The sequence below is a fragment of the Microtus oregoni genome, unplaced genomic scaffold, assembly GCF_018167655.1.
Source record: "Microtus oregoni isolate MIOR12 unplaced genomic scaffold, Mior012 000050F_006, whole genome shotgun sequence".
Lineage (NCBI taxonomy): Eukaryota > Metazoa > Chordata > Mammalia > Rodentia > Cricetidae > Microtus > Microtus oregoni.
The window spans coordinates 149,309-221,397 of NW_024543230.1; the positions used below are offsets into that span (position 1 = coordinate 149,309).

The window sequence follows — 72,089 nt, forward strand, 5'->3', positions numbered from 1 at the left end:
AAGCAAGAGAAGCCTTGTCTGGTGTCTAAGGCTGCAACACCAGATCACACAGCACAGGAGAGCTTCTTCCAGCCAAGCCTGAACAACCTGATTATACAGTATAAAATGGATGTGGGGACCAATTCCAACCATCTGGCAGAAACAATCACAATCTTGCCTCTTAGCATCAACCAGTATCACTCAGGTTTGTGCTGTGTCCCAGGGCAGCCTTGCCTCTTAAAACCAATCGCAGTCACTGAGACTTTGCTTTGAAAGCAGTCACAGCCTTGTATCTTAGCAACAGACACTACAGCAACTACCTTAGGCCATCACGAAATGGGCTCCCCTCTGGCTTATGGTAAACTATTCCAGACCCTTCTCAGTTGTACTGAGGCCTGTGATAACAGTATATCTGATGCAAACAGTTTCAAATCATCCAGGCTAGGGTCATACCCTCTGACTAGCACAAATCAATTGTGGACTTGGGGGAGTTTTCTCAAGGTATCTGTGGAGAGTTCAAGACTGTTAGTGATGACTTGAGTAGTCTGCCTAGCTGTTTGATTGACAGTCCTCAAGGCAGGCAGGGCACCAAGGAGAGTTCAACAGTTACCAATTAAGTTAGCACATGCTTTATCATCTTTGCTTATAGGAAATAAACAGTAGTAAGTATTTTTACAATCATAACTCAATGAACACCAACAGTGATTTAATAAAAAACAAAACTGACCTCAATGAGGATAGGCCTCTCTCATCTCAATCAAGGGAAGCTTTGTCAGACAGGCCTTTTGCATCTCCTAGTTCCTTCTCCTAGTCAGGAAGTTCCTGACAAGGCAGAGTGACTTAAGACTAGAGAGTATTGGTGAACGAGCATCATTTTTCTGTCAGGAAGGACCTGGGTGTCTTAGTTACTCTTTTTCTGCTGAGATAAAACACCACAAACAAAGCAAATTAAAAAAGACAGTTTTTACAATGTGTTGGACTCACACATTCAGAGGGTTACAGTCCATGATATCTGGGAAAAGGCTTGGCACTAGGAACAGCTAAAAGCAGTTAACATCTTGGCCCACAAACAGAAGGAAGATAGAGACCCTGGGAATGGCAGGATCAAGGATACAAGGGCCATATCTAAACATAAGAAAAGCAATATACAGCAAGGAAACAGCCAACATCAAATTAAGAGAACCACAAAGCGATTCCAATGACATCAGAAATAAGAAAAGGTTTCCACAATCTCTGTATCTGTTGAATATAGTACTTGAAGACCTAGTGAAGTCATGATTTTGTGAAATTTGTGAAATCTCTGCCACATGCTGCAAGACTATTTTGCATCTATAGAAAATTATCCATTGTCTGACTATGTGATGTGGGAGTCCCCTCTGTGTGCTGTGATAACCATTAATGAAAAAAGAAAGTACTTTGGAGCTATACCAAGACAGAACCTAGGAAGGCAGGGAAAGCTAGACTGAATGCTGAAAATAGAAAGTCAGGGAGAAGCCATGGAGCCGGTGCTAGAGACAGATGTGCTGAAACTTTGCTGGTAGGCCACGACCTCGTGGTAATGCACAGATTAATGAAGATGGGTTAAATTAAGATGTAAGAGTTAGCCAATAAGAAGCTAGAGCTAATGGGCCAAGCAGCGATTTAAATAATACAGTTTCTGAGTGATTATTTCGGGGCTAAGCAGCCGTTAAACAACAAGCAGCTCACTCCCCCAACAATTATGTGGCTGATTCTTCTGATATTTCATCAGACAGAGGGCTGATATCCAAAATATACAAAGAACTCAAGAAATTGGTCATCAAAAGAACAAATAATCCACTAAAAAATAAGGTACAGACCTAAACAGAGAACTGTCAACAGGGGAATCTAAAATGACTGAAAGACATTTAAGGAAATGTTCAATATCTTTAGTCATCAGAGAAATGCAAATCAAAACAACTCTGAGATTCCATCTTATGCCTGTAAGAATGGCCAAGATAAAAAACACTGATGACAACTTATGCTGGAGAAGATGTGGGGTAAAATGAACACTCCTCCATTGCTGGTGGGAGTGCAAACTGATATAGCTGCTTTGGAAATCCGTATGGTGATTTTTCAGAAAATTAGGAAACAACCTACCACAAGACCCAGCAATACCACTTTGGGGAATATACCAAAAGAATGCTCAATCATTCCTCAAGGACATGTGCTCAACTATGTTCATAGAAGCATTATTTGTCATAGTCAGAACGTGGAAACAACCTAGATGCAACCTAGATTGAAGAATGGATAAAGAAAATCTGGTACAAAATGATGGAATCTTGAAATTTGTAGGAAAATGGATGGATCTAGAAAAAACATATTGAGGTCACCCAGACTCAGTGAGTAAAATATAATATGTATTCACTTATATGTGGCTTTTAGACATAAATCAAACGACCCTAAAGAAACATACATGAATCTACACAGGAAGGTGAAAGAGATAAGATCTCCTGAGTAAATTGGGAGTGTGGGGTTCATAGGAGAAGGTAGAAGGGGAGAGAGGAGGAAGAGATGGAGCAGAGAAAATGTATAGCTCAATAAAAACAATAAAATGGAGTGTTGCAACAGTGGTGAATTATTATCATATTTATGTAAGGAATATTCTTGTATATTTGAATTTCATTTATCATATAAAAAGAATAATGTTTATTATTTTGTCTTGCATTCTATTTTCTCCACGTGCTAAGTGCTGAGATTGTAGGCATGGCCCACCAGCCTTGACTAAGAGGATTTGGGGGGTGGGTTCTATTGCTTTTTAAATTGATCAATTTGTTTTTTAAAATTTCATTTTACATTCCAGCCACATTTCTCCCTCTGCTCACACTCCCCATGCCTCCCCACAGCAGCGCACATCTCTTCTACTCCTCCTAAGGGTAAGGGCACATTAATTTGGGACGGGACCAAGTCCCTCTTCCCTGCATTAAGGATAGCATCACATCTCAACACAGAGAATGGGCACCAACAAACAAGGCTGAGCACCAAGGATAGATCCTGATCCCACTGCCAGTATTACCTCAGATAGTCCAAACTTCACAACTATCTCTCCACATACAGAAGGCCCATCTGAGTCCATCAATTACTGGAGACGCCTCTATAATGATAGTTGGGGTAGTCACCAATCTGATAATAGGGGAAGGCCGGTTCAGGAACCCTCTCCACTACTGCTAGGAATCTTAGCTGGGCTCATCCTTGTGGATTCATGGGAATTTCCCTAGCACCAGGTTTCTCCCTAAAACCATAGTGACTCTCTCTATCAAGTTCCCTCTTTCATTGCTTTCCCACTCCATTCTCTATGACCATCCTGTTCCCTCATGTTCTCCTTCCCCATTGCCTCTCCTTCACCACCTCCTCACCCCCAGTTTACCCAGGGGATTTCATCTAATTCCCCTTCCCAAGGCGATCCATGCATCCCTCCTTGGGGCTTCCTTGTTACCTAGCTTCTCTGGAGCTCTGGATCACAGCCTGGTTACCCTTGGATTTACATCTAATATCCACTTAGAAGTGAGTACATACCATGTTTGTCTTTCTGAATCGAGGTTACCTCACTCAGAATTTTTTTTCCAGTACCATCCAATAACCTGCTAATTTCATGATGTCGTTTTTCTAAAATAAGAATAATACTTTATTATATAAGTGTACAGCATTTTCTTTATCCCTTATACTATTGTGAGACATCTAGGTTGTTTCTAATTTTGGGCTATTGGGAATAGAGTGGCAATGAACATGGAATAGCTATTATCCTTCTGGTAGGTTGAAGTGTCCTTGGGGTATATGCCCCAAGTGCTATATGTGGAATATGAGGTAGTTTGAGTCCCATCTGGAGTACAAGTATTGAAGAGATCAGGATACAAGGAACCTATCTAAACACAATAAAAACAATTTACAGCAAGCCAACAGCCAGCATCAAATTACACGGAGAGAAGCTCAAAGTGATTCCACTAAAATTAGGAAGAAGACAAGGATGTCCACTCTCTCCATATCTTTTCAATATAGGATTTGAAGACCTAGCTAGAGCAATAAGACAACAAAAGGAGTTCAAGGGATACAAATTGGAAAGGGAGAAAAGTTAAACTTTTATTATTTGGAGATGAAATATAAGTGATCACAAAAACTCTACCAGAGAACTCCTACAGGTGATACACATCTTCAGTAATGTGGCAGGATGCAAGATCAACTCAAAACAATCAGTAGCCATCCTATATACAAGTGACTTGATTGGTTGAGGGGGAGAGAAATGGGAAGCTGTGGCGGGGAGGAGGCAGAAATCTTTAATAAAGAAATTAATTAATTAAAAAAAAGAAATCAGAGACATCACTTTTTGCAAAAGCCACAAATATAAATTCTCTTGGGGTAACTATAACTAAACAATTGAAACACCTGTATGAGAAGAACTTTAAGTCTCTAAAGTGATGTGGGAGAGTCTTCTGTTTTGTCTTGATTTCATTGGTTAAAGAAAGAAACTGCCCTGGCCCTTTAATAGGACAGGAAATTAGGTAGGCGGAGTAACAGAACAGAATGCTGGGAGAAAGAAGCCAAGTCAGGCAGTTGCCATAGCTGTGCTCTCCAACATGGATGCAGGTTAAGATCTTACCGGTAAGGTACCACCTTGTGGTGGTACACAGATTATTAGAAATGGATTAATCTAGATGTGAGAGTTAGCCAATAAGAGCCTAGAGCTAATGGGCCAAGCAGTATTTAAAAGAATACAATTTCCGTGTAATTATTTGGGGTGTAAATCTAGCCATGTGGGCAGCCGGGTGCTGGGGAGGCAGCCCACCGCTCACTCCATATTACAGAGTGGTGCCCTACAACATTAAAGAAAGAAACTGAAGAAGATATCAGAAAATGGAAAGATCTCCCACGCTCATGGATGCTCTTGCATAGGTAGGACCAACATAATATAAATGGCAATCTTACCAAAAACATTCTAGAGATTCAAAGAAATACCCATCAAAATCCAAACACAATTGCTCACAGACTTATAGAAAAATATTCAACTTCATATGGAAAAACAAAAAATCCTCAGAATAATTAAAACAATCCTGTACAATAAAAGAACTTCCAGAGGCATCACCATCCCTGACATAAAACTTCACCATAGAGCTAAAGTAATAAAAGACAATTTGGTAGGCATAAAATCAGACACATGGACCAATGGAATCAAATAAAGATGCTGACATTAATTCACACACCTGTGAACACCTGATTTTTGACAAGGAAGTCAAAATATACAATGGAAAATGGAAGTATCTTTAACAAATTGTGCTGGATAAATGGTGTCAACATGTAAAAGATTACAAATAGATCTAAATCTTCAGCCATACACAAAACTCAAGTCCCAATGTATCAATGACCTCAACATAAATCCAGTTACTCTGAACCTGATAGAGGAGAAGGTGGGAAGTATCCTTGAACACATTGGCACAGGAGACCGCTTCATAAATATAACAGGAGTAGCACAGACACTGAGAACAACAACCAATAAAAGAGACCTCCTGAAACTGAAAAGCTTCTGTAAGGCAAAGGACATAGTCAATAAGACTAAATGACATCCTTCAGAATGGAAAAAGGTCTTTACCAATCCCACATCTGACAGAGGACTGATCCCCAAAATATATAAAGAACTGAAGAAACGAGGCTCAAAATACCCCAATTTAAAAATGGGGTATAGAGCTAAACAGATAATTCTCAACAGGACAATCTCAAATTGCCAAAAGAAATTTAAGGAATTGCTGAACATCCTTAATCAACAAGGAAACATAAATTAAAATGACTCTAGGATACCATCTTACACCTGTCAGAATGACTAAGATAAAATTATGAGGACAGCTTATGTTGAAGAGGATATGGAGTTAGGGGAACACTCCTCCACTGCTGGTGGGAGTGAAAACCTATACAGCCACTTTGGAAATCAGTATGGTGGTTTCTCAGATTGGGAATCAGTCTACCTCAAGACCCAGCTATACAACTTTTGGGCATTTTTTGTTTGTTTGTTTTTGTTGTTGTTCGGTTTTCAAATGTTGCTTGACTGCTTAGTCAATGTTTTGGAGAAAAATCTTGCAGTTTTCTGTCATAGGTGGATGGCCTATCTTAGACATTCCTCTGAAAAGACTTACCTTATATTCCACAGTCCTACTGTTTATCCCTAGCTATGTCTTCACGGTAGATCCTACACTCACTGCTATAATGCAAAAGTTCCTGAGAGGAGATAGTTTATTTCCAAAAGTGAGTTCTGCCAATTGTCTGAGTCCCCACCTAGGTCATCTTAGTTCTGTTTCTCAGTTGGTAGCCTTCTAAGGAAGGACTTTCGCTTTGAGTGAAAGCGAGGAGAGAAGGGAGGCCTTTCCTGTGTGCAGGGACAGTTGTACAGCAAGGTTATGTTAGAAGCATGAAATCATGATAGTTATCCTGATACTTTTCTTATTTTCGCCCTGTGTTTAAAAGACACATTTTTCTTTAAATATATTCTGATTAGAGTTTCCTCTCCCTTTAACCTCCCCAGTTTCTCCCCTCCTCCCATAACATCCAGATCCACCTCCATTCTGATTCTTATTAGAAAACAATAAGTTCCTAAGAGATAAAAAATAACAAAATTAATTAGAATAAGATAAAATGCAACTATCACATAGAAGTGTCCTTGTGGTAGGGTAAAGTGTCCTTGGAGTATATAACGAGTGTGCTTTATTTGGAATTTAAGGTAGATTGATTACCATATGGAGTACAAATCCATCTAAATCAACTCACAGAAACTCAAAGAGACCAAAGCAGCAAGCATGAGGAAGGCATGGGTCTGCACCAGGTCTTCAATGTGTATATTATCTCTTTCAGTATTTTAGGAGAACTTTTATTTGTATTTTTGTGGGGCTGTTGAGTGTGTGAAGAAGTGCGTCTCTGATTCTTGGGTCTTCTTGTGGGCTCTTTTACTCCTGTTCATTTGTCTCATCCAATTTCAATTTGATAATTGTGATTTAAAGTCTTATTCTAATTTATTTTGTTGCACTTTGCTGTTATCTCTTAGAAGCATATTATTATCTACTGAGAGATAGAAACAGAATGGATCCTGAAAGAAGGGAAGGTAGAGCAGAACTGGGAGGAGTAGAGGGAAGGAAAATTATAATCAGGATAGATTACGGGGAAAATCTATTATGAATGAAATTGAAAGGATGATTCCCAGAAAGAAAGATAACACAAAAGGGTCATGGCTCACAGAGATACACTGACTCATATTTTATTACTTCTAGGTCATTTGGGTATCAGTACTTATCCACCAACATCTCAAACCTAGACCACAGTCAGTACTGAGATGTTATTGCTTCTTCCGTTGCCCTCATTTACCTTTTGTTTCCATCCCTCCATCCCTCTCTTTTTGCTTTTGTCTTCACTTAATTTAGGTAGCTCTCGGTCTACCACACTAGCTCACCTGTTTGCCATTACTCCTTGTCTTTATCTAGAAGTTATATATTAAAGGCCTGTTTTAATATCATTCTTTGTAGTATTCCAATAATTGTTGAGGTTAAGCAATGTCTTATGTGGACTCAGTCTTCTATAGTCTGGCATCTTCTCAGGTACTCTTTATTAATTTTTTCCAGTTGAAACCTGGGAGGAGTGAGAATATGAGCAGAGGTCAAGACCATGATGAAGACACCCACTGAAATAGTTGTGAGCTCACCAACTCTGGCCAGACAAGGAAGGAACCAGCATAGGACCAAGCTGGACCTTCTGAATGTGGGTGACAGTTTATGGCTGGGGCAGACTGCAGGGCCACTGGTTGTGACACCAGGATTTATCCCTGCTGCTGGTGCTGACTTTTTGGAAACCATTGTCTTTGGATGGATACCTTGCTCAGCCTGGATATAGTGGGGGAGGCCTTGCTTCTTCCTCTGGGCAATGTGCCTTACCCTCTCTGAGGAGTGGATGAAGGTGGGCTGGGAGGGGGGGTAAGTGGAGGGAATGGGCTGAGGAGAGGGAATAGAAACTTGGATAAGCATGTAAATGAAAAAAAAGATAGATTGCTTTCTTTCTAAAAAAATACTCACTTTTCTCACTCATCTGAACATACATACAATATTTATTTAATGATTTTGTATATTGAGACATATACTAGATGATGTGTGAAAAGGAGGACATATTTCAGAAAACCTCTCATTTTTGAAACTTACAAAGCGTGCGGTGAGATACATAAACGTGCAGAAAGTGACAGTACCTTAGGGTTTTATGAACCAATAGCTACCGCACATTTAGTTATTGCCATAAATGGAGTGATGGACAGTATTGGCAACGTTAAGAAACAAAATGAGCAGCCTGACCAAGATTATAAAAACTGCCTTTCAAGCCCTGAAACTAATTAGTGCTTTAAAAGAGGAAGAAGGTATGCTAGAGAGGGTTTCAGGAAGCTACTCATACTCGCAGATATGACCGCATATCAGCAACATATAATTATTAATTCCGCATGATACTGGCATGTTGAACCACCTGCAAGGTAAAGTTGAAGTAAAATTGATGGGACTGAGTACTTCAAAGTATCATTCATTGTTAGGTTACTTTGCTTTAAAGAGCATAAGGTTTGTTGTTATTTTTGTTGTTGTTATCATTTTTATTGTTATTATTTTTCCTTTGACTGAAAATAGATTGTTTTCTCATGCAACAAATGTCCCAAGAATCCTATCAAAGCACTAAACTCAACCTGGAATCCAGTATGCTCAAAGGACCTGATGCAGACCCTTGCAGAGACTCTGAACGTTGGCTCGGTTCCTCTAACTTCACAAGGGCTTTGATGAAGCTGTTATCAGGTGTGGGGATGTAGCTCAGAGGTAGAGCACATATTTTGCATATGTGAGGCCCCGGGTTCGATCCCCGGCATCTCCAAAGCAGTTCTTTTAACCTTTGACTGTTCTTTTTCAGGATGTTTCTGTACAAGGTGTCCCAGACTTTAAATTCCCGTGATGAGGTCATATATGCATAGCTAATTATTGGAATGAAATTGCTCGTTTGTCACCGTGACAGCAATGTTCATCTTTGTGACGACATTTCCATAGATACCACCATGGTCTGGTGAGTACAATGTGGTCGGGCTTTTAGGGATATGCTTTGTTCACAGAGCGGAAAAAAAAGAAAAGCTCTGCATTCGTAGTGGGGACAGTTTCTCTAATGGGTATGCTTTCTTGGGTGAAAACAAGGGTGAAGAGTTCTTCCTTTGAGAGGAAGTAAGGGAGGGCTGGGCGGAGCCATTCCTGGTTACTAAGGGGGAGGCAGCATTACGGTTGTCATAGAAACCGGGGTCATTATGGCGACTCTTTTCAAATGGCGACCGGACGATGTCCTGGAAAGGAGCATTCAGTTCCTGGTGTTTGGACTGAGTTGAGCTTATGGATTCCCGGAGGTGAGCACCAGAATCTTTCTGAGGGTTGGGAGGCAGATGCAGGGATTCCAGACCCAAGTAGGACCACTCCTACCTCGGGGTTTGCAGCCTGTGTTTCTCCGGAAGGAGAGAGACTTGCGACCATTCTGCCTCCTCCTGTGCTGTTCTGTACAGGGCTGTGTTGGAGCCATTGTCCAGGAGGGGAATTGTGGGAGAGTGAACAGGAGGGAGATGAGGCCAAATGAGCACTCTGTGATCCCGACTTCCTACTCTGTGCTTGAGATTGTTCGCCCATGGATCGGTGAGATGTAAGAGATAAGTGAGATAGCAGGGCTGTCTTTCCAAGTTGCAGTCAGTCAGATCTCTGGGCAAACAGAAAAGAAAGCAATTGTTTTCTCTTTGAACAGTTTTAATATTATTTGAATGAGTTAATATTCAGCTATTTATTCCCAGCTTTATTTACCACTGGATGACCAGCGAGCACCTTCCTCTCCACTACCCCCTTCTTCCCCAGACCTGTCTGTACATGTCCCTCTCTGTGAAAAGGCCATGAGATTGCTAGCCCATAGGACCGGTGAGATTTAAGAGGGAAAGCCTAAATGCTAGTCAATAATTACCCTACATGTCTCAGATGAGTGGTAAAAGACTCACTTGGTTAGAGGATTTTCTTTTTAGTAATCTGCGGTTTTGTTTGGATTTGAGACAGCATTTCACTGTGTCCTACCCTGGCTCAGAACTCTCAGTGATTCTCCTGCCTTGGCTGCCTCGTGAAGGGGTTGCAGGTGTGGGACACTTTGTGCTTGGCACCGGTCTGGCATTTTAATTTCCATTTCCTTGGGCCCGCCCTGCCAGGTGGCCCTGATCTCTCCTCAGAATCCCTAAGACACTGCTTATGGCCTTAATATCTCTAATGAATCTCTATAAAGGGGGCAATCCTATCAACACCCCCTTGAAAAGCACACCTGAAATATTTCACGGGTCTCAATGACTACTTTCTGACTGACATATGAGGTTTTCCGTATGTTTCATAGAAATGCTTTATCAGATATATGTATTTCTAACTTTTCTCCTAGCCTCAGACTTATCATCTCAATTCTCATCCATGTCTTTGGAAGAGCAGGAGATTTTCAATTGTAAGATCCCACCTTCTCTAGTTCTTCAATTACGGTTTTTATTCGGTGTCTTGTCTGCGAAATCTTTTCCTGGAACCCAGTGACAGGGATTTTCTTCTTGTTTTCTGTTGGACATTTATAGGCTGATTTTTATATTTTTACATCTGTAATTTATTTTGAATGGTCTTCACATATGATACGATGTAGGTCCTAGTTTATATTTGTGGGTTTGGATATACACTTGCCTCAGCATTGCTTCCTGAAAGGCCATCTTTCTGCATCAAATTGCCTTGTTTATTTGTGAAACATCAGTTCTCCAATAATCCAATCATGGTACATATGCCAGTAATCCCAGTGCCTGGGAGGCTGCAGCAGGAGTATGGTCAGTTCTTCTCAGCACACACTACACGCACTACACACAAGCTTGATGCCAGCATCAGACACAGGAAAAATGTTGACTCGATATAGGCAGTGGTCTGTAAATGTGTGGATGTGAGCGTGGAATGTTGGTTTTGGACTTTTTCTTGCCAACTTTGATTCAATAGCATGCTGGTCCAATTACTGTAGGTTCACACAGAGGTCTCCTATCAGGCAATGCTGTTCTAACATTTGTCTGTTTCTAAGGTTTACACAAGCTATATATTTAGTCTACAATGTTTAGAGTTATCCACTCAATTTTTAAAAAGAATAAGTGCTATTTTATTGTTAGTGCATCGAATCTGTAGCTCAGTTTTGAATCAACAGACATCTTACTAATAATGAATTGTTTGAGCCGTGAACATAGTTGTCCTTTATTAAGACAGGTTGTCTCCAATTCAGCAATGTTTGGAAATCTCTCGGCCTATCAGCACTATGGATCTATCTGTCGGGATAATGCACAAATATTTGTACTTTTTGATTCATCTATAACTGCTATTATTTTTTAAACAAATTGATACGTATTGTTTTTTCTGTGAACAAATTATTAAATCTTCTGTAAACTGTCAGGAAACAAGTGTCAATGAAACTTACAAAGGATATTTTTTGTTGCAAGCATGGATTATTTCATGATGCAAACTATATTTGATGTGTAATGCAGCATGTCCCTATTTTCGTATCGGCATTTACAGGTTATTATTGACAGTCTGAAACAAATGAGAGAAATGTCCCAGAGACAAGTCCATGGCCATCGTCACAGGAATCTCATTCAGACCACATAATTTAGTAGCTCTCACCATCCTGTGTGTGGTCAGAGATGAATCTGTTGTAATGTGGTTGTACCCCTTGAGCTCTCAGTAAACACCAGGGAGCTAGGAGAGTGAGAATGAGGTGTCGTGTGTGTGTGTGTGTGTGTGTGTGTGTGTGTGTACAGGAATTCCTTGGCAGAGGCTGGTCTGCAAAGCCTGGTTGATTGACTCTTAGACCTGCAGTGATATGGAGATGGTGGAAGTCGCAGTCCCAGGGCCTAATTACAATTTCCTTTGTGTTCTCTTGAGCCCATGAGTAGCCACTCCTTGGGCCCCCTGTGTTGGACTTACCTAACACCTTGTTACTAAGTGATGACGTTGGACCTGACATTTAAAATATCAGAATATGTCTCCTTATCAAAGCTTTAAGTTTCTACCAGTCAAACGACTGCGTGTCATCACATAGCAGCTAGTGCCTGTAGCTGTGGTTTCTCTGCTTTACCATAATAGTCTACTTAATATTATCACCCATGTACTTAAAGAGAGTCTATAGTTTCTTCATTCTATTATTATAAAAACTTCATGAAACTGTTTCCACATTGTAACATGTAATTTGTACTAACATAAACCTGTCTCACTCATGTTTACTCACAGATATTTGACTCCAGAATGAACTCTCCTCTTCCTTTGAGGTGAGAGCTGTGTGTTTACATTGACATTTGTTAGTGTGTGTTGTGTATATGCTCATGCTTGTGCAAATATGTCCCTGGATATATATTGTGAAAGTTAGTTAATCACTTACTGCTGTGATAGGTTATGTGTTATAATTCTCCTGGTCCTCTTCAATGATGACCTGGTGTGTAGTATACTGCTTACTTATCTCCATATTTCTTTACTCATGTGCTGACCTATATCAGTATGGCTCAACACCCATTTTCCCAAACTGTTCTCCTCTCTATTGCCGTTCTCTATTTCCATGCTCCATTTGTCCCAATATTGGCCAGAGGAATCCATTTAAGATGGCATCAGTGTTCATCTGGTGCCTCTGGAGAATTTCCTGGGTCTAAGCATTGCGCTCTCTGAGCCCCTGTGTGGAAAGGAAGTAATGATGCCCACCTCAAAGAATAATTTTCAGGGCCTGAATGGAGAGAAAACAAAACCTGTGTATTTATGTGGTTGGCGGATTTCCCTTGCCCCCTTTGTGCTGCCCATGGAAGGCTGTGGCATGAAAGTAGGGGCCTGAGTGCACACAGAGAGGGGGAGTTCTTGCCACGGGAATGGGAAATGCACAAGCTCACATTCCCAGTATGTGTCTGCAGTCACAGTTATCACTGTATATGCCCAGGGTGGTGAGATGACCTGGGAGGAGGAAAAACATCATTGTGTACCTTCCATTGATGTCGTCTGCACAGACAAGGCACCATCATTCCATCCCCTGGGATTTATGTGCTTCCTCATCCTGGTTTCCTCTACTTCATGAGTTTTCTTTTCCCTTCTGCTACCTTCTAGTGTAAAGTAAAGGGTTTAATCTTTGCAACCCAGAAGCAGGAGTTTTAAGGAAGAACCCAGTGTGCTGTGATGTCTGCCAGACTGAGCAGAACGTTGGGACATTAAGGGTGAGTTAGTTCCCTTACCCATCCTTAACCATTCAATATGATAACAATACCTCATGTTCTGTTCATTAGCAGCTCTTTGAGGTTAAATGTGATCCCATGTGCCTAAATGCCTTGTCATCTCAGTTGGATGGAAGGATCAAGGCACTGTGAAGTGAGTATGTTACATCAGCTATCCCAGATCTCTCTGGTCGGTGTTAGTGCTACTCAGATATCGTGATTGCCTTCAAGTCTAACCCTATTTGATGTTACTGCAATTATAGTTCCTTCACAATCACCATTGTAAGAACAGAATCTACAATACATTTACTCTGTGTCTATAGAGGACCACATCACATCACTTATACTTTTTGCTTCAAACATCACACAGAACTGAGAGATATTAAAAGGAAAAGGAAACGTATATATTTTAATCATATTCTGCATTGATATTCTTCTTCTTTCTTCCAGATATTTCTGATTCCTCTAAGATTTGTTTGTTTTAGAAACTTCCTTTAGCCCTTTTTAGCAGCATGTCTCATATTGATAAACAATTACGTTTACTTTTGATGATGGTTTTTTATCCCCAAGATAATCCAGCAGAATAATTTATATAGACATAGAGATTCAGGTTTGATAATTGCTTTTATTCAGCACTATAATAAATAGTGTGCTTTATCCCTTGGATTGCATGCCTCATTATAATTACGTGGCTCTCTTTTTGTCTACCAGAAACAGAATTCCTTCAACATGATCTCAAGGTTTTTTCTTTTTTCTTTTCTGAAGTTTGACTATATCAATCATTTCATGTATCTTGGGTTCATATGCTTCCTGGTTTACTCAACATTGTTTTAGAAATAGATTTTTTCCTTTGTGCTTTCATCTACAAGTTGTTGCATCTTCTGTTTTCATGGCCCACATATTTCACTGCCCTCTCTTTTCCTTCCTCTTTTAAGCTCCTGTTCGTCTCCTCATGGTCTGTTTTCTAGTTTTATGACCTGCAAGCATGACCACACACAGCCACACTCACAAACGAATTCAACTCTAGATTCGATATCTGAGAGAAAACTTGGGTCTTTTATCCTTACTTAGTCTGCATTGTTTTACAGACCTTCTGGAAAACTTGGGTCTTCTCCTACATTAATGGATGCATAGAGGTCACCATTCTTGGAATATTTTTGTCTTTTCTGCTAAGCCGTGGTTTCTATTGCTGTGAAAGAGGCCTTTCAGTGCATCAGTGCCTAGATACATATGTGCCTCCCAAAACCAGTTTGTGATGATTGGTTCTGTCCTTCCACCTCATGGGTCTTGGGAAATGAACTCAGCAGGCAGGCATAAGTATATGTGCCTTTCTTTTACCAATTGAACTACCTGCAAATTGCAACATTTTAATCCATACATGCGTTTGTGTACAAATTTAACAGTCTCATGTGGAGTTAGTGTTGGCGAATGTTCCATATTCATCTGGAGAGTGGGTAGGTTGTCTTCTATCAAGTTTCAGAAGTCCATAGAGCTACAGGAAAATTAGCTTTCATAAATCTTTTCAATGTATTATTTCCCATATGATTATTGTTGCATCGAAAACAGTGTGTTCCAATCTACTATTGTTCCTGAGCTTTTCCTTATCCATTGCATTACTCAGATCTCACTAAAGCAGTGGTTCTCAGTCTTCCCAATGTTGTGATCCTTTAATCCGGTTTGTCATATTGTGGTGACCTACGACTACAAAATTATTTAATTGCTACTCATAACTGTAATTTTGCTATTTTTATGGACCACAATGTAAATATCTGTGTTTATTTATAGTCTTATCTGATCCCTGTGAAAGGGGTCAAACTCAAAGGTTGAGAACCACTGATCTAAAGGAATATAATTGGTAGAATGTGCCTCCCAAAACCAACAATGGCTCTGTCTGGCAGAAAAGCCATAAATGGTAGTTGTTCAGTCAACAAGACTGGATGTCTCAGCAGTCCCAGTTTGGCACTGGAGATCTAGAGGATTCTTAGGGACCTGCTACTTTTCTTCAGTCACTATTGGAGTCCCAAAAATGTAGGTTCTAACTCCAACAAAGGGATGCCTCAGAAGCAGGGTAGATGACATTGCTGATAAGAATGAGAGCAAGCAAAAATAAAAGCTTTCCTCTTCCACGTCCTTTGATGTGGACTCCCAACAGAGATGATGATTAGGGTGAATATTCTCACCTCACATGATCCAATCAAGAAAATCTCTCACAGGAGAGTCCAGATACTTGAGTTTTAGTTGATTTCAGATGTAGTCTTAGTGACAACCAAGATTAGCCATCACATTCCTCAAAAAAATGCCACATTATTGGTATATTTCTTGAAAAAGTAACATTTTGCCACTAAAGTTGAGCCCATAGAATTATTGTGGGTTTCAAAAATATCTCTTAATTGCATATTCTTTTAAGCATTTCTCAAATATCAGAATTTTTATCTCAGGTTACCTTTTATTTGTAATTGGCTATTATTTTTTGTTCATTTCTAAGTGTTCAGTGTAACATTTAAGGGATATGTGCTTAAAAGTCAGTATTTTAAGATTTTATCTTTTTTTCTGTCAATTATGTTTTATTTTATTTTTTATTTTTTATTGAAAAAAATTTCTGCCTCCTCCCTGCCTCCCATTTCCCTCTACCTCCTCCCACTCCTCTCCCCCTCCACCCACTCCTCTCCCCCTCCCTCTCCAGTCTGAAGAGCAGTCAGTGTTCCCTGCCCTGTGGAAAGTCCAAAGTCCTCCCCCCTCCATCCTGGTCTAGGATCATTGGGCTACCAGGCGACCCTGTTTATGTGCTGAGGAGTTCCATCTGGACGGGTGAGTGTGTGCTATCCAGGGGCAGATTGTCCAGGAAAAGAGCACAAACCCCCCTCCCCCAGCTCCTTCTGCAGGGCTGTCTTTCTTACACACGGCCTCCCCCCAAAGCCTGCGTTTTCTGAAAGGTTCTTTGCTCAGGAACAGTTTTCTGCTCCTACATTAAGGCTACCCACCCAGAGAGGTGAGTGTCTGCCAACCGGGCAGGCCTCAAGGACCCCCGAAAGGGAGCACGTGCACCTTCAGCTTGTTGGCATGGTGTCCTGTGTTCTACTTGTCCCCGCCCTGCCCCCCAAGACCCCCCTTTTGTCCGCGGGTCATTGGACTACCAGGCGTCCATGTTTTGGTGTTAAGATTTTATCTTAACAGGTAACCTGAAGAGTATTTTTCTTTGCTTGATGTATTCATATACATTTACATTTATTATGAAATCAATACTCTTGGTCACTTAGAATCATCTCTATTCTATTACATGAAAAGCCATAGGTAGCACTTACCTTAATGATGTCTGTGAGATGTTCTGTATCCTAGATACAAGGATTCCTTAATCTGGTGCATGGTTTTCAAACTTGTATTCCCCATCAGGGCATTGTCTTCATTTATCAACCATTACGTGGAAGAGCATACAGCTAACACTTGATGGACGTCCTAACAACAAGCTTCTCAACTTATAAAAAGAGGTTTGTTATATCTAAGAAGTTTGGTTTTTATTGCTTTTATTGAGCTATACATTTAGCTCTGCTTTCCTACCTTCCTATACTCTCCCCCTTCCTCCTCTCCTTTGACCCCCCCCCCCCCCATGGCCAGTTTTCTCAGGAATTCTTGTCTTTTTCTCCTTCCTATGTAGACCAGCAATGTCTCTCTTTCTTGTCTAGGTTGTCTGGGGTTGTGGAAAGTAGGCTGGTTTTTCTTTGCTTTTTATCCAAAAGTCACTCATGAGAGAGTACATATTACATTTGTTTTTCTGGGTCTGGGTAAGAAGTTTGTTTTGAATCCATGTTCCTGAGCTTGAAGGTATTTAGGTTGTTCCTCAGTCTGTTCCTCACTGCCTTCACATCCTTCAGTGCACCGTTTATCATAGCTAGTTCTGTTGCTCTTTCTCTCCCATTTCTCCACCACACATTTTGCTCACCATAATGGCTTCCTGGAAGTAGCGGGTCGACCTGTGAATGTCTTCCCCAGCCCAGGCTTTGACAATGCAGGCTTGCCTGTGGGTGTGTGGCACCTGCCTGAACAGAATGGTGTCAGGCAGCCTGGGGATATCTTCCCGGCACCCAATGACTGCAATGTTTTAAAAATTGTGTGTATATGTTGTAAACATTGCTGCTCAGATGGAAAGGGATCCTGGCAGTCAGGAGCCAAGGAATACCACAAATTCACCTTAAACTTAGAAGCTCACAGCCCTGCTTCAGGGAAAGCTTTTCCCAAATTAACAGCTCTGCTCTGGTAGGGGAGGGTTTCCCTAGCCAAGTTGTTACAGCTCTGCTCAGATCCTCAGAAGAGTAACAACTCTACTCTGCTAGGAGAAGCTTTTCCAGTTCTGCTCCCCTCTCCTCCACTCGTCTCCAGTTGAAGTCATTGCTTCTCTGTTCTTCTTAGGCAAAGAAGGTCTCACCCAAGCCTCATTCAAGAGATTCACTGGGAGGGAAGAGTCCAGGAGGTGGCTGACCCTGCAAAAGTGGGAAAGGCAGCTCCCAACTGAACAGGTACAGGGTGGTTTCATGCTCAATGATCTGCTGGTTTTCCTGCTCTGGGATTGGTTGGTTTAATGCTGAGATATTGGTTAGTTTGTTTTGCCGAATTGGTAAGTGGAAGAGTGTGTTTCTGTAGCTTTGGTTTCAGGGGCAAATGTGTTTATTTCACTGGCCTTTTTTAAACGTTGGACTCTGGTTTCAGGGCCAGTGAACTGATTCTAGTCTCAGGGTCAGTGTATGTTTCTTTTGCTCTGGTTTCAGGATTAGGGTGTGCTGCTTTGGACAGAAACGGGTGTTGCTCCCCTAGAAACAGATATGCAGTCCATTGTGGGCCAGCAAGTGAGTGCTGAGAACCCAGTCCGGGTCTTCTGTAAGAGCAGCAAGTCCTCTTAACCATGGGGCCATCTCTGCAGTCCAAGTCATCAAATATTAAACGTAATTACTATTTTTCTACTTTTCCCCATAATGACAATAGACATCTTCTTATACTCAGGTAGGTAAAAGTTTCATTATTATTTACCAATCCATAAAGTTTCATTTCTATGTTAGTTAGGTTTTCACTCCCAACCACTGCCCTACCCTGTCTGCAGGAAATTACAACAATCTGATATTATACCAGCACTCGGGAGGCAGAGGCAGGCGGATCTCTGTGAGTTCGAGACCAGCCTGGTCTACAGAGCTGGTTCCAGGACAGGCTCCAAAACCACAGAGAAACCCTGTCTCAAAAAAAAAAAACAATCTGATATTATAGACAAATTAATATATATGCTGGAATGTATTAGAATAGAACCAGAGTTTAGAGACATCTGGCCTTCATTCATCTTGAATATATGTTTAAATTTATCTATTTTGTTGCCTATGATAATTGTTCATTCTTAATATTAAATGGTGTAGCAATGTATAGCTACACAGAAAATTTTATAATTTATTTTTATTTTATATGTATATATGTTTGCCTACATATAGGTATGAAGAGCACATGCATGCCTGGTGCCCATGGATGCAAAGAGAGGGTATTGGATCCCTTGGCACTGGAGTTACAGTTGGGAGCTGCCATGACAGTCTTGGGAAATGAGTCATTTACCTGTAGCCTGTTGTTTAGGTTGTTTTCAATTTCAGTGTCTTTTATATAAAGCTGGTGTGAACTGAAATAAATAAGTCATTAAAAGAAAATATGTCCTCTTCCTCCAGGTTATATATTTGGGAATGTGATGGTCAGATGACAATTAACATATCAAGAAATTGGGAAATACTTTTCCAAGTCTCTGTCCTGTTTTCCATGGCCACCAGCAGTGGGTATGAGAGTTTCATCCTCCACAACCTGCCAGGTCTTTGTATGACAAGTCTTTATTTCTGAGTATTTTATGGGTGTGTCAAGAGTCCCCTCAGAGTCACCTGTCTCTCTTCCCTAAGTGTTAAGCATGTTGCGGCTGTATGTTTCTCTTAGTGGAGCATCTACTCACCCTTCTGGCCAACTTTTATTTTCTGAAATGTCTATTTTCTTACTGGCTCTTTTTGAGGTTTGGGAAATCTGGAAACAGTAAGACTGTCACCTGATACACAAGTTCCCACATTCATTTTCCCAGGCAGGAAAAATATGTTACTAACATATATTTGGAAGAGTGGACATTTTCTCACTTTATGGAGTTCTTAACAATCCAGTTGTTCATTTAATGAAAGGAGGTTTGTTATATCTAAGAAGTTAGTCTGTAATTCATTCGTTTTCTCCTACACGATTCATGTTTAGGTTGTATTCTTTTCAAAAAAATATTTATTTATTATGTATACAATATTCTGTGTGCATGTCTGCAGGCCAGAAGAGGGCACCAGACCTCTTTACAGATGGTTGTGAGCCACCATGTGGTTGCCGGGAATTGAACTCAGGACCTTTGGAAGAGCTCTTGACCACTGAGCCATCTCTCCAGGCTCTAGGTTGTATTCTTGATCAATTATCTTTTAGATTTCTTTTCACTATGTACTGAGTGTCTGCCTGTATGTCTGTGTGTACGATATGCGCATTTGAGTGCCGATGTCCACAGAGACTAGAAAAGACTGTCAGTTCCCCTGGCTCTGGAGTTATAGGCATCTGTCGGCCACCATATGGGTGCTGGAAACTGAAGTCAGGTCATCTGCAATAGCCAAAGGCACTCTTAACCTCGGAGATGTCTCTAGTCCTGTGTAGATCCTTTGTTTGTTTTGGGTTGACTTTTGTATCCTGAGATAAACAACTTGTCTATATTTATATTTGTGCATGGGGATGTCTGCTTGTCCCAAAATAAGACAGAAGACAGGGCATTGAAGGGGATATGAGAGGGAATACATAGCCCCTCATCCTGTGATCATTTTTACATTTTTAGGACATTCAAGAAGCCTCAGCCCAACTGATAGAGCCAAAATTACCTGCAGATATGATGCAACTATTCCTAAAAACATCTCAAAGTAAGTTTAAAAATAAAAACAAACAAACTGGGGTCTGAAGATAGGGTTCATTCTTTTATATTTCTGAATGTCTTCCAGAGGATCCAGAGTTGATACCCAGCACCTACCCAATGGTTGACACTGTTTGTAACTCCAGTTCCAAGACATCTCAAACTCTGGTTCCCTCTGTGAGCAGTAGGTACTCACTCATGTGGTGCACAAACTTCCCTATGGAAAAACATTCAACAAATATAAATAAATTAATTAATTGTGCTTACTTAGGACAAGAATACTTGTAAAATCACATATTAACCTTAAATTTAATTTACTAAAAGAAATTTTAAAAGCGATAAGAACATTTCAAAAGATTATTTTTTTATTTTTGACTTTTTAATAACATATTGTATATTTTTCCTAATGGGAAAACAGAACCTATTTAAAGACTCAAAGTATTCTTACATGTAATTTTAAAACAATGTAACTCTGAGAGCCATAAAAATCTTCACATTTCTCACTCTTCTGCCCTCCTCACACACCCTTTGTACTGACACCTAATCTCAAGTGTCTCTCTCTAGTCCTCACTCAGGCCGTCATGCATGAGCCATCCTTATTCTGTGTGAGCTTCTATCCACAGGATTAATAAGCTCACAACCTTTGCTTCATCCTGGCTTTTTCTGAAAGTTTTTTCTGCAGCCTAGACCCAGTTTACCAGGGTCAAGGTCATCAAAGGACAGGGTGATCCTCAGGCTGAAGGTCACGATACTGGGCTGCTCCTCCCTACCACTACAGGGAGTCCCAAAAAACCTCGGTGACCAGCATATTCCTGCTTCATTGAAGTGTCTTTGTGTCTTTGCTAAAGGTGTCCCCTCACACGTGTGTGACTCTTCTGTCCCCTTCATATTCTTTTCTGTCTTATTGTCATTACCAATCAGGCACGCTGTCTTCATTTCTCTAGGTTTATAAGGAGTCTGGAAGTCATGTGTTCATCCTCCAAGATTTTTCCTTTTGAAGGTGTTTTCATGCTCTGGTTTTTCATATTCACTATGAGTTTCAGGATAAGCCCATTAGTTTATGAAAAGTCTGTTAGATTTCTGTTGGTATTGCACTGGATCTATAGGTCTTTTTGAGGAGAACAGACACCTGTATCTTCCATTGCATGAAGGTGATTGCAGAGTGAATTCTAATTGGTCTTAATAATAAAATCTGGAGTCAGATATTACGAGGTTGAATCTATAAGATCAGAACAGCAAAGCAGCCAGCTTCCAGTTCTTTCCTCTATGAAATCCTCAGACCAAATGGAGCATCCTGTCTCTACAAGACCTCAGACTGAATGCCTGGATCTCCTATCTCCTCCCACCTTATATTCCTCTCTTCAACAAACCCTGGGAAGAAAAGTGTGAGCCACCAGTGCCTGACTCTCTTTCTGTTTTAGACTGGATCAATCTAGTGTATCCCAGGGTGGCCTTGAACTCGCAGAGATCCATTTGCCTGTACCTCCTGAGTGTTGGGAAAGGTGAGTTCCAACACTGCCTGTCCTCTCTGGCTAACTAGTGGCTATCTGCACACACTGATTCTCAGGCAAGCTTTATTGTCATAGGACAAACAAAATATCACCACAGTCGACGAATCTATACATCTTTACTCTCAGCAATGATTTGTCCCATTCAGTGTCTAGGCACAACAGAGAAGCGGGCAGAGTTTTTCTAATTATTTCATATTTCCTGATGCTATCTCCAGTGACAGGGATTTTAAATTACAGCTTCCACACATTTCACTGTGGTCAAATGTCTGTGGGTAGATTTTAACAAAAGCTCTCTTTTAGGTTGAAATGTCAGGTTTCTTTCTCTATGATGAAAATGTCTTTGAAAACATATATTTGCTTATGTTTCAATTTCAGTATTTTGAAGTTGCAAGTTAATTATGAGAAAAGAAACAAATGTCCAACACCCAGTTTGGGGGAAATTTTCTAAGGCAGCCACAGGTCTAATGTTTGCCCAAATGGAATCTTTGGAATCATAGAGATACTCCTTCACCTCCCAGCCAGCTCCATCAGGTAGGTGTTGAGATCACAGTGGAGAGAAAGAAGGGGATACATGTGAAGAGTTAGGTATGTATGTGTAACTCCAGAAAGATTTGTATTATGTAGAATAATTAGGTAACTTTTTTCAAAATATCTAATAATATTTTTGCCAACACAAAAGGGTCAAGGTTAGTACTCGTGTGTTTTCCCTCTTGTTTTCCCATCCAGTCATGCAGATTTTAGCAGTGTCTGCTGTAGACTGTTTACAGAGGGGGTGTTTTATGGATGGGTCTTGCCATATGGATTATTACCATGACGCCTGCTAAGTGTTGCTCTGATACCTACTTCCCTGTGCAGTTACTAGTATACAAGCATTGCTTGTCTTTGAGTAAAGTTTCCCTTTTATCTTTTGTTTATTAATGGATTTACTCATGCGTTTGTGTCCACTCAGAAACACCCATTTTTTAAAGGAGTACCACTTTGTCATCATTATATACTGTGATGCTTAAATTATCCCATAACATGCCCGTGCAAGGACACACATTCAAGTGGACCTGCTCTTCACTTGTTATCTGTCTAGAATTCTGGATTATCTGACCACCCCCAGAAGACAGTAATCACCAAATGCTAGCTGTCAGTGACACTTTGTCTCCTCTTTCTGTCAATATCAGGTCTCTTCTATGATAAGAACAACAGGAAGGCAGAGAGAACACGCAGAAGGTTGACAAGAAGCTGACATGAGCCCTTGTTTCCAGTATGTGAGTCATCAGTGCCACCAGTGTGTGTGTGTGTGTGTGTGTGTGTGTGTGTGTGTGTGTGTGTGTGTGTGATGTGTACATGGGTGTGTATAGGAAGGGTCTGTGAGATGAACAAAGAAGAGGAAGATGTCACTGCACATCTTTGACTTGACTGGATGCAGACAGACTACTCCATCCCTATATTCAGTACAGTAGAGTGCATGAGCGTTCTCATCGCCTTCTTCCCCTCCCCATGAGATTTCTCTCCCCTTACTCTGCCTTCTAGTAGAACAGGGGAGAAAACAGTGAACTCTCCATGCAAAACCAGCTCCTGGAGAAGAACCAAGTGTGGTGTGGTCTTGTCAGCCTGTTACCTGAGCAAGAGTGACAAGATCATGTGGGACTCACCAGGTGAGTCATTTCCTTTTCTCTTCCCATCCATGTGACCTGCAGCGGATCTGTGATGCCTTGTAGGAACACATCCTGTTGCAGCAGGGTAGCAGCAAGAGCAGCACACTGTGGAACAATGGCATTCATAGACTCCCCAGATGACAGAAGTCTGCATGGGTTCCTTTAAATGACCAGGACTGAAATGGAAGCCATCCCTTCAGACCATTTCCTGAATGGGTCATGCATTTCTGCATCACATTTGCAGGGAGTGCTTATTAAAATGGTAGAAATCTGGGTCCACACTAGACACCGAATCAAACCCTGTGAAGTGTGGTGTGGCATAGCCACTTCTTTCTGATGGCTGTCCACGTTAAAAAGTATTGCTACTGTGTTTGTTATTCTGTCTTCTAGGATATGGAGTCACAGACTGCTTAATTCCATACCGTGTTCTCTTGCTACTCCCGTAAATACCAGTGTGTTACATGGCATGTCAAATACGCATCAATTCCTTCATATATATTTATCCAGATATTCACATACTGGCCTCTTTTGTGAGCACCTTGTTCCTGCACTGTGAAGACTAGCACGGGTTCCTGTATTTTGTGTTAGATAGGCAAACTGTCAGTAAGCAGAAGAAATCAGTAATCAGAGCAATTCCGTGTATTATTGGCGCTTTAAAGATCATAAAGGGGACAGGAAATAGTTGTGATGGAGATTGTGGTACGTGATGTTACCCCCTAAAGTTTTCAGAAGTTAGCATGTGATCTGAGTCCTGAATGACAAAAAGAAGCAAGGCCATGCATAAGCCATGTTCTTGGCGTGCTTGCCCCCATGGAGAACAGTGGATCTAAGAGCAGGGGACAAGGCCAGTGGCCAGAGCCTTGAAGACAATGTGGACACTGCTTGGGGATAGGGTAGAAAGGAAGATGTGTGTCGTTTTCAGCTGACTATGACATTTGGATTATATGATCAGTGTGGAAGGTGAGTTATGGAATTGACATGATTTGATTCCTTTTGGTGGAAGGTGACTTGGCACTGCACAGAGAAAGGCCTGGGGAGGGCGGGATGAGGGAGTGTGTGGAGACAGTGGAGATGGTTCAGAAGACAGGGGAGGGATGGAAGTGGATTGAAAGAGGGATGAAGCCATGCTGCAGTGATCAGCGTTAGAGCTGCCCTGTGCAGCCTTGTCTGGGAGAAGGCAGATAGCACCTGTATGCGCTGTGCATTTTCCTTGTGGAGACGTTGCTCTAACATCTCTGGATTTGTCTGACCACTTGGAGACACAGTGCTTCCGTTTACTGACATCAGTTGTTCCACGTGTATTTGACACAGGGTAGTTTGAATACCCAAACTAGTTGTTGTAAAACTTAGTAATTTAACAACGTGTCAGCTGATGAATAATTTTCAGATGTAAACTTTTCTAAGTAAAACTAACTGTAGAAGAATTTCCAAAAGAATAAGAATCTAACATTTGTCTAACGAAAAGCAAACCTAACGTTTAAAGTATTTTTGAAAGTGGTTGTTCTACAGCATGTACTGCTCTTGGCAGTTTTACGGATGAAGCGAGTAGGCTTTAGGCAGAGTCAAAGTGAAATCAGTCTCTAGGTGCTGCAGCTCCTGCTTGTCCCTATTCTTTCTCCAGGAGACTACTGCCTTTAGAAATGCGTATTTTTGACAGGTGGGCGTGGCACACACATTTAATCCCAGGACTCACGAGACAGAGCAGTATGATGTCTGAGTGCAAGGCCAGCCTGTAATTCCAATTGCATACATCAACATTAGTCTGTCACATATGCAGGAACTTCTGACTGGCATTTAGAGCAGATGTTGTAACTAAAGGCCCATAAAATCAATGAGTGAGCATTCTAATGCTCTCAATTCAGAGTGGTAAGCACAGCTCAGAGATCACAGCTCACTCTGTTTCGTCCTCACAGATATGCCCAGCCTGTGTTTGGAAAATGGGTCCAGCACATCCAGGCTCAGGGAAGCAAAGTTGCTGGGCCTAGGAAGGTTCCACATCTCTCTGACTCTAGAACAGTGGTTCTCAGCCTGTGACTTGTGACCTCTATCCCCCAAACTATCTATCCCCCCCCCCAAACGTCTATCCCCCAAACTATTTCCATTGTGATTCTTACCTCTAACAACTTTACAGCGATGAAGTAGCAACAGAAATAATTTTCTGGTTGGGATCACCACACATGAGGGACTGTATTAAGAGTCATGTCACAGCATTAGGAAGGCTGAGAACCACTGCTGTACAGATATCCAAACACAGAATCCGGCTTCTCAGATATGTCTGGGATCCCTTCATCATTGTCCCCATACTCCTAGGGAGGCACAGCCCCACATCACGACACCCACACTCACATCTCCGTGCAAGGGAAATCCTGTTCTTCTTTCTCCGTCATTTCTATATCCACACACTATGCTATATTTCCAAATTTTCTTTTTTTATGTCTTCAGCACTGAGCTTAAGGATGTGTCTGATTCTTTGACCAACCTTTTTCCTGTTTTGTGATTCTTCTGCAGGATCTGGGTCATTGTTCTGCACACACAACCACAGAGAGTACAACAGCAGCCTCCAGTCCCTTGTTGCTGACCTTTGAGGAAGCTGGGCATGTAAGGTAGGTTTGCTCTCAGGAGACTTGCTCTCGGGAACAGGATGTCCTTGCCAGAGGCTGGACTCGAGGATGCTGCAGCACTTAGATCTGCCCAGCATCTGTGGCCCTGTCCGAAGCTCTTCAAAACTGTGGTGGGAGCACATGTGGGGATTTTTAAAAGTGGTCCCTAGACACTGGTATGGCTCCCCTGGCAGTGCAGGACATTCCCAGCTATATTCTTGATTTTTCTGGTAGCTGTTCAATGAGAATGCTATACCATGAAAAGAAATCACTGGTGAATTTAAAAAGCCACAGTATGGGGACTGGCGACATAGCTCTCGAGGCAGAATGATTGCCTAGAATGGAAATTGCTCTGTGTTCTTTGACCCTCTGGGCATGTTCACCCTCACCTGTAATACCAGCACTCAAGACGTAGAGGCAGGAGGAAAGAGATGTGAGAGTCATTACTGTTTATGAGAGTATGGGTCCCAGCACCCATGGCAGATAGCTCACAACTGCCTTTAACTCCAGCTCCATCAGGAGTCAATGCCTCTGCCCATCATGTGCATACGACAGACAGACAGACAGACAGACAGACAGACAGACATAATTAAAAGTAAAAATAAATCTAAACAAGAAAAAAGAAGAATCAGCTCCAGGTCATTGAACCAAGGGGAAAACACAGTGGAATTTAAAATATGAACATTATAATGGCTAATGGACTTTAACAGTCTACAGTCTTGCTGGAGAGATGTTCAGTGGTTAAGAGTGCATTCTATTCTTGCTGAGGACGCAAGGTCTGTTTCCAGCATCCATTTCCAAAATCCGTGATGGACCGTACCTCAGCTCCAGGAAGGTATGACCTCTCCTGACCTTTGTAGGCACGTGCATTAATGTGTAAATACATACACAAATATACACAACATAATTATTATTAAGTTATGCACATTCTTTGCCTTAAAATCATTTACAAATTAAAATAATTGCTGTGAAACATTAAAGAAAAATGCTCAAATGCCAGGCAATAATGAGAACAGTTTTCATTCGCATTATGTGGCAAATGCGTGCACTTCCAGCTATTTGAACACTGGGGTTACAGGATCATTACTGCAAAGAAGTTTCAGAACAGCCTGAATAGCATAGAGAGGCCCTGCCTCAAAATGAAAACCAAACAAAAACCAATAATATCTCAGAAAATGTGAAATTTCTTAGAAAAACAATCTTAGAGTACATGGTTTTTCAAGAGATGTGGATCATTATAAAATAATTTTCTGCAGGGAAATCAATGATAAAATTACTTATTTCGTGGGAATTCAACCATATACATGTAGAAATGGAATGAAAATGTTACTGGGCCGAGAAGAAAACAGTAGCATTAAGAATGTGTTTACATTAAAATGAATACTTGAGCTGGGGCAGTGTGCTAAGCTGGGAAGACCAGCAGCACTCTGAAGGCTGAGGGAGGAAGGGGAAGAGTCCCAGGCTGGGCTGGGCTGCTCTGAGACTCTGCACTAAACACACAAAGTAGATATCAGGACTATTATCATTCCATTCACTGTGGGAAAGTTTCAGCTTAGTTCTGTCATGGGAAACCATCCTCTTTTCACTGGATGTTAGGCAGAGCCCTGTGTGTCCCTGGCAGACACATTAAAGATTACCATCCCCTAAATGGGGAAGTGACTTCCTCACCACCACATACAGCAAGGCGCACAGAAAATGGCGGCTGGGACTCTACTCAGCTCACTCTCAGGAGATTTCCCTGCAGACAGCCCTGTGCCTTAGGGGTAGGAATAAGCCCAGCAACAAACACAGATTTCCTTATGGTAGTACATGTGCTTTCCTGTGGTGTTTGAAATTTCATATCCAGGAAGGAAAGTACTTTAAAGTGTAATCTGAGAAAATACTTGTGCTTGGGTGGTAAAAGTAGGGCTGGGGAGACAGCTAAATCAGTAAAGTGCTGGCCTTGTGGGCATGAGGCCTTGAGTGTCATTCCCAGAGAGCATCATCCAGAAAATGAAGATAAACTACAGGAGGAAAAGTAGCAGGTGTGGCGGGACATGCTTATGTGTGAAGGTGGAGGCGAGCCCATCCCTGGAGTGTGCTGACGAGCTAACCCATCCTGCCTTGCGTGTTCCAGGCCAGTTGGAAACCTTGTCTAAGAAAAACATCAGGGGGATGGCGCCTGAGTTACAGCACCGGAGGCTGTCTTCTGTCCCCTGACCTCACGCGCGCGCACACACACAAACACACACACACACAATTGCTCACGCACTCACAGGCAAGCTCGAACCCACAATCGCGCTTTGGATAAAGGATTATACACCTTCCATACTTCAGGAGAAGTAGTCATTTTATTGAGTTTCTGGAGTAGTAAAGACGAATGTAATCTATTCTGATGCTCTGTGCATGCCTCTGTGTGTGTGTGTGTGTGTGGTGTGTGTGTGTGTGTGTGTGTGTGTGTGTTTACACACAGAGCTCCACCATCTCTATCTAATGAGGCTGCTTTATGTTAGCCTTAGACTGGGATTGGTCTCCAATCTCGGGTTTACATTTGATATACCTAAGATGTCCAGTTTTATGTGCCAGGAAAGTATAATGAAGTGAAAAAACACTGCCTTATCTTATCTAAGGTCCCTTCAAGTCCAGGTCACAGCCAATGTTCCCTCCCACCCAAATATAGACTCCACTGGGCCCAAGACTCTCACTGATGTAGTTCCCACTAAGGCCAGGAGGTGGCATTCAAACTACATGCCTACATTTATTTTCTTTAAAAGGGCTGAAGTTTTATGGAATAGCAATGCGTTTTTAGTGTGTTTGGAAAGCTGGCACACGTATAGAGCAGTTCCATTTATGGACTGCAGCAACTGTAGTGCTCCACAACTCACTTCATCCTCCCTAAGTGTAAAGTGGGCAGTGCACAAGGGATACAGAGTGGTGCTCTGTAGAGAATATGAATGTGGTGGTCACCTTGAATCCCCTGACTCTGGGATGGATGGATTTCCTAGACTTTCCATCCCCTCTCCAGGAGGCTGTGGTACAGTCCCCAGATCGCTGCCTCCCAGGCAAGTTGTATCCTGGTCAGTCACTGCCATTGTGTTGCACCATGCCTGCTGGGGACTTCCAAGAGCAACCTGGTGTTTGTGGTGTGGTTGCCAAGTACGCTTCCATGGTGTTTGTGGTGTGTTTGCCATGTACTTTTCAATGAATATGCTCTGCATATGGCTCAGATGTAATATGTATTCACCCTTACGATGTAGAACAAGATTGGGGCCCCTTCTCTATTGCAGGAAGATCTCCAAAGTATTTCCTTTACCTCACCATCATTTTGGAGCCACTAATTTGATATTGAAAGAGAAATTATCCCCTGTGCCCTACAAGAAGAGATAACACAGAAGAAAAGAGGCAGGAACCCCAAGTCCATTGACAGCCACAGGACATTGTCTGAGCTACTGTTCTGTTCCTGGGAAGAGGCGCTGTGCTGAAGAGAATTTACAGAACAAAGCATTAAATGGGGAGCTTACTTTCAGTGTCAGAGGGTTAGTCCAGTACCATCACTGTGGGCAGCATGGCAGCAGGCAGCCTGGCAGGGCACTGTAGCAGAAACTGAGAGTTTACATCCTGATCACAGGCAGGAGGCAGAGGGCTTTTGAGACATCAGAACTCACCCAGTGACACGCCTCGTCCAATAGGGCCACACATCCTAATCTTTCTTAAATTATTCACCATTGAAACATTAACCATAGGAGCTTACGGGGACCATCCTCATTCAAACTACCACTGTCATGTAAGGGATTTCCTCTGCCCCATTAGCAGCTACAGAGGGAGAATTGGGGCTGGTTGAATACTCATAAGTGCATTGACTAGAATCTGTTCCAAGATGTCAGTCATTAATACAAGAGACTACTGTGTGACATTTGGGGCAAGCAGGAGGCCATTCCAGTTACTTGTCTAAAATAATGTGCTCTTCAGAAGACAGTAGTCCCCTTTTGGCCCTCTTCATGGACAAACCTGCGTATACTAAAACTGTAAAGACCTTGAGCACACAGGAATTTATGAAACACCATCTGTCTTGGTCACTGTTCTATTGCTGTGAAGAGACACCATGAGCAAGGCCACTCTTATCAAAGAAAGCATTCACGTGCCTTGCTTATAGTTTCTGAGGTTGGTCTGTTACCATCACGGCAGGGAGCATGGTGGCACACAGGCAGACATGGTGTTGGAGAAGTAGCTGAGAGTTCTATTACCTGATCCACAGGGAGAGAGAGGCTGACACTGGGCCTGACATGGGATTTTGAAATTCAAAGCCCACCCCCAGTGGCACACTTCCTTCAATGATGGCACATCTACTCCAACAAGGACACCACATCATCTAAGCCTTCTCAAAGAGTGCCCCTCCTTGGAGACTAAGCATTCAGATACATGAGCCTATGGGGACCATTCTTATTCAAACCTCCACACCACCTCCAGACTCCAAGAGATTTGAGCTCTGTGTTTGCCAGGCGCATATCCCTGGGATGGTCTATGCTGTAAAGCTTCCCTTTTATCCAACATTGATGCTTCCCCAATTTTCTGCAAAGAGGATGTGGGAAATTTCTCTCTTTTTTAGCATAAGGTGACCTTCTCCCAACTTTGTGCTCTTATAGGGGTAACATGAACACAACTTGGCCAGTAAGGTTTCCCTTCCAATTCTGCAGTTGCTTCTAAGATACAGTCTGAGTCATTATACCAGGATATCAGATGTGCACATAGCTAGAGTTTTGTGGAACTCATCAATTTCTCAGACATGCACAGACAGGTGTTCTCTTCGGGTGCTTAGCTGACTTGGGGCAAATGAAAACATCGTGCAACTTACTAAAATGGGAAACTCAGAGATTTGAATTGTCAAGATGCTTGAAGAAGCAGGCCCACTGGTAAAAGGAAGTGTCCTTTAGTCATTTCTTGTGAGTGGGCACAAATATCCACAGGGGAATTTCCTTTTGTAAGAAGCAGCTATAGAATGAGATGGTGGCGCATGCAGACAGGGTACCACCATAATAAATTCCTAATGCACTGAAGTAAGTTAACTATGTACGCCACCGTTGGGGAGCTGGAGAGATAGATGGCGAGAAAAATAATCTGTTAAAATTGGAGGCAAGTGGCCAGGCGGTGGTGGCGCACACCTTTAATCCCAACACTCGGGAGGTAGAGGCAGGTGGATCTCTGTGAGCTCAAGGCCAGCCTGGTCTACAAGAGCTAGTTCCAGGAGGGCTCCAAAACTACAGAGACACCCCGTCTCAACCCCACCCTCCAGTGGAGGCAGGTAACATCTGATGATTCATGTCAGAATGGCAGGATCACAAGCTGTCTAGACAGTTGGTCTATAGCCATGAGAACTGTGGCGGCTGATGGGAATTCAAGGATCCATGCATTCAGGGTAACAGAAAAATCAGTACACTCTGGTTCGTGGCATCTTCTGGACATAATAGGAAAGCTTTTGAAAAATTACATTTCCAGTGATTATCTCTCAAATGAGCCGAGGGATTTTTACAGAATTGCAATCCTTCACATACTATATGGTACATAGAAGGACCTAACCCTAACCCTAACCTTAACCCTTGGGGAGCTGAGGCCATAGATGGTTCATTGGTTAGGAGCGATACTTGCTTCCCCAGAGGACCTGAGTTCAAATCCCAGCACGAATGACAGGAAGCTCAAACCATGTGCAACTCCAGCCTCCAGGATTCAACACTGCTGGACACTGACATTCACATACATAGCCCTCCTCCCCAGGATTAAAGTAAATCTAAAGGCAAAGATAACCAATGAAAATTGGGAAAAGTTTTTCCCTGTCCTGTTATATTTTGAGGAAAAGTTTTGTTTCTGTTCATTAACAACAACAAAAAAGCATTTAAAAAACTTTAAAAGATGCCATTTCATGGTGATAAAATAATCTGTTAAAAATTGAGTCCAGGAGACATCTCCTGATCCATGTGGGAACAGCAGGACTGTTTCCTATCACACACCCCAATCCAGAGCCCCTGCACATACAAACTCAGTGTCTCTATTACGCTCCCACACGACTGGCGGGGATTTTCCACTGTAAACATAGTGAGGCCTGCTACCACATAGCTCAGGGAAGTCCATGAATTCCAGAGCTTTCTGACATTCTTCAGAGGGCTGGACTCCAAGCCCGCCTGTCACCTGGTGTGGAAGGAATACTGAAGGTTCCTGCCACGTTTTCCCCCTGTTTTTTTCTTAATCTCATCTGCTGCTTCCTCTTGTGGAGGTTGTGTGGCAAGAGAGGCTGCTCATCTCAGCAACTGGGAGGACCAGACTCTTCCCATTTCTGCGGCCACCTGGACACTTACCTCACCCTGCAAGAGCAGGGATGGAAGGAACATTGTGAAACACCGCCTCAGGGTCAGAGTTCCCGAAGGAAAGGCTCTAGGGAAACTGGGAACATGGTCACCTCTGCCCTGAGCAGTGTGGACAGCGGGAGAAGAGGGACTGCTTCCTTAAGCAGTAGAAAAATTCATAGCTTTAACAAGAATTTATTGTATATATTTATTGTGCTGGGATGTAGTGTGTTCAAGATCAGAGGACAATTTACAGGAGTTGGCTCTTTTCTTCCACCAAGTAGCTTCCAGGCCTCAAACTCGTTGGGCTGGGCTGTAAGCACCTTTGCCTGGTGAGCCAACAGATGGGCCAAGAATTCCACAGTCTTGGTTCTTCCGTGTGCATGTACCAACCCTGCCATAAAAGAATGCATGTATGTTTCCAATTGGCCAAAATATGCAAGTCACCCAATTTTAGTAGATGTTGTCTATATTCTTCTAGTGTTAGAAAGTAGAATTGTGCCGGGCGGTGGTGTCGAGCGCCTTTAATCCCAGCACTTGGCCAGCAGAGGCAGGCAGATCTCTGGGAGTTCGAGGCCAGCCTGGTCTACAAGAGCTAGTTCCAGGACAGGCACCAAAGCTACAGAGAAACCCTGTCTCGAAAAAAAAAAAAGAAAGAAAGTAGAATTGCTCTTTATTTTCTCTAATTTCTATGTGTGTTCCATAGTTTACATTGATGCCCCAACATATGTCTGGGGTAATTCTGGACTTCATACTCTAGAAGGGAAAGCTTAATGACTGAGTTGTCTCTATGCTACACCCTTTTAAATGGAAAATGTGACAGAAGAAAAGCCCATACATTGCTGGAGGAGAAATTCCATGTACTCCCTATGTAGAAAAACTAGGCAGTGTTGACCAACAGTCAGATGTGAAGCTTCCACAGCTACCGCAGTCCCAGGTACTAAGGAGAGACTCAGACATGATGTACACACGAGAGAACATGCACAAGAATGGTCCCACAGCATAGCTACACATGTCCAAGTGATCCCAGATGACCTGACCCCAGAAACCTCAGAAATCCTCTCTGGAATGGAAAGTTGCAGTCTGTATATTAATCTACGGGTTCTTTGGCAGCTACGTACACGCTAACACTCAGATGTATTGCATAATTCTCTAAGCATCCCCAGATGTCGGGATCCTAAAGACACTGATCTCTCTGAGTGCTCTGAGTGAGTGGACCCCCCACACTGCCCTCTGATGCCCCAACCTTGCCTATAGGGAAACTCCATAGTTGCCTTGAAGTCCTGCAACTCACATTTTGATCACCAGATGGCGCGCCTGGCTCTATTTTCTAAAGGCTAGTTTTCACTGAATAAATTAATATTTTTAATGAAAGAAAAAATACTTCTCAAAATAGGTAACAAAATAATAAGTACCAATATGCCATGATTCTCTTTGTGTATTGTGAATTCTACAAGATTGAGTGAAGGTACACACGCACTCAAACACACACACACATACATTTTCTTCAGCCATGTCATCAATTTATTTCTGTGAATTAGTAGTTTATGGTGTGCCAGGCATCATCATTCTAACCCCACATCTACATGTCTCACACAATTCCTTTTTCCCTCTTGATCTGCTCAAGTGGATTACCATGGAGACCATTCAAAGAGACTGCCTTAAACTGTCTGGTCCACAAAGAAAAACAAATGCTGCCTTGGAAACCAAGGAAAATTTGGCCCATCCTTCCCATATTGCTCGCTATCAGGCCCCAACTCTTCTCCTGGCTATATCTCCCTTACAGAGGGGAGGGAGGATAAACCTTGTGTGGTGTCTGTCTTGGAAGTTATCCTGGGTGCGGAGTAGATTTTTTTCTGATTCTTCTTCCATTTGATAGTGCAGTTAACATGTCTCCATACTTAACCAAGTATGGATGATCTATTAGAAAGCCATTTGTTTAAGGGGGACATTGAGGTGACACTAAGCACGTGACTTCCCTTTCCCACACTGTGGAACTAGAACCAGAGCCACAGGACAAAGAGGAAGGAGAAGCACATCTTCAAAGACAAAGACAGGCAGAGGGTCCAGTCTGAGCATGTAACTCCCCTGATTTTAGGAAATGCTCACCACAGGTTTCTCACATAGCAGTCACCTCCTCTCAGCTCTCCCCGTGGGTAGTCTGTGAGCAAAAAGACACTCTTCTCCATTGCTGGAGAGAATGCAACTGTTCTCCAAGCCTATGGATGGATCTTATGCTAGTGAAAACCACAAGCGTGCATTCTGGGACCAGGGGTCTTTCTTCTAAGGATCCATCCCAAAGAACACGGAAGGAGACACAAAGACTCTGACAGAGCAACAATGTAGAACTCCAAGAGCAGAACTATAAAAATCATCTGTGGGAAGGAGAGAGTGACAGCATGATCTCAGGTGTATCTATGACCCAAATGATGGGGTACGCATGTGCTTAGCCAGGTATGATGGTATGCATCTGTGATGCCAACAGGCTGATGGTAAAGACAAGAGAATAGTCGTTTTGAGGCTATCCTGACCTACATAGTGAGCTCAAGTTTTACCTGCCATATACTGAGATTCTATCTCAAAACAAACAAAATAATTTTTAAGAAGGCAACATGAAGTCCATGATTATAATTATAGAGTGATCTCCAGGACATATTGTGATTACACAACACAAGATGAAGAAATGAGGCCAGGGTTATCTGCCTAATGTTTTCCTCAGTTACATGTGGCACATGGAGGTTAATAAATTATATAACCCTATTTAAAATAAATAAAGTCAGCTTTAACAAACAAAATTTAACCGTACTTATAAATGTCACCCTCAGCACTGCTCAGATTTCCAGTGGCCAACAGCCACAGACAGCTAGTGCTTCCTGGGCTGGGCAGTGCAGACCCAGAGCATTTTCATCAATTCAGAAAGGTGCATTGGGAACAGAGAGTGCACACCTTTATTGTGAGTGGGAGAATTGATAAAATATGTATGCTTGTGCTTTGAAACACTGGATAGTTGAGCACCAACCAAGAAAAGAAAATGATCTCCTATAGAGTGCCCTGGAAGAAACCAGGACAGAGGCTGACATTTATGCTCTCGAAGATGCTGAAGTACTCATTCCATGCACTGGTTCCAATCAACTACTTATCACCAACAACTCCATTGCTCAGATTGAGTACACTAAAAACACTGCCCCCTCAAAGATGCCTGGGGAAAATGGCTGATTCCAGATTTGGGGCCAAGAATGCAACAGAAAAGTGCACAGTGACCTATCTCATCAGGAAGAATTTGGAAAAGACTAAAAAGTCCGTGTTAAAATGGAGATCTTCACTTGAGTGCAGCAAGTCAGACTTATCAGGGAGATGTGGAATATTTTCTCTTACAGACTGAATTAAAGACCAGATGTGATAGTAGTAGCCAAACCTACTATTTTATAATATATATGAGTTTAATTGGAGTTACCTGTCAAAAGGGATGCCATGGATTATTAAAAAGGCCAGTGCCAAGTGTGGAATACCCCCTCCATTGGTTGGTCAGGGCTCTTCCAATGATCCCCCAAGACAATACAGGTCATTGTCATTGCTCTTGATTCCTATTGCTTAAGACACCACACACTTTGGCCACAGGGTATGGAAAAATCAAGTTGACACTGACCAGAAACCTTCCTTCCTATTACCTAGTTTTCCTGTTACCAGAAGATACTACCAGGCTATTGAGCGGAGGAAAGTTGTCAATGTTCTTATTCCTCTGTGAACTACAATAATGACCAACATGGCAAGATATACCCATGGGTCAACAGTGGCATAAATATCATAGAGGTAACCAAGTAACTTTATGTTTCAATTTAAGGCCCACTCCACAGGAGGAAACACTTGCCTAGTACTATAAATCTGATCATGATCCCATGGTTGGCGAGTTCAGAGGTCCCAGAGGTGAAACTACTACCACTCACACCACCACCATCACCACCACCACTAACACCACCACCATTACCACCACCACCACCACCATCACCATCACCACCACCACCACTAACACCACCACCATTACCACCACCACCACCACTAACACCACCACCATTACCACCACCACAACCATCACCACCGTCACCACCACCACTAACATCACCACCACTACCACCACCACCACCACCACAACCATCACCACCACAACCACCACCACCATCACCACCATCACCACCACCACCATCACCACCACCACCATCACCACCACCACCATCACCACCACCACCACCATCACCACCATCACCACCACCAAAATCACCACCACCACCACTAACACCACCATCACCACCACTAACACTACCATTACCACCAACACCACCATTACCACCACCATCACCACCACTAACACCACTACCACCACTCACACCACCACCACCACTAACAACACCATCACCACCACCACTACCACCACCACCACCATAACCACCACCACCACCATCACCACCACCATCATCACCACCACCACCATCAACACCACCACCATCACCACCACGACCACCACAACCACCACCACCATCACCATCATCACCATCATCACCACCACCACCATCACCACCACCACCAATACCACCACCACTATCACTACTACTACCTTTACCACTAGTGCCATTACTACTACTCCTCTGGTAGGTGAACATTGTATGACACTTCCAGGTGTCACTAAGGTGAGCAAGTATTGCTGGAGAGATGAGAGAAGCTTCTTCATCAACTGATGTGTGTCATTAAATCACCAAGTTTCACGATAAGGGTCATTGGGTTTCCAAACCATCCAGGGAATGTCTCAAAAACACAAGAAACAACTGTTATCAGAAAACAGCACCACTATGTGGACATGGAGCCAGAAAAGCCCAGGAATTTTTGCCCCGCCTCTTCCCCATAAGCCCCATATACAGTCACTGCCCTGCCAACAGCAGCCATGGCCAAAGGTTCCACTCTCTACACACTGCAGCTGCATGGCTCCCGTTGACCATAATGGCTGTTCCAACCCACTCTCGCAACAGTTTCTACTCAGTTCATTCTACACACAATAACATAACAACAACAAGAATGAAATTGTGACTCTCTCCAAATCTTCCTTTCATAGTCATAATACAACTGAAAGACTATGAGAGTCATCTACCCTTTCCACCTCACACCGACATGACTACACTGTCCGCCAGCCTCTAGGCTTGTCCTCTGCTCGTAGACCAAATGAGGTCCATGTGGACAAGCCCACCAACAAGGCTTGTATATCCCTTGTTCTTCTTGTCAATCAGGACTCGAGTCAAATGCTACCTGATGAAACCGACCTTTGGGGGAAACCCCACCTACAACAATTCCCATCACAGCCATTTTATGTCCACCTTGAGTTCTTTAAAGCACAAATAACATATGGAGTTGCTCCAATTACTGCTTTCCTCTACTTACTGACAATTTAGTCTTCTAACTCTGCTAGTCTTCTCAGTGCAGGAACCCGGTGCTCACAAAAGAGGCCACTATGTGAATATCTAGATAAACATACATGAAGGAATTGATTTATCTACTTGATATGCCATGTAACACACTGGTATTTATGGGAGTAACAAGAGGACATTGTATGGAATTAAGCAGTCTGTGACTCCATATCCTGAAAGACAGAATGTCAAACCCACTAGCAATACTTTTTAACATGGACAGCCATCAGAAAGAAGTGGCTATGCCACACCCCACTTCTCAGGTATTGATTCAGTGTCTGTTGTGGACCCAGATATCTACCATTTTAATAAGCATGATTTAGTGTCTGTCGTGGACCCAGATATCTACCATTTTAATAAGCACTCCCTGCAAATGTGATGCAGTAATGCATGGCCCTTTCGGGGAAATGGTCTCATGGGGATGGCGTCCATTTCAGTCCTGGTCATTTAAAGGAACCCATGCAGAGTTCTGTCATCTGGGGAGTCTATGAATGCCATTGTTCCACAGTGTGCTGCTCTTGCTGCTACCTGCTCAACAGGATGTGTTCCTACAAGGCATCACAGATCCCCTGCTGGTCACACGGATGGGAAGAGAAAAGAAAATGACTGACCTGGTGAGTCTCACATGATCTTGTCACTCTTGCTCAGGTAACAGGCTGGCAAGACCACACCACACTTGGTTCTTTTCCAGGAGCTGGTTCTTCATGGAGAGTACACAGTTTTCCCCCCTGTTCTACTAGAAGGCAGAGTAAGGGGAGAGAAAGCTCATGGAGAGGGGAGGAAGGCAGTTGAGAACGCTCATGCACTCTACTGTAGTGAATATAGGGATGGAGTAGTCTGTCTGCATCCAGTCAAGTCAAAGATGTGCAGTGACATCTTCCTCTTCTTTGTTCATCTCACAGACCCTTCCTATACAGACACACACACACACACACACACACACACACACACACTCACACACACACTCATACACTGGTGGCACTGATGACTCACATACTGGACACAAGGGCTCATGTCAGCTTCTTGTCAACCTTCTGTGTGTACTCTCTACAGTCTTGTTGTTCTTCTCATAGAAGAGACCTGACATTGACAACCTTGAAAAGGAACAAACTTGGAGGATGAACATCTGACTCCCAGACTCCTTATAAACCTAGAGAAATGAAGACAGTGTGCCTGATTGGAAATGACAATGAGACAGAAAAGAAAATGAAGGGGACAGAAGAGTCACACATGTGTAGGGGACACCTTTAGCAAAGACACAAAGACACTTCAGTGAAGCAGGCATATGCTGGTCACCGAGTTTTTCTGGGACTGTTGGTGGTTATAGGAGGTACAGCCCAGCATCGTGATCAGCTGCCTAAGGATAACCCTGTTCCTTTGATGACCATGACCTTGGTAAAGCTGGATCTATGATTAGGCTGCAGAAAAGAATTTCAGGAAAAGCCAGAATGAAGCAAAGCTTGTGAGCTTATTCATGCTATGGAAGAAGCTCACATAGTATAGGGATGGGTCATGCATGAAGGCCTGAGTGAGCACTAGAGAGACATGAGATTAGGTGTCATTGCAAAGGGTGTGTGGAGATGGCAGGAGAGTGAGAAATGTGAAGATTTTTATGGCTCTCAAAGTTACATTGTTACATTGTTTTAAAATTACATACTTTGAGTCTTTGAAATGGTTCTGTTTTTCCACTAGAAAAAAAATACAATAGGTTATTAAAAAGTAAAAAATAAAAATGCTTTTTTTTGCATCTGTAATGCCTTTCAGAAGCCAAGGGGGATACATCATTTTATTTATTTATTTGTATAGGAGACTTATTTTAGAATCTACACAAAACTGTTGTAGCCTCCCCTCCATACCTACCACCTTATCTCTGGATGCATACAGTGCAGAGCCTAGTGCTGGTTGGAGACCTCCACTTGGACGTCAGCTATACAATTCATGCTGTCCTTGAACTCTTTTTTTTTAAGTAATTTTTTTTATTGAGAAAAGGAAAAAAAAAACAAGTTTCCACCTCCTCCCAGCCTCCCATTTCCCTCCCCCTCCTCCCACCCTTCTCTCCCTCCTTCCACCCTTCTCCCCCTCCCCCTATTCCTCTCCCCCGCCCTCTCCAGTCCAAAGAGCAGTCAGGGTTCCCTGCTCTGTGGAAAGTCCAAAGTCCTCCCCCCTCCGTCCATGTCTAGGAAGGTGAACATCCAAACTGGCTAGGCTCTCACAAAGCCAGCACATTACGTAGGATCAAAACCCCGTGCCATTGTCCTTGGCTTCTCATCAGCCCTCATTGTTCGCCATGTTCAGAGAGTCTGGTTTTATCCCATGCTTTTTCAGTCACAGTCCAGCTGGCCTTGGTGAGCTCCCAATAGATCAGCTCCACTGTCTCAGTGGGTGGGTGCACCCCTCATGGTCCCGACTTCTTTGCTCATGTTCTCCCTCCTTCTGCTCCTCATTGGGACCTTGGGAGCTCAGTCCAGTGCTCCAGTGTGGGTCTCTGTCTCTATCTCCATCCATCACTAGATGAAGGTTCTATGGTGATATACAAGATATTCGTCAGTATTGCTATAGGATATGTTCTTATCCCTTTTAAAATTTCTTTGAGTAAATTAAATTGTAAGGTGAATATGTGATTCTACAAACATTCTGGTCCTAAGTAAGCATAATTAATTAATTTGTTTAATGTTTTTCACAGGGAAGTTTGTGCACCACATGAGTGAGTACCTAATGCCCACAGAGGACACCAGAGTTTGAGATCTCTCAGAACTGGAGTACAGACAGTTCTGAACCATCAGGTAGGTGCTGGGTATCAACCCTGGATCCTCTGGAAGACATCCAGTGATATAAAAGAATGAACCATATCTTCGGATCCTAATTTATTTGCTGTAATTTTTAAACTTTCTTTGAGATGTCTTTAGTAATACTTGCATTATATCTGCAGGTAATTTCGACTCTATCAGTTGGGTGGAGGCTTCTTGAATGTCAGAAAAATATAAAAATGATCACAGGGTGAGGGGCTGTGTATTCCCCTCTCGTGTCACCTTCACTGCCCTGTCTTTCTGTCTTATTATGAGACAAGTGGACATCCTCATAGACAGATATAAATATAGACAAGTTGCATATCACAGGATACAAAAGTCAATCAAAATTAACAGATGATCTACACAGGACTAGAGAGACATCTCTGAGGTTAAGAGTGCCTTTGGCTATTGCAGAGGACCTGACTTCAGTTTCCAGCACCCATATGGTGGCCCACATATGCCTATAACTCCAGATCCAGGATAACTGACAGTCTTTTCTGGCCTCAGTAAGCATCTGCACTCAAACATGCATACGGCACACAAAGACGTACAGGCAGATACTCAGTAAATAGTGAAAGCAGATCTAAAAGGTAATTGATCCAAAATACAACCTAAACATGAATCTTTTAACAGAAACATTTGAATGTTCATGATCATGGATTAGGAATAAACGTCTTAGTTATAACAAACCCCCTTTCATGAAAAGAAGAACTGGACTGTTAGGACTTCCATAAAGTGAAAAATGTACACTGTGATATAAAAGATATTTTTCCTGCCTGGGAAAATGAATGTTGGAAATTGTGTATCAGATGACAGTCTTCTTGTTTGCAGAATATAGAAAGTCTCAAAAAGAGCCACTAAGAAAATAGACAATTCAGGAACTAAAACTTGGCCAGAAGGGTGAGTAGATGCTCCACTAAGCGGAACATACAGCATCAACATCCTTAACACTTAGGGAGGAGAGACAGGTAACTCTAGGGGACTCTTGACACCCCTACAAAATATTCATAAATAAAGACTTGTCATACAAAGACCTGGCAAGGTTGTGGAGGATGAAACTCTCATACCCACTGTTTGTGGTCATGGAAAACAGGACAGAGACTTGGAAAAGTATTTCTCAGTTTCTTGATATGTTAATTGTCGTCTGACCAAAGCTGTAACAACTTCCCTGATGGAGCAGTGCTGTTACTTTGAGGAAAGCTTTCCCTGAAGCAGATCTGTAAGCTGCTAAGCTTATACTGACTTTGTGGTATTCCTTGCATCTGGACGGCCAGGATCCCTTTACATTTGAGCTGAAATGTTTACACTACACATATATGTTTTTAACTGTACTTATTGTCTGGCAGTTAGACATCCCCAGCCTGCCTGATGGCATTCCACTCCAGAAGGTGCCATCCACTCACAGTCCAGCCAGAGTCCTCAAAGCCTGGGCTGGCTGGCAGACAACCATAGGCCTGCCCAGAGCTACAAGGCTTCCATTACAATGAGCAAAATGTGTGATGGAGAAACAGGAGAGAAAGAGTAGTGGGATGGTTCATGTGCTGTGAAAAGAGGAGGAATAGAAAATGTGAAGGCAGTGAGGAACAGGCTGAGGGGTGGTCTTCTTGTCATTCATGGCCATGGGGTCATCAGGACCGAGGTTGCTACCAAAGGTAATTTCTGGGTCTCCGGTCTTATTGCAGCTTGGGTCTATGTTAACATCCATGGTCCAAGCTGCCACCAAAGGGCACACAGGAGCCTGGAGTCTGTGCTCCATCCTGTGGCCTTATTGGCATCTGAGGGCTGTTCTGCCACTGGAGTGACACTGATCTGAGTGACCTGAGCTGCCAACCGGGACCATGGTTTTGGCTGGTATAAGAGGTTCTTCTGTCTATGTCTTGCTTTCATTGGTTGAATAAAGAAACTGCCTTGGCCTTTAGATAGGGCAGCACTTATATGGAGTAGACTGAACTGAATGCTGGGAAGAAGGGCTGTGTGGCAGATGCCATGAAGCTCCTGCTTGAGACTGACGCTGGTTAGAATATTTTCCGGTAAGCCATGACCTTGTGGTGTTACACAGATTGGTAGAAATGGGTTGAATTAAGATGCAAGAGTTGACCAATAGGAAATTAGAGCTAATGGGCCAGGCAGTAATTTAACTAATACAATTTCTGTGTGATTGTTTCAGGTGTAAGCTAACTGGGCAGCTGGGACCAAAAGCAGGCATTCTCTCCTTCAACAATTGGTGCTCAAGGTGGGGTACAAAGCCTCAATTTTAAGTCTGATATAATCTTTTTTGTTAAAAGCATGGATTACTCCATGATGGAAACTTTATTTGATGCATAATGCAGTTTGTTGCCATTTCCTTATCAGATTTATAGGTTTTTGACAGTCTGAAATAAATGAGAGTTTTTATAAAACTTCATGAAACTGTTTCCACATTGTAACATGTAATTTGTACTAACATAAACCTGTCTCACTCATGTTTACTCACATATATTTGACTCCAGAATGAACTCTCTTCTTCCTTCGAGGTGAGAGCTGTGTGTTTACATTGACAATTGTTAGTGTGTGTTGTGTATATGCTCATGCTTGTGCAGATATGTCCCTGGATATATATGTGTGAAAGTTAGTTAATCACTTACTGCTGTGATAGGTTATGTGTTATAATTCTCCTGGTCCTCTTCAATGATGACCTGGTGTGTAGTACACTGCTTACTTATCTCCATAGTTCTTTACTCATGTGCTGACGTATATCAGTATGGCTCAACACCCATTTTCCTAAACTGTTTTCATCTATTGCTGTTCTCTATTTCCATGCTCCATTTGTCCCAGTATTGGCCAGAGGAATCCATTTAAGATGGCATCAATGTTCATCTCGTGCCTCTGGAGAATTTCCTGGGTCTAAGCATTGCGCTCTCTGAGCCCCTGTATGGAAAGGAAGTAATGATGCCCACCTCAAAGAATAATTTTCAGGGCCTGAATGGAGAGGAAACAAAACCTGTGTATTTTTGTGGTTGGCCGATTTCCCTTGCCCCCTTTGTGCTGCCCATGGAAGGCTGTGGCATGAAAGTAGGGGCCTGAGTGCACACAGAGAGGGGGAGGTCTTGTCACGGGAATGGGAAATGCACAAGCTCACATTCCCAGTATGTGTCTGCAGTCACAGTTATCACTGTATATGCCCAGGGTGGTGAGATGACCTGGGAGGAGGAAAAACATCATTGTGTACCTTCCATTGATGTCGTCTGCACAGACACCATCATTCCATCTCCTGGGTTTTATGTGCTTTCTCATCCTGGTTTCCTCTATTTCATGAGTTTTCTTTTCCCTTCTGCTACCTTCTAGTGTAAAGCAAAGGGTTTAATCTCTGCAACCCAGAAGCAGGAGTTCATAGGGAAGAACCCAGTGTGCTGTGATGTCTGCCAGACAGGAAAGGTGAACAGACATTGGGACATCAAAGGTGAGTCAATTCCCTTACCTATCCTTATCCATTCAATATGATAACAATACCTCATCTTCTGTTCATTAGCAATCTTTTGAGGTTAAATATGATCCTGTGTGTATGAATCTCAGATGGGTAGAAGGACCAAGGCACTTTGGAGTAAGTATGTTACAGCAGCTATCCCTGATCTCCCTGGTAGGTATTAGATAGTGGTACTCAAATATAGTGAGTGCCTGTGAGATGTTATTGCAAATATAGCTCTTTCACAATCATCCCTTGTAAGAACAGAATCTACAATATATTACTCTATGTCTATAGAGGACCACATTACATCACTCCTCCTCCAACTCTATTCGGAAAGGTGAAGGCCTCCCATAGGTTTGAGGAAAGCATGGCCCTTCAAGTTGAAGCAGGACCTAGCTCCTCCCCTTGATCAATGCTGGCCAGGTAATCCAGCTAAGCATCAGGGACAGATCTTGCTCTCACTGCTAGGAGCTTTACAAAGAGACCAAGCTGCACTGGCAGAGGGCCTAGGCAGGCCCCATGCAGACTCCCTAGCTGTTGGTCCAGAGTCCATCAGCTCTCATAAGTTCAGGTCAGCTGTCTCTCTGGGTTCCCCTGCCGTGACCCCCCTGGCTCGTACAATCCCTCCTCGCTTTCTGCCACAAGACCCTCTGAAGCTCACTGCAGAGCTTGTCTGCAGATCTCTACCTCTGCTTCCCATTGGTTACTGGATAGAGTATCTCTGGTGACAACTGAGGTAGTCACCAATCTGATTACAGTAGATGGCCAGTTCAGGCACGCTCTCCACTAAGAGTCTTAGTTTGGGTCATCCTTGCACAATGATTATTGATATGGAGCATTATTTTTTGGTTTTTTTAATTAAGAATTTTTTAATTCAATATTTTCTCATTTTATATATCTATCCCCATTCCCACTCCCTCTCCTCCTCCCACTTCACCGTTCTCTCCCCACTCCCCATCCACTCCTCAGAAAAGGTAAGGCTTCCCATGGGGAATCAATGAAGTCTGATCCTTCACTTGAAGGCAAGACCAAGGCCCTCTCCCCTATATCTAGGCAGAGCAAGGTATCCCACTAAAGAGAATGTGCTCCAAGACGCCAGTTCAGTGTGTGTATTTGAACGAATCCAGGACCCTGCGTGTACGAAGCACGTGTCTTAGAATGCAATAACAATCACAGCCAGCATTTTATTGAATCTCGAGGGTTCATCTTTTAGAGATTATCTTAGGTCATGTCACATGAATATGGAGAGTTTTCTTTTCCAGGTCAAATGATTTTGATTTTGATTTTGCTTGCCCAAAGGAAGTGGCTATAACTGTCAGTACAATCCTGAATGAAAATGTCTTCTTTCTAATCTTAAAGAAAAACCTTTCAGGCTTTCCCCAACTGTGTGAATGAGCCTGGAATTTTTCACACTGGGTTTTGGAAAGATTCTATTTGTTGACCCTAACACTAAGAAATCAAGCCAAAACAATTTCCTAAGTGGTTTGTATAGTTTATGGCAATCCTTACTTCTTAATGTTTATAAACAATCTCCTAGTTTCCATCCTATCAACAATGAGCTTCTATTATATTTGCTGGAGTCCCATAAGCTAGGTCCCAAGTCAGTTTTCCACACTGTCAACCTTCATTTGCTAACTGTGGCCACTCACACCTGATTAAGTAAGAAACTTTCTGAAATATTATATTTTAGGCAAACACAAATTGCCAATCACACACAAATAAAAATAAGTCCAGGCTGTTAGGAGAGGATTTACAGGTAATCCTGTGTGCATGAAAATGAAAATACTCAATTTAAATTTGTATGTTCAACAGAGTGGGAAAGGATATTATTTTCAAATTCTCATTCTCCAGGGACTAGGGAGTTGGCTCAGTGCGTAGCAGTGCTTACTGAGCCAGCATGAGAACCTGACTATGAATCCCTAGCAACCACATAAAAAGGGCAGGCATGGCCACACATGCCTATCATCCTAGCATTGTGCAGCAGAGACGTATGAATCCTTGGAGCTTACTCAGCCAGTTTAGCTGAAGAAGCAAGCTTGTGAGAGTAGACCTTACCTTAAAGGAATAATGAAGAGAGCAATAGGAGTTAACAACCAATGTCCTTCCTTGACCGCTACACACACGCATTTGTTACCCTGTACACCTGTGTTGTTGGTTTTCCTTTTACTCTAGTTCCACATCGGGTGACACAATGTTGTTGGATGTTTTATTCTTTTCTCTTTTGGGTGGCCAGTCATTCAGCTCCCAAACAAATCCCACACACAGGAGCTTATTCTTACTTATAAATGCCCAGCCTTAGCTTGACTTATTTCTAGCTAGCTTTTCTTAACTTAAATTAACCTGTCTACCTTTTGCCTCTGGGCTCTTACCTTTGTCTATTCTTTGTATCCCTTTCTTTACCTCTTTCTCTGTGGCATACAGTGTAGCTGGGTGGCTTGTCCCTGATGTCCTCCTCCCTCGTTCTTTCATTGCTCCTTCTGTTTATACTCTCTGCCTGCCAGCCCCTCCTAGCCTTTCTCCTGCCTTGCTAGTTGGCAATCAGCTCTTTATTAGACCATCAGTTTTAGACAGGCAAAGTAACACAGCTTCACAGAGTTCAACAAATGCAGCATAAACAAAATCAACACAACTTAAACTAATATGCCTGCCCTACACTTACACCATACACTTCCCTCCCCACATGTCCATTTTACAGTACCAAATGCCCGTAATTGCTGCGAGCTTGGCAGAGTATAAGTAAGACATGACAGGTGCATACGAATACTGTGGTTACTGTGGTAAGTAAGCCTGGAGTGGGGGACTTGTGGGTGGTTCTGGACAGGCTTTGGGAAAACAAAGCCATTGGTTTCAACATGTTCTCACAACAGATGAAAACATGACCTGGAGAAATCCACATTAGTAGTTTAGAGTCAATTGAATACAGACACAAAGACACACACACACACACACAAGATAGAGGTAGACTAAGTAAGAAGTTGCTGGCTACTTTTATGTCAACTTGACACAAGGTAGTCATTTTGGAAGAGGAAACCTCAATAGAGAAAGTCTCCACCTGATTGGCTTTAAGTAGTAACTGATCCGGGGGAGCTGTGCCACCTCTGAGCCGGTGGTCCTGGGTGCTATAAGAAAGAAAGCCATGAAGAGGAAGCCAGTAAGAAGCGCCCCTCCATTGCTTCTGCTTTAATTCTTTTTTTTTTTTTTATTTTTGAGGCAGGGTTTCTCCATAGCTTTTTGGTTCCTGTCCTGAAACTAGCTCTCTCTTGTAGACCAGGCTGGCCTCGAACTCACAGAGATCCGCCTGTCTTTGCCTCCCGAATGCTGGGATTAAAGGCGTGCGCCACCACCGCCCAGCTTCTGCTTTAATTCTTGCACCCAGGTTCCTGCCCTGCTTAAATTCTTGCCCTGACTTTCCTCAATGATGGACTGTTACCTGGATATTTTAGAAAAAATAAATTATTTCCATTTCATCTTCTTTTTGGTTTTGGTATTTTATTACAGAAAAAAAAAACACTAAGACAAACACATTTTAAAAATGACTGACTCTCTTTAGAATTACAGTCAATATTTCTACTTCATAGTGACTATTAAAATAAGGACTGATAATGCTAAATTAGCATATTGAAACCCTTTATATAATGAGAAAATAACGCAATATTGACTTTTAACTTATATTTTAAAAACTAACCCGCAGCACATGTCATTTTGGGAACAGCTGCTCTCTCGCACGTAAACAACTCCCTGCACATCCAGACGGGCCCTAGAGGCAAGCACTAAAGCACTGCTCATCCACATCTCTGGAGAATGCCTCCTGGTTCTCCCAGACTATGAGGCCACAGTGCTCTTCTGGACAGCTGTTAGCAGACCACGCCCCCTTCCTGTTCCTAAGACTCTGGAGCTGCTTCCTGGCTCCTGTTGACTTTGTGCTTTTCCTCACTCCTTTGGGGCAGAGACGTGGGGTAGAGAACTGTTCTGGGCGCGACAGCCTTGACCCATGGTGAAGAAATTGACCTCTTGTTTTTCCCAAAGAGAAGAGCAAAGGGAACTCTTGCGTTCTGTCTATTTACCCCCGTTAATGCCTTTGTAAGACTTAAAATGTCAGGATGTGAGCCTCTTTCCTTCTTTCTTGACATAGTCTACCTCCCCACCACTGTGCTGACATCCATTTCCTTGGGCTTACAGGCTTCCCGCCTTGGAGACACACATTCTGACCTTTAGCCAATCATGCAAACATTAGCCAAGTGTTAGACAATAAAGAAAAAATTGTGTGTATGGGAGAGGGGCTTAAAATGGCTGTGGTTAGTTTAGCAATGGTAATTTTCTAATGTAAAATTAGAGCGGCATCTGTAATCAAAATAGCACAGCTGATGAGATTTGCTTGTTTTTATGGCAACAAGTGTAACAATGTCAATCCCTAAAATTATAGAATAAACATGCATATTGCTAATTTTCATACCTTCATTTGTAACAATGAATGTTACATCTAATTCACCAAAACTGATGGATCTAATACTTGTAAAGAAAACATCTTGAGATTAAACATGTGATTATTCCCCAGGACATAGCATGTCACCAGTGTATAAAGCAGCAATCATATATACTAAAAGAACATCAAATTAAGAATCAAATTAAGAGACTCAGTATGTCTGGGGTAGGCTCCAAACACCCACATTTAGCAAAACTGTACAGAAAACTTTTTTTTTTTTTTTTTGGATTTTTCGAGACAGGGTTTCTCCGTAGCTTTTGGTTCCTGTCCTGGAACTAGCTCTTGTAGACCATGCTGGCCTCGAACTCACAGAGATCCACCTGCCTCCGCCTCCCGAGTGCTGGGATTAAAGGCGTGCGCCACCACCGCCCGGCTTACAGAAAACTTTTTAACCGGTACAGGGTCACAGGTTTAACTGAGTGCTATTATGTAAGTAGCAGTTTTCACCATGCGCTGTGTTTCTGAATTCCATCCACACCCTATCTACCCCAGTTCTCTCATTATTACTGGTATATTACATGGCACTCTGTGTCTGTACAATGAAGTTTAGTACTGTTTTAAAACGTGGCCCAGGGCCAGTGTGTGGATAACGCATTTTTGAAAAGACCGATGATCTAATTCAATCCTTGGGACCCACATGATGGAAGGAGAGAACCTATTCCTTCATGCTCTCAATGCTTTCCTCTGACCTCCATGCACATGCTAAGGCACACATATACATACACACACGCGCACATAGAAAATACGGAGTATACAGCACTGGGGAGGCAGAGGCAGACGGATCTCTGTGAGTTCGAGGCCAGCCTGGTCTACAAGAGGTAATTCCAGGACAGGCTCTAAACCTACACAGAGCAACCCAGTCTCGAGACACCTCCAAAAACATTTTTAAAAAATAAATGAACATAAACTTACTGTATGACATAGCTATACCACTCTTGGGTACATACACAATGGACTCGAAGTCAATATACCACAGAGATACCTGCTAGTCTATGTTTACTGCTGCACTCTTGACAATAGTTAAGTGGAACCAGCGCAGAGGTCCACAAACATGAATGGATAAAGAATACATGGTAAAGGGCCTCGGTGATGGCTCAGTGAGTAAAGGCGTGTGACACCGAGCCTGACAATCTAAGATCAATCCTCAGGACCCTCAAGACGAAAGGAGAGAACAAACTTCCCACAGTCCTCTGATCTCCATACACACTCTCTATGACACAGGCATGAAAATATATGCACACATATATACAAAGGAAAGGTGAAAGCATTTGTGGGAAATGCATACAACTGGAAATTATCTTAAGTAAAATTAACATAAACTCAGAAAAGCAAATACTCGCCATTTATTCACACATGCAGGGTCTAAATTTACAAAACTGGATGTGGAGGCTGCCGTGTGTCGGGGGGTGGGGTTGTGTAATGAAAGTGGAAAGGGGACCATGGGAGGGGAATGACGGAAAAGGAGTCTTAGTGGAATACACGTGGCATGAAGTCAAACGGATGAATATTTGGGATCATGAAGGTGATGAGCAACAGAGGAGCAGGGGTGGGCGAGGGAGAAGGCAGTGGGAGAAGAGGAATTGACAGATAAGGATTAAAAGGCCATAACAAAATCCACCCTTTTCATAACTTAAAAATTCATTTAAAAAACAAAAATAGGAAGACATTGTTTTGCGTTTTAGACACCATTTTGAAATGTTCAAAGAGAGGAACGAAAGATACTCACACACAGTACAGGACATATTTAAGGTCATTTCTGTGGCAAAGAATGCTACAGTGAGGGTGGACAGTGTGTTCAATGTCACTGTTCTACCGCTGTTCCACTGTACAGAGGGGCAATATGGTGTTTAAAACCGCATCGTATATTTCTAAATAGCTAGGAGAGGATTGTTGGTGTTTTCACTAGACAGAAATGATGCATATATGATGTGTCTGATATGCCAGTCATTACCTGCTATATGCATGTACTGAAATAGCACATGGTACCTTATAATTCTGTACTTATGTGTCAAATAAAGATAAAATAAATTAGAGTTTAAAAAGAGAATTGATAGAACGAGCTGTATAATGCAAGGCATGGTTTTGCCTTCTTTGTAGTCTCTCGAGGTTCAGTAGGTTTATTTCTGATACATCCACTCCATCACAATTATGACTATGACCTATATTCTTACACCCTAAATATTGATAGCTATGAGTGTTCATTTTATTGCTGTTCTCTGTGTTTTTCTTTAGCTTGACGCATTGTCTTTTATGCATCAGTGTCTATATAGTTGAATGCTTTCTTGTTGCTTTGTGGATTTCTAGTTGTATTCATTATTGCCAAATAACCCAATTTTTGTTACCTCAGCTTCTTCAACTTCTTGTATTTGTGCATGTGTGTGACCCAGGATGATTTTTAACGAATGACACACACCTGTTTGAAGAGTGGAATTCATTGTTTGTAGACAGAATGCACTGTGCACACCCAATAGATCCACTGGGCAAGGGCGTTCAGCTCATCTGAACCTTGTTACTTTTTGTTCTCCCAATTCCGTGTGTTACTGAACAAGGAATGGTGAAGACTCCAGTTTAGCTGTGGGTTTGTCTGTTTTCCCGTCAGTCTTCTCGGCTCTGCTCCACAGCTTGTGATGTGCCCTGGCTTTATGGGCATCTGTTTTCAGAACTTTTATATCTTCTTGCTTAACGAACACAAAGATTCTTCTCCTGAGTTGTCAGGTTTAACAAATCTGAATGCATGTAGGTCATGCACTTTCACTAGCATTTCAGATAAAGAAATTATATTGCACATTTGTATAAGTATTCCCTCTGACCTGAAATTCAAATTTAGCTGGATTAAATTCAGTCTGGCAACTCTGCACCTGGAATATTCTGTGGAGTTGAGCCCAAGTGCTCTGAACAAAGTCTTAATGAGGTTTACTCAGTATCTGCCATGCCAGGGGTCACCCATGTGAGGGAGGTTTCCTGATGTCCAGGGGAGTGGAACCTCTGGGTGACGACAACACGAGTGATATACAATGCAGGGGACACAAAACACCCAGGTGAGTCCTTTGTCACTAATTGAAATCTTAGAATTTTGCTCAACACATGAATTTCTTTTTTATTTTTATGGTTTATTTAACTTTATTTTATGTGCATTGGTGTGAAGTGTCAGATCCCCTGGAACTGATTCAGGCAGTTGTGAGCTGCCATGTGGGTGCTGAGAATTGAACCCGGGTCCTCTGGAAGAGCAGTCAGTGCTCTTAACCACTGAGCCATCTCTCCAGCCCCATGAATTTCTTATTGAGTTCAAGAGAACAAATTATGTGGGAGTCCTCTTTGTGTGCTGTGATTACCATTAATGAATAAAGAAACTGCTTTGGACCTATAGCAAGGCAGAACTTGGGTAGGCAGGGAAAGCTGGGCTGAATGCTGGGAGAAAGAAGGGCAGAGTCAGAGAGAAGCAATGGAGCCACTGGAGACAGACACTGGGAACTTTAGCCACTGTCACATGGCGATATACAGAAATGGGTTAAATGAATATATAAGAGATTAGCCAATAAGAAGCTAGAGCTAATGGGCCAAGCAGTGATTTAAATAATACAGCTTCTGTGTGATTGTTTTGTGGCTAAGTGGCCAGGAACCAACGGACAGCTCTCTCCTTCTTCAACAACCAAAGAAACTTATTACCCTTAGACAAGAATGTCACTGAGTTTCTGCTTTGGGTCTGCCACCTGCCAATGGAAGCTATCACTCCAGTGTCCAGTCCAGCCGAAGATGCATAAGGATCCCATCTCACCCTTCTGGAGCTCAAAGGAAGCACATTTCTCTCTGGTAAAATAGGGAAAGGAGCAAAAGTAAAATGAGGGAACAGGAAAACTCAACAACCACATCAAGTGGAGTCGGTGGTGACTTTAGTTGAATGGAAATGTGATCTCATTGTCCCTCCCCCTAAACAAATGAGGACACCCAGTCCGCCACATGAACTTACAGAGAAAAGAAAAACATTCCAGAATTTTTCCTCCTTCTCTGTCTTGACTCCCCTTAGATGGCATAAGTCACGGTACACTGTGGATAGGTAATGAATCCAACCTGAAGATTGGGAAAATGGCCAGTTATTACCCATAATGTCACATCAGCACCACAAACTCCCAGAGGTGATGTGATGAGAAGAGCCCCTCAACTCTATGGTATTCTTTCCACACACCCTGAAGAATGGTCTAATTTCAAGAAAGACAGCTAATGAAACCTGTGCTCCTTGTGGGTATCAGGGACCCTAGAGCCTTGTAGTAATTCATCAAATGGATAAGCATGGACTGACAATGTAGCCAGCAATTCCACTTCTAAGTACACAGCCAAGAAATAGCAAGAGCTAAGTCTATATAAACACTTGTGCACAAAAGTGTACGGCAACATTACTCATAATATCTCCAAAGTGGAAATCACCTAAAGACCACCAAGTGATTACCAGATAAATAACAATAAACTATTACTCAGCCTTTAAAAAGCAAAGGAATAAATCCTCCTGCATTCTAGAATATGGATGAACCTTGAAAATATCACAAAATAGAAGGAAGCCTGCTACAAAACAAAAATAGCATGAATCTATTTCTATCAACTGCCCCAGAAGAGAAAAGGAGCATCCAGAGAGACAGAGAATGTCTGGGGTTAGACAGGCCACTACACCCTTATAATCCCAGCTTTCAGGAAGCAGGCTGAAGGCAGAGGAATGGAAATTTAAGGTTAGGCCTAACTACAGAGTGAATTCAAAGTCAGCCTAGACTACATAACTCAGAACCTGTCTCACGGGACTATTCCAGATTCAACTAGGGCATGAGGGTCTAACTACACTAAAACCATAATGAGAGGTTTCAATGCAACAGAAATATCTGAAAATTATTACAGTGATGCACAATAATATATGTTTACTGAAAATTATCCTTAGCATATAGGGGCATGTTTTGTTGTTGTTTGAGATAAGATTTCATTCTGCAACCCACACTGGCCTCAAACTTACTGCAATCCTCCTACCCCATTTTTCCAAATACCAGGGCAGAAGGAATCAGAGGAAAATATGGTTGTCATCACAAGCGCTCTGACTCATTCCCTCTTTCTTACACACACATGCGCACACGAGAGCACGCGCGCACACACACCAGACAGATTCTAGTATCATACCAATTTTTCCAAGATAGTTTTCTTGATTCAGTCAGTACGACATTTCATTTTTGGATTAACCATGTCTACCCTGCCCCAAACTATAAGAAAATCACACACACACACACACACACGCATGCACGCACCTACACACACACCTTGTTCATAATAAAAGGTATCAGAAAGGAGTCAGGCAGTGGTGGCGCACGCCTTTAATCCCAGTACTCAGGAGGCAGAGGCAGGTGGTTCTCTGTGAGTTCACGGCCAGCCTGGTCTACAGAGTGAGTTCCAGGACAGGCTACAAAGCAACAGAGAAATCCTGTCTCGAAAACCCAAAAACAAACAAACAAAAAAAAGGATATCAGAATACCCCCCCCCCCCTCTCTCTCTCTCTCTCCTCTCTCTCTCTCTCTCTCTCTCTCACACACACACACCTAGTTTATAATAAAAGATGCCAAAATACATAAGATGAATTGGTAAAAGAAAATTATTTCATGGGTACAAGATGAAAAATTCTAGGAGGAAGTAAAAATAACTATAATAAACAATACAATGATGAAGGGTGGCTATATTGCCTGTCGCATTAGCAACAGTTCAAATTATTACCAACATTCAAAGAAGCTAGACATTTCCATACCATATTGATAACAAAAACATTAGTAATACTACACTGAATATATTTTGTCAATGTATACATATTACCCATTTCATAGTTTCCAAGGACATTTTGAAAAAAATTAATGTAGAAAAATGATTTAGAATACATTTGCTTATGTATGTACATGGGTATCGAAAGTGAAGCTTAATTTTAAAAATGTTAAGAAATTAAATTTTATCATAAAGCTAGAGGTAAAATAAACTTGGCATCCATTCTAAAGAAACAACAATTTGAAATAAAATTTAAAACAAAATTGTATTTGGGAGGTATTTCAAATCCATTTTTTTTTTTTTTTGCCAGAAACAGAGTTTCTCCTTGAACTCGCTTTGTAGACCAGGCTGTCTCAATCTCACAGAGATCCGTCTGCCTCTGTCTCCCTGAGTGCTGGGATTAAAGGTGTGTGCTACCACCGCCCGGCTTCAAATGTATTTCTATATAAATACGGTCACAATATAGGCAAAAGGAGGTTACAAAGAACACAATGGGTCAGTATTCACTTGTCTTCATATGTCTCTTAGCTATCTACCAAGCAAACCTACACACAAAAAATGAAAGTAAATCATTTTGTGCCTCTCGCATGGTTTTCTAGTCAGCATGGTGTTAGGCAGTACTCTCTGTCCAGCGGCCTTAGTGGCCTTAAACTCTCGAAAGGTCCCCCTTTGTCTCTTCAGATTTCCAGAAAGCTCTACGGCACAATTAGCGTCGGCCCCTCCCTCTTACCTAGCTCAGTGGGCTTCAAGATGCAATTCATGTTTTGACCACCAGGTGGCAAAAGTACGCCATCCATATAGCAAATGGCTACAAAGACGGTTCTACAAAAAGGAAAAAAAAATACCATAGCTCTTAAAATAAGCTTATGAAAATCATTCTAATTCTCTCGAGGGTAGAAATTTCATATGTAAAAGAATATCATAAACTCATATACATGAAAATCAGCGGTTAGTTCCAACATTCTGTCACAATCGGCAGCAAGCACGGTGGTGGGGGCCCTGGGGAGTAGGTCAATGAAAAAGGTGCTGGCTACAGCTGTGTCTGTAGTGTCCTAGCGAACGGGTGGCAGAGAGGTATTGGAAAGGGGCCAAGGAAGACTGTAGAAGGGTGGGATAATGGAAGATGAACGCAGTGGCCTTTGGGTGAGTCTTCAACCTACAATGAATACCAGGTAGATCTGAAGACAAACAGGAAACAGAAAATGGAGCTACGAATTTCCCACACATGCGCAGGTTGCAAATATCTGCAATCATAGGCAGTGATTTGTTTCAGCACACTTGTTAGGTTTTATAAAATGCTTTCCTTAGGGGACTGAAACAGGGATTGACAGAGCTCAGCCTGGGAAAGCACTGGAAATTCCAATCCAGCCTGGCTGGACGCTCAAATAAAAATAAAGAACAAATAAATTAAAATATAAAAATTAATAAAATACAATTAGATATGGGTGCCAACAGTCGAGCAGAAGGTTTGCAGCTTTGTCAGACCAGGGAGCCGAGAAAAAAAAGGACACAGATTCAGATTCTGCCTTGCAACTCCAGAATTTTCTGGAATTGCTGAACTAATGGGAGGAATCCTACTGAATCACAGGAACATCTGAAACCGAGATTGCCTCCTCTGTCCCACACGTACTGAGAGAAGAGTGCGCCTGGATGTGCTCAGGCTCCCCCGGGGGTTAAGGAATGGACTCCGTCCAGCCCTGCCGGACATCTGGAGATGAGCCTGAGCTTGTTCACCTGTGAAAAAGGCCAGGGCAGGCTTTTCCTACAGAGATGGCCCCAGGGTAACTGCGAAAATGTTCCCAGGGTGCATGCACGTCGCCACAGAGTGGGACGTTGATGGCTTTTAACTATCTGGACGCAGCAGCAGGATCCAGCTGAGCTTTAGATCTAAGGCAGGCACCGTAAAAATGATTCCTCTGTTCCTTGCCGAAAGAGAACACAGACGTCCAGAGTAATGAAGAAAGACTTCTCTGGCATCCTTTGTGTCCCCAGCTTTAGAGTCAGGAAGTGCTTTCTCTCCCTGCATCTTCATAATTTGATGAGAGATGTCTTCACTCACTTCTCCAAGCAAAACCAAATCAGGCCCGGACCTGGGAAGACAGGGCTCATTCTATGCTCCATCTGAGGTGCTCACTGGTGCTGGGTGGGCCTAGTGGCTGCCCCAGAATTGTAGGCCTGTGAGTTACTAGCTATGTAGGAAATGCTGGACCTGTCCCACTATCACCGGTCTTTGCATCAATCCAGACACTCACACCACTCGAGAATTTCACCCAAGTCCTGACTGTGCTGGAACAAAAATCCAAGACTAACAGGAATTTATTTGACACACAATAGTCTGTTTTTTTTTTTTTTCATTTCCCAGCAACCAAGTATTTCTTGAGTACAAGACCTACCCTGTTCTATTAGAGGTGCTTCATTAATTCTCTGGTGGATACAAGACAAGAGGGATTAATGTGTGGGTTTTCAGTCTGAGAAGAGCTCTCTCTCTCTCTCTCTCTCTCTCTCTCTCTCTCTCTCTCTCTCTCTCTCTCTCTCTCTCTCTCTCCTGCAGTAAATATTCTCTCTCCAAGGTTAGAAATTTTCTTTTTAACACTAGGTACTGTCAATTGTCTATATAAATATGTGAATATATTAAATACTATTTTAGCGGCATTCTGATATATGCTCAATTGTACCGACCATTTCTCTCCCTTAACAACACGTCTTTGACACTTCCTCAGGCGCTGGAGCACGATGTTCTCGCTGTAAATGCAAGCTTCCTGCTCTGTAACTCTGCAGCCCTGAGCAGCATCCTTATCCTCATCAATGCTGTACGCTGATGTTCAGCAGCGTTGTCCATCTTGGAAGTGTGCTCTGAGCACTGAATGACATCATTTTAAAGGGGTATGGTACAAAAGAAATGTTTGTCAATTTTTAAATTTGGCTTTATGTATCATTCTTATTATTTTTCTTACAACCAGGATAAAAACATGTCGCAATCAGTTCCATTTGAGATATGCTATTATCAAGCCGCCCGGGTGCTTAGGGCAACCCCATCAAATCGCCACACACCTCAGAGCACAAGCCAGCAGGAATTTCTTTTCCTGCTCAGCCTCCAGAAGAGATACCTTCTTTGCCTCTTGCAGCTTTTATGGTGCATGCTGCTCTCCTGCTTTTTCAGCATTATCACTGTGAGCTCAATGTTCTTCGAGCTCGCCTTTGTATGTCGGATTTCTCTGTTTCTGTTAGGAAGGCAACAGTTCTTAGATGCTAACTCCAGGATAATCTCTTCTCAAGATCCTAAATTGTACAGTCACAGATTCCTTTTCCAGAAGTGTTGCACTCATGAGGCGATTGTGGGGAAGGGGCTAAGTCTTGGACACATCTCATTTGATGATGCAATTAAGACTGCTCTGGTTACAAGAAAGAGTGTAGTTTAAACTAAAATGAGATTATACATTTTGAGCCTAAATTAAGAAAATAACTCTAAGGAAAGCTTGTGAAGGGCTGGAGAGATATCTCAGTGGTTAGAACACTGACTGCTCTTCCAGAGGTCCTGAGTTCAATTCCCAGCAACCACATAGTGGTCTACAACCATCTGTAATGAGATCTGGTGCCCTGTTCGGACCTGTAGGAACACATACAGGCAGAACACTGTATACATAATAAACAAATAAACAAATAAAAACCGTAAAGAAAGCTTGTGAAGTGACATGAAAAGATGACAACATTAGCAGGGCTTACTTTGGGTGTTATTTTGGGGGGATTTTTTTATATTATTTCACATATGTTCTAGTAACACATATCACTCATGTAAATAAATTATTGAAGTTGTTGATCACACTTACTTCACAGTGATAACACAGGAAGGGAGAAAGGATTCCAAGTAGTGTTCTATAAAATGCTGTAGACCTATTTCCCAACATCACAAACCATGATTGTTGTTTGTTTTGTTTTCCTTTCAGTACTTTGCCCCTGTGCCCACTCAACTGAGAAAACCAGATTCACTTCTTTGTGCCTTGATTAAGGAAACTGCTAGTCTTGTGTCTGAGACACAGTAAGTATCACGAATGGTTAGAGGTACTGACCCTGGCCCCATATGCCTGGTGTTCATTTCTGACCCTCAGCGCTTGCTGGCCATTCCCTTTCTGTTTTAGTTCTCATACATTTTTAAGAAATATTTTCAATGTAGCCTTCTCCTTTTTAGAAGTATATTTATTTATATATTTTATGTATGTGCTTTGTCTTCAGGTATTCCTACACACCAGAAGAAGGTTTCAGACCCCTTTATAGATGGTTGTGAACTGCCATGTGGATAGTGGGAATTGAACTCTGAACCTCTAGAAGCACAGGCAGTGCTTTCAAGCACTAAGCCATCTATCCACCTCCTAGTTCTGGTATGTTTAAAGTCATGAAAATATTAACTCCTCGGTTACCAGCTGTGGGAAGTCTTAAATTAGCAAGCATAGTCCTGGCATTGACAATAATGTTGGGGCACTGAGGAAGTCAGGAATACATATTAATTACTTCATACTGTTTGAGTCACTGTCCTATTGCTGTGAAGAGATATCATGGCCAAAGCAACTCTTATGAAAGAAAGCATGTAACTGGGGGCTTGCTTACAGTTTTAGAGATTCCATCTATTATCATCATAGCAGAGAGCATGCCAGCATGCGGGCAAGCACCCGAGGAGGAGCTGAGAGCTACAGCCAGATCTACAGGCAGAAGGAACAGAAAAAGCCTAGGCCTGGCATAGGGTTTTTGCTATCTCAAAGCCCACCCTCAGGGACACACTTCCTCCAACAAGGCCACACCTCCCAATCCTTCTAATCCCTTCAAATCATACCACTCTCTAGCGATTATTCAAGCACATTAGCCTATACAGGCCATTCTTATGCAAACCACCGCACACACTTAATCTGGTTGCTATGTGGATTTCTAGTGATGAGTATGGACTGGCCTTCATCATTTGGACATTAGAAAAAGGTAACATGGGAGCTGTAGAGCTTAACAGGTAAGAGCATTTGTTGCTCTTGCAAAGGACCCAAATTCAGTTTCCAGCACTCATATGGTGGTTCCCAACCACAATAAACTCCAGTTTCAGAATGTTTAGCACTGGCTTCTAAACTCCACAGTCACCATGGACACATATGGTTCACAAACATACTTGCAGGCATAGCATTCATACATATAAAGGAAATACATTCTTTTTAAGATCTAAAATTAAAATGAATATGAGTAATGTTATTTGATTCATGTTCTTAATTAGTTATATTTGCATCAACTTCAGCAAAACTGTTTGACTCTATAGTCCAAAAATTAGAGCAAAAATTTTAATGTTCATTCATAAATAGGAGAATTTTAAGTGTGCGTGAAGAACTAGGGCTATGGCTGGGTGTCACAGTGCTGTCTAGCAAACGTGAGGCACTAGGTTCAATCCCTCCTATAAAAAAAAGAGAGGGGGGGAAGATCCCTAAGGTGTATTCCTGGCAATTAAGGGGCAGAAGTAGATGAGTTGCCACAAGTTTAAGGTAAGATTTTTGTCTCAAAAATTTTAAGGTTCTTTTTAAAATGATGTTTTACATTTCTGTAGTCTTCATTTTATTAACATCAATAAAAATGTTGTAGAAATAAAAAATAAATAAGGATAAATACTTGAAGCCCTTCCCATACAAAAATATAACATGAAGGAAAACCCTAGCCCAGGTAATTTAGCTTAGAATAGATTAGAACTATATATGCCTCTGCCCATTTTGGCCGTTCCAAACAAGAATCTTCAGGAACATGATAGATGCCTACAGGAAGGGCAGGAACAGTCTTCAGAAGAATTTTACATTCAACAGTCTCCACTCAAGGAAGTCTCCACTTCCCCAGCTAAAAGTGAAGCCTGTGAAATAAAAAATCTTCCAACATGCTTCTCCTTGGCCTATCTCGGATGAAACCCCTGAATAGTCAGTCCTGTTTACCCACCCAGCTAGCTACCCCTTCGAATCCTATCACCCCCAGTTAGCCTCAAGGGACTCCATAGGGGAGGAAAGGATGAGGAACTACACTAAATCACATCATGCTCAACTCCACCGACTCCTCAGAGGGATCAAAGTTGAGTCACAGTCTCATTCAGCCCAAGGCCCCGGGAGTAATAAACACAGGGGAATGAGCAAACCTTCCTATTAGTTTAGCCCAGGTTTCCTATCTGCCCTTCCCTGTCTGCTCCCAGAAATAAGGCCACAATCGCCTCAGTTTGCTTCTAGAATCCCTGAACAACGTCCCCTTTTACCAGGATCCCCAGCTAGAAAGATACTATGATAATAATGGAAGGAGGAAAGGTGCAAGTCAAAGATGGAAAATTAGACCTAGGATAATGGGAAGAGAGTTCATGTTCATTATTTTTAGCAAGCTAGCTCCTAGAAGCCTAAGACTCAAAATATTAACTGTTGGTTCCATTAGAATTCTCTACATCACAAGTGGAGAAAATAGATGTCTCTTTTAGTAAGTCTGGAAGAGGCTACATGTGGCTACATCTGGAAGGGTATATATGACAGGCTTGGAAAGAATTACTTCTTTCCAAGAGGCAATCTGGGATCTACAGGCAAAACCATGCAACAGAGTTGTAGGGTTAAGCCAGCCCCTTGAGGAGGCGGGTTTGCCTAGGGCGAATGCATACCGATAAATGGGCGCGCAGGAGGCGGCTCCTCCCTTTTTCCTTTCCTACCTCCTGGGCAACGCGGGAACCTAGGTTCTGTAAGTTTATCATTAAAGTTGTAAATATTCTTTAATATCTGCATTGCATTTATTTACTCCGATACATGTGGCGCCCACCCCGTGGGGCTTTGCGGTTACCCACCCCAAATTGGGCTACCGCTCCCAGTGGCACCTCGCCCTGGAGGTCTCCCTGGACACGCAAACTGGCTGCAGAAGCAGCTGAGATTCTGAGCGACTGGATCTTTCCTGGTGCTTGCTAGAGAATCAAGCGGGACAGGAGAGCTAGCACTCCCTGGCGGTTTGGAATCTACAGCGCCTCTGTAACAGCGTGATCAGTCTCTGTTCCCCTCCCACCTCCGCCTGCGCTCGGGTCACGTGACAGCAGCCCTGCAAGCCGGCTCAAACACGCAGGCATCCCTTTGATTTGTTCACTTTGGCGGCTTTTCTCTCTGTTCCCTTTCTGGCCCAATTGCTATTTATCAGTCTGGTCTCTGTTTCAATTTTGTTTTTGAGTCATTTATTTCAGACTTAGGCCACGTGGACTCAAGTGGACTCTTTCGCCACCACTGAGAGGAACCGGTCATTGCAGGTAAAAGAATTTTTTCTTTTATAAATAAAATGTCTGAGAACGTGACTATTTCAAATTTCAACAGCTTTTTTGAGTGTACCATGTGGGAGATTTTACAAGAGGTGTCTATCAGCCCACATCTATGGATATTTCTGGGATTCTTAATTTTCCTTAGTACTATTTGGTTTGATAATAGGAAAATGATCAAATCTCTTAAGGCAGAGGTTGAACGTTTAAAAACTATTGAGAATGACAACAATCTTCTCAAGAATCAGTTTGAAGTTCTCCAGGAAGAAAACAGATCTTTGTTTAACATGACTCGGTTAATTGAGCAAAATTTAGAAAAGGTACAGGCTGATGTTAAGGAGAAATTCATTACTATGAAAGAAGGAACAGCTGAATTAGATCGTAAGTTCCAGCAGTCCCTTTCTGTAGGCACTGAAACATTAACTGAGAGAATCAAAACTGCTGAATGTGACAATCGAATTTTGTCTAAAGCTTATGACAGATTGGCGGAAAGATTATCAATACAAGAAGGCACGGTTTATGCCATAAAAATTATGTCCAAAGATGACAAGTTATCTCTAATGGACAAATTTCATACTTTAGAATCCTCAATGAAGGCTTTGGAACATAATTCTGGACAGGAGATTCAGACATTACGAAAAGCAATGGTGAATAGAAATGAAAAGATTGAGGAATTTCTAAATTCTGATGAAGAAGAGCAAAGGGTAGAAAGGCAAATTTTAACTACATCTGTGGATAAATCCCTCCAGGACAATTTCCACAAAGCTCTACCTACAGCTCTACATGCCTTTCCAGTAATAACAACAGAAAAGGTGATTGGTTCCAGAAACCCTAGGGTCATCAAGGAAGATACATGGGAGCCTGTCCGTATGAATGATCTCAAAGAAATTAAACAGGCTGTCATGACTTTTGGGATGCATGCCTCTTTTGTTAAAGAGATGCTAAAATCTTGGGCCACAACAAGCAGAGCAACCCCCTCCGACTGGCTCCAGCTGAGCTCCGCAGTCCTTGAGAGTGGACCACAATTGAAATGGAAATGCTTATTCAGGCAAGAGGCTAGACTTTTAGAACAGCAGGAAAAGGCAAAGGGAATTGACATTTCCCTAGATAAAATTCTATCTGAACAGTCCCAGAGAATTAACAGCTGAAGCAGAAAAAGAACTGACAATGATTGAGGAGAAATTACAACAGGCACATGTGGACAGAGTGAATCCAGAGCTCGATTGTATTCTCGTCATATTACCATCAAAAATTTCTCCTACAGGAATTTTAATGCAGAGAGATGATATTATCTTGGAATGGATCTTTTTACCACATAAACCAAGTAAGAAACTGAAAACTTATGTGGAAAAAGTCTCTGAGTTAATTATAAAAGGCAAGCTGAGACTTCGTCAACTAGCAGGCATAGACCCAGCAGAAATTATAGTGCCTTTCACTGCTGATGAACTAAAGAAATTATGGGAAGATAATGAACCATGGCAAAGAGCTTGTGCTAATTTTTTGGGAGACATTAATAACAACTATCCAAAAAGCAAGCGGCTTAACTTCATAAAGAGAACTTCTTGGATCCTTCCTCGAATCGTCCGTACAGTCTATACTGATACCAATAAATCAGGGAAGGCAGGTTACAAATCAGAAGACTTGGGTAAGGTGGAACAAAGTCCTTATGATTCTGTCCAGAAGGCGGAATTATATGCCATTCTTATGGTACTAAGAGATTTTAAAGAACCTATTAATATAGTTACTGATTCACAATATGCAGAAAGAGTTATTTTACATATTGAAACTGCTGAATTTATACCTGATGATACTGAACTAACCTCATTGTTTATCCAGGTTCAAGATTTGATCAGGAACAGGCTTTGCCCTATGTACATAACACACATCCAATCCCATACGGGTCTGCCAGGTCCTCTAGCACAAGGTAATGCAGAAATTGATCAATTATTGATTGGTAGTGTGCTACAAGCTTCTGAATTTCATAAAAAACATCATGTTAATAGCAAAGGTTTAAAGAAAGAGTTTTCTATTACATGGCAACAAGCTAAGGAAATTGTGAAGAAATGCCCTACTTGCTCTTTCTATAACCAAATGCCACTGCCAGCAGGGGCTAATCCAAAGGGCACCCATAGGAATGAAATCTGGCAGATGGATGTGTTCCACTTTGCAGAATTTGGCAAATTGAAGTATGTTCATCACACCATTGACACTTATTCAGGCTTTCAGTGGGCAACTGCTTTAAGTTCAGAAAAAGCTGATTCAGTAATCACTCATTTATTAGAAGTCATGGCTATCATGGGTATACCTACACAAATAAAGACGGATAATGGTCCTGCTTATGTCTCTAGGAAAATGAAACGGTTTTTTGATTATTACAATATCAAGCATGTTACAGGTATACCATACAATCCTACAGGTCAAGCAGTCATAGAAAGATCAAATCGAACTATAAAGGATATGTTGAGCAAACAGAAAGGGGTGGAAAATACTTTGTTAACCTTGAATTTTCTCAACGCTAATGAGAAGGGAACGACGGCTGCAGAAAGACATTGGATAATGGAAAAGTCTGCTGAACTAAATCAACCAGTTTATTTCAAGGATGTGCTGACCTCACAATGGAAGCCAGGAGATGTACTGCGTTGGGGAAGGGGTTTTGCTCTTATCTCCACAGGTGAGGAAAAATTATGGATACCGTCAAAATTAATAAAGGTTCGGTTTGAAGAAGAGAAGTCACTTGGAAAAGATAAATAACAATTCATTCACAAGGATGGCGAGCATACTGAGGGTAAGGTTTACAGATCGGTTGGGGGCAGGGTTCTTTTCTTATCTCCACAGGAAAATACTCATCTTCAAAGAATTTAAGGGACCCTGAATATTTAATTACTGATGGATGGAAAATAGTTACGATGCACTAAGTATCAACAATAAAATTCTATACATACTGTAAGTATTGATTTTTTATATATATTTATATGTTTTATTGAACACTTCTTTATAAATGTGTAGAGCTGGTTTTGGAGTTGGACTATGGCTCAGTCTCTCTTCAATTCCAAGCCTGTTGATAAGAGATATTTCAGAGTTTCTGTCTCAGGTCAGGAGCCATGAAATGGGACAGAATAAGAATAATTTTATACTTGATAAACTTTCTTTGCCTTTCCTCATATCTGTGTCTTTCTTTATATGTCAGTATATGTCCTTGTTGTTAATGTTTTAATTTCCCATAACAAGCAACATATTTTCCTACAGTAATCTTTGAAGTTTCCAGGATGAAGATGGGGCCCCACAACATCAACTCAATCTGGTTTTTATGACGTCATGGATTTTTTTTTTTAAGCGCTAATATTAGACCTGTTTTTTGGTACCAACTGCAGGAGACAATTTCGAATGATGCACATTTTTGACAACACTCTAGCCGGACCTTCTCAAAACGCTCAGAGACTAGTTATAATTTTCTTAGGTCAAAGGTTAATTTGGGAATTTTACCGTCCTTTGCTTTCACAGGGGCCCCTAAGAAGAACGTCGCTCCCATGTCAGCTAGAAGCAATCTAAGAGGACGACGTCCCCTCTCCAAACAGAGTTTGCCCACAGGGTTAGGGACATCTTTTAGTGGTTGGTTTAGGGTTGAGGGGATGGGAAGATATTGTATGGAATTAGGGGTATATTAAAAAAAAGGGATTAACTGGTTTGATGGGATGATTGGTATTTGTGATTTACTGTTTTTAGAAAATTATATTGGTACTGTTTCTTGTATATTGATATATTGAATATTGAATGTGAGTGTTCCTACCTCTATTTTTGTATAAGAGTATGCTTATATTGTATAGATACATCTATCATATTACAATGTACATTTCTACCTCTGGTACTATTTATGTAATAGCATTGTTTACATTTTGATATGTAATGACATTGTTTACAGGTGAAGATCATTGTCTTCATATATTGCACAGTTGTTTATTCTCTTAGTTTTCAAATTAGATAGGTATTGAGAATTATATGTTTGTCATATTTATTTTTAGGTTAATCAGGTCTTTTAGATACATAGAGATTATTTTTAGTATAGATAGTATAATCTTCAGCCTCTTTGAAGAGCTGTAGAAAATGGCCTTTAATCTAACCTAGAATTCTGTGCCAATGAGACACAATTACTCCTGGCAACACCACTCTACTCCCGAGAGAACGTTGAGCACCAAAGACACTCCACTGGGAGCTTGTCTTCTTGGCAGAACTGGCCTTTGGGTTAAGAAAAGCCCATACCTCAACTACTGACTAAGATATGAAACAGGATTGTCTTATCTTGCCAAGACAGGGTAGGATAATTCTAAGAAAGTTCCTTGCATTTGATAATGTTATGTCAGTTATGTTAGGCCTTAGCCAAAGTTGGTTGACTCAACATTGCAAACGAGATTTTGGGTGATTGCCCAGGTAGTCAGTTGTCTCTGTCATTTGTTGCACATTTTGGATATCTCTCATTTGTTAAGTAATATTTATTCCCTTCTCAGATCTTTGATGGAGTTGAAGATTATTTAATTGTAGTTACTCTCTACATTATTTAGACTCCTTGAGATAGAATGTCTAGCAAAACTTTTGTTCTCAATATTGTTTGTTATATTTATTATTTGTTATTATTGTTTATAGTTATATTTGGTTTAGTTCTGTCTTATTTAGACAAAAGGGGGAGATGTAGGGTTAAGCCAGCCTTGGAAAGAATTACTTCTTTCCATGAGGCAATCTGGGATCTACAGGCAAAACCATGCAACAGAGTAACACAGTATTTCACTTAAAGAGGAACTACTTAAAAGATCTCATGAGTAAAATGTCCACTAAAAGATAGCAGAGCAGGAGATACCAATCTCCATTATCAACAACGACAACAAAAACACAGAGGCACCCATTCATAAAGCAGACATGTCTACAGAGATCTCAGAGAACCACAAAAATTCCACTGTCACCCAATGGAGCAAAATCCAGGTAATATCCCCCGTTGAGATTAGCAAACCTGAGAGGTCCCTGGAACTAGCTAGGAGTAACAGAAATCCAAAGTCATCATCATCAATCACATGGTAGAAGCACCATGATCCTCAGAGGCCAGCTCCACAGGGGAATCTGAGCATCTTTTGCTTTCAGCCAAGGCCATTCTCAATTGGGAAATTCAGGAAGAATTAAGCTGCATTGGGAAAGATACTGGCAGATCTCCCAGCTCTAACATTCCCAGGTTCAGGGTTACAGCATTTCCATGGGTATCTGTACTCTAAATTCAAGTTCTATGAAAGCACTATGACCACCCACACCTCTGACACACACACACAAAAATTAGAAAATTGATCTATTCCATACTCTGAGCCGGAGCACTGGGCCCTCATTATGCAGGGCTATGCTTTTAGCAGTAGCTCAGTCACAGCTAAGGAGATCACCACCATGATGTCAGAGCCACTCTATCTCTGCTCATATCTATGCTCCCGTCCTATGGTGCCCGGATACATCACAAGTACATGTATCCCCTGTACTGCCACCAATGTCAGCAATGCACCCTAGGTATCACTTTGAATCCCAGAGATGAAAGTTCTTCAGGTTTGCTTCATGGACAAAATTCACTGACACTGCACATGACTGCAGGAAGGATGCACACACACACCTTCCTCCCCACCATGCACACAACATTCTCTATGCCAAACCATATCTTAGTCCATAAGTCTTAAAAATATTTAGGAAGACAGAAATCATATAAAATGTCTCTCTCCTTCCCCTCTCCTTAGTCCTCTTTCTTTCTTTCTTTTTGGAAACAGGATTTCGCTATGTAGCCGAGCCTGGCCTTGAATTCCCAATCCCTCTACCTCAGTCTTCTGAGCTCTGGCACTATAGGCATGTGCCATGACACCCAGTGTCAGCGTGTTTTATGAGCAAATGGAACAGTGCAAAACTAAAAACCAGGAACAGAAGGAATTTCAGAAAATTCACATAGGTGTGGAAATTGACCATGTTTGTATTCAACCAAAGAGACAAAGAAACATTTTTAAAGCTATATATATATATATATATATATATATATATATATATATATATATATAGACACAAAAATGGAATGATATATATATATAGACACAAAAATGGAATGATAAATTTATGCAGTGCAGAGGAAGTCATTCTATAAAGGAAAGTCATAGCAATTAATGCTGCTGTCAAAGAATACAAAAATCTCAAATGATTTTTAAAAAGTAACACTATATTTCAAGGAGCTAGGAAAAAAAGAATACTTATAATCTCAGCAGAGGCAGGAGTCCAAAGTCAACCTGCCAACCTGAGCTACACAGAGTTTCAGGTCAGTCTGCATGGCAAGAACTTATCTCAAAAAAAGTCACAAGGACACTAAGACCAACATTAGGGGACTCTTGATATACAGTGCTCATAAAAAGTTGAGAAATAAAACCTATAATTGCAATAATACATGATAATTCTTTGAGCAAAATAATAACCTATAAGCCATATTAGCATAAAGATAGCTCTATTCAGCAGTCAAATGTCAATATATGCAGAAGGAAAGGCAGAATTATAAAAGAAAACCATGCTTGACAACTAGCATCATAAAAAGTGATTCAGAAAAGCTTCATAAAATGGATGCTCAGTCTGTACCAAATCCCACAGCATTCACTGAGTTACCATGGTAACCGTGATAGCCAAGGAAAGCTGAGAAAAATCAAGCACCACAGTTCTCCATTTGCTTCCTTATATGTACAAGGAACTGAATGCAACTGACATAATACACAATAATTAACCTCAAATATTTCTTATGATAAATACTCTCATGGCTTAATCAATACATGCAAATATGCATACATATCCATATCCATACATTTCTTTTTCTCAAAACCCAAGAACCTAGGAATTCTCCAAGATGGATTTGTTTGGGGATAAAAGATGAAAATTCCATAATGCAATTGCAGAAATCCAGAGCTCCTAAACGACTTCATTTTGCTGACTTATTTTTCTAAAAATTACCTAGTGACTTGTAAAAGCTGATAACAGAAGTTTGCGCAAGTAGATGATGCGCTGATTAGTTATATGTGCCAACTCTGCTGCAGTGCCCAGGCATTATTCTGGATGTTCCCGGGAGTGTGCTGTGGATGAGATTTACATTTGAACCAGGACACTGAGTAAAGCAGATTGCTCTCCATAGTGTGAGTAGGCCTTATCCGTTACTCGGCGGCCTAAAGAAAACAGAAAGCTGGCGCTTCCTCCTAAAGAGGTTATTCTGTAGCTCACTTTGGAATTCATGTACGATATTGGCTCGAGGGAGTCACCAAGAGACTGGCTGTTGATTCACGTTTCAATTGTTTGCTCAGTCTGAAAATTGCTGTCTTCTTCCATCAAAATTTGAACTCACTGAGCATCCAAAATCATATGAGTTAATTCTTTTGTATCTCTAGAGAGATAAATGCACAGAGGAAGATACATAGATGATAGATAGATAGATAGATAGATAGATAGATAGATAGATAGATAGATAGATAGATAGATAGATATTTGTTATTGGTTCTATTTCTCTAACGTACCAAATGCCACAGCATTCACTGAGTTACCATGGTAACCATGATAGCCAAGGAAAGCTATTAGTATTGATATTCAGAAATCTTTCTATCCTACAGTAGCCTATGCTTTTTATTTTTCTTTCTTTCTTTCTTTTTCCAGACAGGGTTTCTCTGTAGCTTTGGAGCCTGTCCTGGAACTCATTCTGTAGACCAGGCTGGCCTGAAACTCATAGAGCCTCTGCCTCCCGAGTGCTGGGAGTAAAGGAGCACACCACCACCACCCAGCAGCCTATGCTTTTAAACAAACAAACAAAAAAAGATAGCTCAGTAATTAATGCCACACATTTGGCTTCTGGCAGTTCAGTGAAAATGTAACATAAATTAATAGATATTAAAAATCCTATTATTCATAAGACCATCAGAAAGCAAAATGTATGGGAAGAAGCTATCCACATCTCTAATGGGATAATCATTTATACCTTTGGTCACATGTTTTGCTTGCAGCCTGAAATTTCTTAAAAGAAAGAAATATCATATTCCTGCTGCAATCTCCCTTTTACATAGCTGTCTTTTCAAAAACACCAGCATGTGTTTTAGATTGATTTTCTGTTTTAGGAAAATGACAGACAATAGCTTCAGCACTGATGCTATAAGCAAAACAAATAATACACGTTTATAAAAGTAGTATCTTGAAACACTGGTGTTCGATAGCTCGCAGTTTAAGGGATTCAACCCATGCATTGTTAGTGCCCTAAATTTTGTAGGTATGTCCAGCAGCTATTTTAATGGTATTTTTACTTTTCTTCTGTCTAGTTTGACCCTAATTAAATTATTGTCTCGTGGAGAGATTTACGTTCGGAGTTTTGATTCTTTGCCTTAGTCACATGGGGAAAGTATACAGTCCGGCGGAGATGAAAAGTTTACTAGGGATTTAGTCATATGTTCCGGGCTGTGATTTGTGCTAGCAGTCTGAGCACTTGCTCTGCATGCCTATGAAATTAAGTCTGCTTGCTGTCCCAGTCTATACTGACTTACTGGAAAATTCATCCCACTTGTTAAACAAAACTCTTTCAGTACAGAAGTTATATTTTATTTTTAGCATTTAACAAACAAAATTTTCCAGCAGGTATTCAGCAACTTAAACGTAAAACAAAATTATGCCCAGACATTTGTCATTAGCCAGCTGGAGCTTTTGCTGCCTTTGGAGCCAAGTAATATGGCTAGGCTTTGAATATTCCACATTCAAAATTTGTAAAGTGGTAGATAATGGGGACCTTTAATGTTTACTTCAAATAAAGTACGTTCTTGATTTTTCTCATGTGTGGTTGGAGTACATCATATTGGAAGGCTTATTCATCTACTTTTGCCCAGAGTATCTTGCCAGCACCTTCCCACTGTATACTTTAAGTGAAATCTGCTTGCTGTGAACCACAACTATATGTTAGCTGTATTTCGGGCAATTAATACAACATTCATGGTTTACTGGATAATCCCTAGGTAATGTGTGCTTGAAGTGCTATAGAGAACTAAATTGTTTATATGTATAGAAAATAATTTTTGATGCTTTGAGTAAATAGAAATAGTATTCAATTTCAATTTGAAGATGAACGTGGAGAATGCTTCCTACATTTCAAACTCTTCATGGTGCTGATATGAATATGCAACAGGTGTTCATAGTTTGATTAGCTCTGTACTTTTTAAAAGAATAGCTTGTTCTTTTCAAAGCACTATACACTTAGGTGGCAGTCTACCATCACAATTTAAATGTAAAACGTTTGTGTCTCAATTCATACCATATTTCCTTGTGTCTCAATTCAGCCCATATTTTTTAAAGGAATTAAGAAGAGAACTGTTAAAGTCTTAGCACTCAGTGTTCTGAGGTATATGCAAATGCTTGTCTTAGATGCAGAGGGCTTTTGTTTGGTCAAGTGCATATTTTAGCAGTTACAAAGAAATGATTTTCATACATGTCTCTCAGTGTAGTAAGACAGCATATACAATACTTTTTGTACATGCACAAAAGTCCTATCATTCATAAGAGCATCAGAACAGGAAATGTATGGAAAGAAGCTGTCCGTATATGTGCAGAGCTTGTTTGTACACTGAACACTAAAATACTGCAGAGGGAACTTGAAAAAGATACCCTGTCATCAGGAGTTAGAGCATTCAATATTATTCTCTATTATTCTCAAATTGATCTATAGAGTCAGTGCAACTTTTGATTTTTAAAAAGTTCCAGAAAATGATTTCTTTCTTTTTTTTTCCTTGTGAAACACGGTCTCACCATGTCGTTCTGGGGTCCTGGAACTCACTGTATAGACAAAACTGGGGCCTCAAACTCAAGAGATCCATCTGCCTCTACCTCCTGAGTGCTGAGTTTAAAGGAGGTGCCACGATGCCAGGTCTCAGAATATACTTTTAAGAAGAAATTAACAGGTCTATTCCAAAGAGCATATGGAAATAAAAAAGGACCTGTGCGATAAAATCCTTCTTGAATTTCAAGATTCATTACAAACTTGCAATAAAGGGCACTGGCTGAGTGCCCTCTAATTCCAATTAATATTCACACTACCACAAAATAAACTCTCAGTCTCCGAGAAGCCTGTGCCCATTTTAAATGCCACTCATGAGCCTTGGACCATTTTGTTTGTGCTTCCATCACGATCCACTCTTCAGGTTTGCCTAGCTTGCTTGGGCAGCTCCCAAAATTCAAGGAAACATTTTTAATTAGTTTATATAAAATGAGAATGTGAAGGACACAGGCAAAGAGATATATAGCAAGCCAGGGGGAAGGGATCCAGTGTATCAGTGCCTTCTCTAGGTGCCACCCTCGAGGTGGAAATTCTAAGAATTTCCATGGATTGAGCTATACAGTGGATCTCCAAATCCATCCCTTTCGGATTTTAACAAATGCTTACTTACGTAGACATAATTGAAGGATAGACAATCATGGAGAAACATGACTGGACAAATAATATGATCTATGCTAACAGACTGGTTGAAAAAAAACAACAATATCTTAATTTTTCTTGACCATTCGATACAATGTTCCTTCCTCTCTGATGTGGGGCAGAGCTCTTACTGAAACTGG

At 41.7% G+C, this 72,089-nt stretch overlaps 4 long non-coding RNA genes and 1 other non-coding gene across 11 annotated transcripts; all 5 read left to right on the top strand.

Moving 5' to 3' along the window:
- Positions 1–8,793: 8,793 nt before the first annotated feature.
- On the top strand, positions 8,794–8,865 carry Trnaa-ugc. The gene has a single exon. It is a non-coding gene; the product is annotated as a tRNA-Ala (tRNA).
- A 485-nt stretch (positions 8,866–9,350) lies between these two features.
- LOC121436906 lies at positions 9,351–15,991 on the top strand. The gene is made up of 4 exons (XR_005972872.1): positions 9,351–9,379; positions 12,291–12,328; positions 13,146–13,252; positions 15,933–15,991. It is a non-coding gene; the product is annotated as an uncharacterized LOC121436906 (long non-coding RNA).
- A 16-nt stretch (positions 15,992–16,007) lies between these two features.
- LOC121436909 lies at positions 16,008–17,712 on the top strand. Its single transcript, XR_005972875.1, has 3 exons — positions 16,008–16,057; positions 16,640–16,734; positions 17,654–17,712. It is a non-coding gene; the product is annotated as an uncharacterized LOC121436909 (long non-coding RNA).
- A 325-nt stretch (positions 17,713–18,037) lies between these two features.
- LOC121436887 lies at positions 18,038–28,183 on the top strand. Of its 7 annotated transcripts, XR_005972848.1 has the most exons (8): positions 18,038–18,183; positions 18,940–19,076; positions 20,106–20,187; positions 22,064–22,219; positions 22,858–22,940; positions 23,210–23,334; positions 25,843–25,937; positions 28,051–28,183. It is a non-coding gene; the product is annotated as an uncharacterized LOC121436887 (long non-coding RNA). The 7 variants fall into 7 exon arrangements; XR_005972850.1 differs by lacking the exon at positions 18,038–18,183 and having other exon boundaries at positions 18,997–19,044; XR_005972846.1 differs by lacking the exons at positions 18,038–18,183; positions 18,940–19,076 and adding an exon at positions 19,630–19,680 and having other exon boundaries at positions 22,858–22,944.
- Positions 28,184–42,668: 14,485 nt separating this feature from the next.
- Positions 42,669–47,780, top strand: LOC121436901. The gene is made up of 4 exons (XR_005972871.1): positions 42,669–42,720; positions 42,977–43,000; positions 43,812–43,926; positions 47,624–47,780. It is a non-coding gene; the product is annotated as an uncharacterized LOC121436901 (long non-coding RNA).
- Positions 47,781–72,089: the final 24,309 nt, after the last annotated feature.